At 37.6% G+C, this 72089-nt stretch overlaps 1 protein-coding gene across 1 annotated transcript; it reads left to right on the forward strand.

Annotated features, from left to right (window-relative positions):
- The first annotated feature begins 28449 nt into the window (after window positions 1–28449).
- On the forward strand, window positions 28450–56858 carry LOC136832387 (uncharacterized). The gene is made up of 5 exons (XM_067093295.1): window positions 28450–28588; window positions 50917–51143; window positions 52141–52264; window positions 52931–53053; window positions 55855–56858. The coding sequence occupies exons 1-5, from the start codon at window positions 28528–28530 to the stop codon at window positions 55971–55973; spliced, it is 654 nt and encodes a 217-aa protein (XP_066949396.1). The 5' UTR covers window positions 28450–28527; the 3' UTR covers window positions 55974–56858.
- The last annotated feature ends 15231 nt before the right edge of the window (window positions 56859–72089 follow it).

Here is a 72089-nt window from a genome sequence, read left to right on the forward strand (position 1 = left end):
GTCTTAACATCAAATTTTTGCAGTTTATAGTTGCTTTATAATTACAGGATTAAATAAAAGTAAGAACTAGACTAGCGAACGATGGAAGTCATAATTCATAACGGAATTGAGAAGCATAATGATATTACCAATGAAATTGGTAAAACATTATGCATTTATTCTTCATACTTTTGTATGTGCTTACCATTGGGGAGCATCATTCATCAGTGACTGTATGAAATTCTCAGCCACGGCCCATGAAACTCTTAGCCGCGGCCCATGAAACTTTCAGGTGGTGGCCTGTGTTGTTGGCATCTATAACGGTGCCAGACGCACGATCATGGCTAACTTTAACATAAAATAAAATAAAAACCACTGAGGCTAGAGGGCTACAATTTGGTGTTTGATGATTGGAGGCTGGATGATCGACAAACCAATGTGCAGCCCTCTAGCCTCAGTACTTTTTGAGATCTGAGGGCGGACAGAAAAAGTGCGGACGGACAGACAAATAGCCATTTCAACAGTTTTCTTTTACAGAAAACTAAAAGGAAATTATAAATATAAAATGAAGTAAAAAAAATTAATAACGATAAAATAATGAAGAGTAATTTCACCTTGTTTACTGCTGAATAAATAAATAAATAAAAATTTAAGTACAATCTTAAAATACAAGTTGAATTGTATTGAACTTCTGAAGTCCCAATTCATGACAAAATAAAGGGATGCATGACTCCATTCTATTCCCGCCGAACAATCCACAGGATTGAGGATAAATGTTCGGTTGGTTATTGTCGCGTTGCACCGAATGGAGGCGCCGGGAATCTGCAGAATAACTCGTGGGATCTGTCCTGTGAGTTACGAGTTAAAAAGACATTGTGTCAGCAAATTTGCACAGAGTGCGAGGTGGCTGTGGGCTAAAGATGCGACTCATTTTGTCGCAGCGGTTCTAGTTACGAAGATTAGTGACAGGATTTACCTTAAAATTTATGTGGAACTGCAAATATTTGCGCGGTTACATGACCCCATGGAGGTAAAATGTGGACTATAAAACGCCCAGTTGTTGAGAAAATGAACGTATTGACGTTGAGTGAAATCAAGCAAGAAATAATACTAAATGATAACAATAAAACTGGTTAATTAACAGAGACAACCAGTGATCAATGACTCATTGTTTTGAAAAAGAACTTACAGAAGTTGATTGGGATCCTTAAAGATAAAGAGATAAAGTTGATAAAGAAAAACAAATGTAAACAGACAGACTGATTAACAGACAAACTATCAGTGATTAATGGCCCTCTGTTTTGAAAAAAAAAAAAAAAACTTACAGGAGTTGATTGGGATCCTGAAAGATAGGAGATAATGGGAAATAAAAACATACCCACTGAATAACAGACTGACAGACTATCAGCGATCAAAGAATCTTTGTTGTGAAAAAGATTTACAAAAAATTGATTGAGATTAAGTAATATAGAAAAAGAAAAATAAATGAACACAATAGACTCATTAACAGAGAGTGATTAACGATCCTTTGTTATGAAAATAACTTATAGGAGTTGACTGGGATCCTTAAATATAAGAGATATAGATACATGAAAACAGACTGATCAATTAACAGACAAACAGATAATCAGTGACATATGAACCTCTGTTGTGAAAAAGAAATAGGAGCTGACTGGGTTCCTTAAAGATAAGAGATAAAGATAAGAAATTGTAAACAGACAGACTGATTAATTAACAGACACACAATCATTGATCAGAGATAAGAATAAAAGAAAACAGACTATTTAACAGACAATCACTAATAACAGACAAGACTATCAAGAGACTACAGCGCAGTTCAATCCAGCAGTTGCGTATCTGTCAATCAAACTTTCTCTAATTAATCTTCTGCCTTTCGCAATGCGGACGTGAGTTGCAAGTAGTAAGTTCGATTCTGGATGGGACCTTACATAATGGCATCTTACCTCCCCTGTCATCGGCAATTGGCTACGTTATTAGAACTATGGAGACTTCCAGTGTAATTGTTCTCCTTCAGCGTTTGCTGGAGGAAGTTTGCTGTGTAATTTGAATCCGTTATCGAATGCCAGGAAGCTCTGTTAAGGAGTGGAGTTAGCGTGAAATGCCAAATTGTTTTGGTCATGAGAATATCTCTGTTTTAAATTGAATATCTAATACATACTTTTTAAATCAAAGCCTAATATATTTGATAAAACGTCAGAAGTTCAAGCGAAGATGCAATGCATTACCACCCTAATACAATTCAACTTGTATGTGAATATTTTACTTACATTTTTATTCATTTATTTATTTGTTAATTTATCTTTTCTTCTGATAACTGATCTCCTCTTTCTGTATTCCCCATTGCATTACAACTTTCGAATGCACACCATATTCTTTAAAAGCTTGAATTTCAAGTCAATGGCCCCTGTGGGCTTGTTCCATATGAATAGGGTTCATCTTCATAATAATAATAATAATAATAATAATAATAATAATAATAATAATAATAATAATAATAATAATAATAATAATAATAATAATAATAATAATAGCTCATCTAAATATTGACAAATTTGCATCTCTCCTATCTCTGAAAGTCCCTATATCATTTTTCATAAATATATTAGCATTTTAGTATTTAAATTCTGCCAGTATCTTGACTCTTCAGGTTATTTCAAAATCGCTTTTGAGACATCACATATTCCAATTCCAAACAGTTAAATTATCTGTAAAATAGAATAAGTCAGTGCATTATTTAGGCGAAAAGGGTTCTTTTCTTCAGTCAGTTTCATTAACCAAAGTTTGACATCGCCTTCTTCCTTCTTGTTTGTTATATTTAAGAGGATTTACAATTTCAGAATTTTTCTCCTTCACCAACTGGCCAAGACTACGATCCTTTCTCTTCAACAAACGTGATCTCATAATCTTCCTTCATTGAAGATGGCTTCTCATGCTTTTCTTCATTAAAGATGGCCTCTCAGTTTTCCTCATTAAAGATGGCCTCTCTTTCTTTTTTCATTAAAGATGGCATCTCTGTCTTTCTACATTAAAGATGGCCTCTCTGTCTTTCTTCATTAAAGATGGCCTCTCAGTTCTCTTCATTAAAGACGGTCTCTCTGTCTTTCTTCATTAAAGATGGCCTCTCTGTCTTTCTTCATTAAAGATGGTCTATCTGTCTTTCTTCATTAAAGATGGCCTCTCAGTTGTTTTCTTCACTAAAGATAGCCTCTCTACTTCTCTTCACCAACTATTTCAGTCAATGCTCCGATGAACTGAAGGAAATATTTCTTAATCTTATCAGGCACATTCTCAACACCCACCAGGCAACCTGCTCACGTGCATTCTATGGAAAATAGTTATCCTCTTCCTGGAAGGATTATAGAGCTCTGCTTTTCCTCACCGGTCAGGCCATTGAATTCCATTTTTTCTTCTGTTTTCCAGGTTGTTATAACCTATCCAGTTTTACGAGGCATGTCTAAAGCTTCCTATGGCATTTCCTCTTTTTCTATCCTAATTTTCCCGTTTTTTATTTCCGGTTTTATGGAGGAAATGGTTATTCATGTAATTAACCTGTGGAATTCTCTTTCTGTCTTCCTGGCTCTTATAACCTTTCCACTTTTACGAGGCACGTCTACAGCTTCATCACCTAATTTTTCTGGTTTTGAACTAAATAGTCATTCATATAATCATTTCGTGCAGCTATCCACATCATGAATTTCCTACGAATGAAGTACAAATTTCTCTAAACAATATATGCATAGCAACATTGCAAGGAATTGTATTACACAGAAACCTGAAATATGGCAAAATTTCAAAATACTACACTGAATTCGAGAATTATGGTCATTCTAATAATAATTTCGTCCTGCTATCCACATCACGTGACGAATTTCCTAAGAATGAAGGACAAACTCCTCTATTATTATTATTATTATTATTATTATTATTATTATTATTATTATTATTATTATTATTATTATTATTATTATATTATTATTATTATTATTATTATTATTATTATTATTATTATTATTATTCAGATGATGAACCCTATTCATGTGGAACAAGCCCATCACAGGGGCCACTGACTTAAAATTCAAGCTTCCAAAGAATATGGTGCTCATTAGGGAGTAAGGGAAGATAAAGATATGTAGAGTAACACTGCAGAGACCTGCATTACACAGAGACCTGTAATACTGCAAAATCTCAAATATTACACTGAAGTCGAGGCTGTACACAATTCACACCGATAGATTCTGGGAAACCTCGTCACAAGGGAGAGGTTGAAAGGGCGGGCGCTGGAATGCTCTAGAAAAAATTCAGTTATAAAAACAATGCCGATTTAAAAGTCCCCGCTGATGAGTTAGGGGCAGTCGTCCGAGGATTGTTAGGACGGCACCAGATGAAACAAGAGAGAGAGAGAGAGAGAGAGAGAGAGAGAGAGAGAGAGAGAGAGAGAGAGAGAGAGAGAGAGAGAGAGAGAGAGAGAGAATTAAGTATCTGAATATTTTTCAGCACAGAGAGAGAGAGAGAGAGAGAGAGAGAGAGAGAGAGAGAGAGAGAGAGAGAGAGAGAGAGAGAGAGAGAGACCTTACCTTACCTTACAGACCTTACAGTTCGTTCGGGTTGCCCCAGGTCCCTCAGTGTGAGGCACCTCTGATGTCTACCAGAGAATTGCTGATGCATCATCCGGCATATTTTGCATCTTCCAATCTTGGATGGTCTGAGATGCAGCTTAGATATTTGTCGAGCTTATTCTTAAACACATCTACGCTCACTCCTGATATGTTCCTCAGATGAGCTGGTAAAGCACTGAATAAACGCTGCATTATCGATGCTGGTGCGTGGTGGATTAATGTCCTGTGTGCTTTCCTTAGTTTTCCTGGTAAAGTTTTGGGCACTATTAATCTACCTCTGCTTGCTCTTTCTGATATTTTTAGCTCCATGATGTTTTCGGTAATTCCTTCTATCTGTTTCCATGCCTGTATTATCATGTAGCGTTCTCTTCTTTCGAGACCATATAAATTTAAGAATTGTAGTCTTTCCCAGTAGTCAAGGTCCTTAACTTCTTCTATTCTAGCTGTAAAGGACCTTTATACACTCTGTATTTGTGCAATATCCTTTTGGTAGAGTGGGTACCATATTATATTGCAATATTCAAGTGGACTACACACATACGTTTTATAAAGCATAATCATGTGTTCGGCTTTTCTTGTTTTGAAGTGCCGGAACAACATTTGCATTTTGCCAGTAGTATTGCTATTTGATCATTGCTCATTGCATAACATACTCCTATTCAACATCACACCAAGGTCTTTAACTGCTTCCCTACTTGTGATTGTCTTGTTATTAGGTCCTCTATATGCATTTAGCATTCCTTCTTTATCACCATAATTTATTGATTCAAATTTATCAGAGTTAAATACCATCCTATTTACCTCTGCCCATTCATATATTTTGTTTAGGTCTCTTTGTAGCGAGTTCCTATTTTCATCACAAGTAATTTCTCTACTTATTCTTGTGTCATCGGCGAAACTTCTCACTACCGAGTCCTTAACATTACTGTCTATGTCTGCAATCATGATAACAAACAGCAATGCAGCTAACACCATATCTTGTGGCACACCAGATATTACCTCAGCTTCATCCGATTTCTCGTCGTATGCAATCACTATCTGTTTTCTGTTTTGCAAATATTCTTTTATCCATCTTCCTACTTTGTTCACTAATTTTTCAAATTCAAATTCTACAGCTATTAATTCACATTCTGTGTTACTATATTTCCTCACAGATTTTTCATTGATTTACGTCTCTCCCATATATCGCGGTTCCCCCTTGATTCCTATTTTTTCTATCTGATCTATAAGTTTGGAAACCCTTTATCTGATCATCATTACCAGTCTCTTGGGAGTACCACGTTTCACTTATATTCATTATATCTATTTTTTCAGTTTAGGTTAGTTCTTCTAAGAACTCTATTTTTCTTTTTGAGTTACTCGAAACTAAACCCTGCCCATTCATCACTATGATGGTTTACGTGTTATCTCCTTTATCTAATATGGGTAATAATAAGGGTTTTCCCATGTTTCTTTCCTGTTCTGATATGTTGTTCTTTCTTCATTTCCATAAATTCGGACATTAAAAAATCCAACTTTTCCAATATATTTGATCTTCCATCTTTATATTTATTCATTTTGTGTTTGTACCTGCACCTATCTCCATATCTGCACCATCCATTTGCATCATAGATACATTGCTTCCTTGCACTGTACCTGGGTGCTGATGCCTCATATCGTGATGCTGACATTTCATAACGTGGTGTTGGCTTGCTTTTTTCCTTCGTCTCATACTCTTTATTCCTTTCTTTATTTGCTTCATTTTTACTTTGATTTTTGATATGTATTTGATTTCGATTTTCGTTCTTTATGGCTACAGGATGCAAAGACCTACACTTTTTGTTGAATCTACACCATTTTCCTTCTCTCAAGTTTCTGCATATTTTTGGATGTAGATCGCTACATTCAACCTCACAGCCGTCTAGATATGCACATTTGCAATAAATATCACAGTTGTGCCATATCTTGGGATGTTTGTAGTGACATCTTTCACCGAATCTGCAATTTCCTTTTTTCAAAAGAGAGCAGACTATATCTTTCTTTTCTTGCTCTTTCCCGTCAGTATGTATATCCAGGTACAACCTCTTTGGGATTTTATTTTGAGTTGTCATGTCATAGTTTATTTCTTCGTATGTATGCTGTTATATTGCTTCATATGTAGAGTCTATGAGTTTCTCTGCATCCATACTTTTATCCTGTTCTTTGATTTCATTATTGTTTTCTATCTCTTCAATCTTATTTTCTTCTTCGATTTCGTTTTCCTCTTCTTCCTCTTCCTCATTTTCTTTATCCTTTACTATTTGTACATTAAGTCTTGACTTAATAACATTGTCTATCAATATTAGACATGTTGAGCAAAATACTTCTGTGTTCTTTTTTTTTATTTTGCTGTACTTCTGCTCATGTAGGGTGAGTTGGTACGTGGCATGCATAGCATTTCCTTATCAGGTTTTGTGGATTTACCATGCTATACCACACATTACATAGATTGCATGCTTTAGGCATTCGTTTTCCTATTGCATCAATCAGTATATTCACCATATTCACCTTGTTCATTTTCTTTGTTGGAATGTGCTGACTGATGTAAATTTTCTTTATAAGTCTCTTGATCACTTGGACTTTCTGTGGTATTCCTTCAATTATTTTCATTATGTTTTTTGCTGACTTGTTCCAGTTTGAAGGATCATATCCTTTCACTATGACTGTGTAAGTTTTTGCATCTTTTTGGTTGGAGTTGTTATTGGTCTCAACGATAAGAAACCCCAGCTCCCTGCTTGCCAAGTCATCATATTGGTAATCTGCAAGGCAAGCAAGATTTCTCCATCTTTTGCCGCTGTTGTTGTTAAATGCTTTCATGATGCTCAATTTTTAATATTTCACTCGAAAAAAAGAACCTTAGTTGACGCTTTATCGAGAGAGAGAGAATTAAGTATCTGAATATTTTTCAGCACTAAGAGAGAGAGAGAGAGAGAGAGAGAGAGAGAGAGAGAGAGAGAGAGAGAGAGAGAGAGAGATCTGAGGATTTTTCAGCACTGAGTATTTTTCAGCACTGAGAGAGAGAGAGAGAGAGAGAGAGAGAGAGAGAGAGAGAGAGAGAGAGAGAGAGAGAGACCTTACAGACCTTACAGTTCGTTCGGGTTGCCCCAGGTCCCTCAGTGTGAGGCACCTTTGATGTCTACCAGAGAATTGCTAACACATCTTCCGGTATATTTTGCATCTTCCAGTCTTGGATGGTCTGGGATGCATCTTAGATATTTGTCGAGCTTATTCTTAAACACATCTACGCTCACTCCTGTTATGTTCCTCAGATGAGCTGGTAGCGCATTGAATAGACGCTGCATTATCGATGCTGGTGCGTGGTGGATTAATGTCCTGTGTGCTTTCCTTAGTGTTCCTGGTATAGTTTTTGGCACTATTAATCTACCTCTGCTTGCTCTTTTTGATATTTTTAGCTCCATGATGTTTTCGGTAATTCCTTCTATCTGTTTCCATGCTTGAATTACCATGTAGCATTCTCTTCTCCTTTCAAGACTATATAAATTTAAGAATTGTAGTCTTTCCCAGTAGTCAAGGTCCTTAACTTCTTCTATTCTAGCTGTAAATGACCTTTGTACACTCTCTATTTGTGCAATATCCTTTTGGTAGTGTGGGTACCATATTATACTGCAGTATTCAAGTGGACTACGTACGTACGTTTTATAAAGCATAATCATGTGTTCAGCTTTTCTTGTTTTGAAGTGCCGGAACAACATTCCCATTTTTGCTTTGCATTTTGCCAATAGAATTGCTATTTGATCATTGCATAACATATTCCTATTCAACATCACACCAAGGACTTTAACTGCTTCCTTGTTTGTGATTGTTTCATTATTAGGTCCTTTATATGTATATAGCATTCCTACTTTATCACCATAGTTCATTGATTCAAATTTATCAGAGTTAAATACCATCCTATTTATCTCTGCCCATTTATTTATTTTGTTTAGGTCTCTTTGTAGCGAGTTCCTATCTTCATCACAAGCAATTTCTCTACTTATTCTTGTGTCATCTGCGAAACTTCTTACTACTGAGTCCTTAACATTACTGTCTATGTCTGCAATCAAAATCACAAACAGCAATGCAGCTAACACCGTACACTGTGGTACACCGGATATTACCGTAGCTTCATCCGATTTCTCATCGTTTGCAATCACTATCTGTTTTCTGTTTTGCAAAAATTCTTTTATCCATCTTCCTACTTTGTCAACAATGTTATGTTTTCTAATTTTTTCGCTAATATATTATGATCTACCTTGTCAAAAGCTTTTGCAAAGTCTAGGTAAACCACATCTGTATCTTTTTCATTTATCATATTTTTATATATGCTTTCATGATGGACTAACAGTTGGGTTTGTGTACTTTTTTCCAGGTACAAAACCATGTTGTCCTATATTGAACAATCTATTTTTCATTAAATGTTTCATTATATTTTTTTTCATTACCCTTTCATAAACTTTCATAATATGAGATGTCAGACTCACAGGCCTATAATTACTTGCCTCTAGTCTTGAACCACTTTTGAAAGTAGGAGTAATATATGCTAATTTATGCTCGTCATAAATCTTGCCTGTATCTATACTTTGTCTTAATAATATTGCTAGCGGTTTTGCGATTGAATGAGCCACTTTCTTTAACAATATGGCAGGTACGCCATCTGGTCCTGCTGCTGATCCATTTTTAATTTCATTAATAGCCTGCACAATATCGGCTTCTGTAATATCTATATCCGATAAGTATTCAATATTTTCATCTCTTATTTCTGTATCATTATCTTCATTGTCAATTCTAGGTGTAAATTCACTCTTATATCTTTCTGCTAATATGTTACATATTTCCTTTTTCATTCGTTAATCGCCCTTCAATTTTTAGAGGGCCTATTTCTACTCTTATTTTATTCATCTTTTTTGCATATGAATAAAAATTTTAGGTTTTGCTTGATATTTTGTGGGGTCTTTTCTTCTAGGTTCCATTTTTCATTTTCTTTTGATTGTATAATCTTCTGTTCTGCATTTTCTATCTTACTTTTTAGTTCCATCACTTTCCATGTATTCTTTTCTTTTGCAAGACCTTTTTTCCACTTTCTAATTTTTTGGAACAAGATCCTTCTGTCTCTTGGAATTCGTGACTGATGTTTACTTTTTTTCTTCGGTATATATTTTTCCACTATTTTCTCTAATATTTTATATAATATATTGGTATTTACCTGTATATTATCACTTACAAATATGTTTTCCCATTCTTTGTTTAATTCTTCATTTATTTTTGACCAATTTATATTCTTACTATAGAGAGAGAGAGAGAGAATTGAGTATCTGAGTATTTTTCAGCATTGAGAGAGAGAGAGAGAGAGAGAGAGAGAGAGAGAGAGAGAGAGAGAGAGAGAGAGAGAGAGAGAGAGAAGTATCTGACTATTTTTCAGCACTGAGAGAGAGAGAGAGAGAGAGAGAGAGAGAGAGAGAGAGAGAGAGAGAGAGAGAGAGAGAGAGAGAGAGAGAGAGAGAGAGAGAGAGAGAGAGAATATTTTTCAGAGAGAGAGAGAGAGAATTAGAGAGAGAGAGAGAGAGAGAGAGAGAGAGAGAGAGAGAGAGAGAGAGAGAGAGAGAGAGAGAGAAGAGAGAGAATTATCTGAATATTTTTCAGCACTGAGAGAGAGAGAGAGAGAGAGAGAGAGAGAGAGAGAGAGAGAGAGATTAGAGAGATCTCTGAATATTTTTCAGCACTGAGAGAGAGAGAGAGAGAGAGAGAGAGAGAGAGAGAGAGAGAGAGAATTAAGTATCTGAGATTTTTCAGCACTGAGAGAGAGAGAGAGAGAGAGAGAGAGAGAGAGAGAGAGAGAGAGAGAGAGAAAGAGAATTAAGTATCTGAATATTTTTCAGCACTGAGAGAGAGAGAGAGAGAGAGAGAGAGAGAGAGAGAGAGAGAGAGAGAGAGAGAGAATATTTGAATACTTTTTCACTGCAACAATTTTCATAATCATATTTACTGGTCAATTCCGTCGTTATAACTCTCAAGTGTGCAAAAAACATTCATTAAATCACTTCCCAATAAATAAAATTTAAACGCCATTTAGTTTCAGACGTGAAAATACGTGCAATAAAAAATGTATCATCAATTTGTTGCAAACAATGATAATAATAGCATTTACTGCACATTGGTCGATCCTTTTCTCCAGGGTAGAGGGTTAGTACACCTGGGATTGTCACTACCCCAAATGCTAATTGGCCATCATTTTAAATCATATATAATTATTTATTATTACACAGCATTCATCAAAATATTGGTACCTGGAACATACACCGATTTTACATAAACATTGTTATCTACTTATCTATTTATTTATTAATTTGTTAATTCATTTTTTCTTTACTAATATCTGATCTCTTCTTTCTGCTTTTCCTATTACCTTCTGTGACTCCTTTTCAATGAACGCTATATTCTTTGGAAGCTTGAATTTCATGTCAATAGCCCATGCGGGCTTGTTCCACATGAACAGGGTTCATCTTTTGAATAATAATAATAATAATAATAATAATAATAATAATAATAATAATAATAATAATAATAATAATAATTTTAACAGATTCTCGAAGGGAAAGAGGTAGAGGGGTGCTTAATTGAAATGAGGTATAGGTGAATATGAGGTAATAGGTAAATATAAGTTGAAATCCCATTATTATTATTATTATTATTATTATTATTATTATTATTATTATTATTATTATTATTATTATTATTATTATTATTTTGTTGAAAGAAATGGCAGTTTTCAACGAATTGATCTGCCATTACTTTCGACAAAACATGCATCAAAGAAGGTCTACTCCCTGCATATATTATTATTATTATTATTATTATTATTATTATTATTATTATTATTATTATTATTATTATTATTATTATTATTATTATTATTATTATTTATTCAGAAGACGAACCATAATCATATGGAACAAGCCCACCACAGGGGTAACTGACTTGAAATTCAGGATTCCAAACAATATGGCGTTCATTCGAAAGAAGTAACAGTGGGTAATGGGAAATACAGAAAGAAGAATCACGAAAAAAAGAGGAAAATAAATTAACAAATTAATAAAAATACAGATAAAAATGTAACTCGATTATTAAAATAAAAGGAGAATTGCATTAAGGCAGTATCAGTGACGTGATGCATCAGATCCGTTGAAGAATCCTATGTGATATACATACTGTATATACGGATTTAAAATATATGTGAAGAATAAAAAAAAAAAGCTTTCAGCCATTTTCTGCGGACGTGGTCACTAAAAACATATGTAAATATAAGTATGAAAGGGTGGGAGAGGAGTTTTAAGGGAAAAATAACAGACAGTTCACAAGAGTTTGTGAAAAGTTGAATCTACATAGTAATGGGATTAGAAAATTATACTCTTATTGACTTTGTTAACTGAAAATAATATCATGTATAACAGTAATATAATATAAATCACATATTTATTTTCAGCTTTAGTTAGGTGCCATCCAGTACCTGAAAATCTGAATTGTTAAATTAGCAAATCCACAAAAATATTATTTCAGGCTGTCAATAGTTTGGAGCACTATCTGGTTGAGAGAGAGAGAGAGAGAGAGAGAGAGAGAGAGAGAGAGAGAGAGAGAGAGAGGGGGGGATATTACCTAACTGAATAATTCACTGCTTTACATTAACCTGGTTTCACCTCAAACAGAGGTCTTTGACCCTGAAATTATTATCCGACCAACACCCCTTCCAACTCTCTCTCTCTCTCTCTCTCTCTCTCTCTCTCTCTCTCTCTCTCTCTCTCTCGTAAATATTTAAATGATTTCGAGTCTTCCAGTCTCTCACGAATTCCATTTTATCAATCCAGCACATCCGTCACACAGCCCTCTCTCTCTCTCTCTCTCTCTCTCAGTACTGAAAAATATTCAGATTTTAAATTCTCTCTCTCTCTCTCTCTCTCTCTCTCTCTCTCTCTCTCTCTCTCTCTCTCTCTCTCTCTCTCTCTCAGTACTAAAAGTATTCAGATATTCAATTTTTGTTTCTCTATCTCAGTACTGAAAAATATTCAGATATTCAATTCTCTCTCTCTCTCTCTCTCTCTCTCTCTCTCTCTCTCTCTCTCTCTCTCTCTCTCTCTCTCTCTCTCTCAGTGATTGATTTGGTTCGGTATGAACTATAACTTCCATATCTTTCTCCCTCGGGCTCATCAATCTCAAAAAAAATTTTGTTTTTTATTCTTTATCTTTATCTTTTTTCTTTTTACTTCCACCTCTAACCTTCAATCATCCATTATCTTTTTCTCTTGACCTTCCCCCTCCTGCATTCATTATTGCTCTACTTTTATTTTTTTCACTTTGTTTTATATTTGCTATCTTTATTTCTATTTTTCTATGTAACTACGGATGGTGCCAAACACATTAATGTTCATTATAACTTAATTATCTTTTATGCTGATTTTTAAATTATTCTTATCCATTACTGATCTCCCTTGCCGTCTATTACAACGCAAAAGATCTATTATTAATTTTTATTCCCCAAATTTTTATCTAAAGCATCTGTGCTGGAGCAACCATCCTTGCAAGGAAGAAAAAATAACTTACATCTAAGATGACTATATTATTCTATGAGATTAATATCATAAATCATCCAAAAATAATAATAATAATAATAACCATTTGTAAAGAACAGCTATTAATTATTTATTTCTTTGTTGTATGATTTCCTTGTCTATTACAATAACATTTTGGCAGAGGTATAGATATACGTATATAAAAAAATATAAATCGTAAGAGAAATTTAATTTAAAATAAACGAAAGCTGGTTCTTTTGTATAAATAAAATGATCCACAATGCGTATATACCTTCCATACCGAATCATTCACAATGCGTTCATACCTTACGTACCGAATTATCCGCGACGCATACATTCCTTGCGTAATGAATTATCCACGACGCGTACATACCTTGCGTACCGAATTATCCGCGACGCGTACATACCTTGGGTATCAAATTATCCGAGACGCGTACATACCTTGCGTTCCGAATTATTTGTGACGCGTACATATCTTGCGTACCAAATTATCCGCGACGTGTACATAACTTGTATACCGAATTATCCACGACACATACATACCTGGCATATTATCCATGACGCGTACATACCTTGCATAACAAATTATCCACAATGCGTATATACCTTGCATACTGAATTATCTTGCATACCGAATTATCCACGATGCGTACGTACCTTGCATGCCGAATTATCCATTTATCCACCATGCATACATACCTTGCATACAGAATTATGCGAGATGCGTAAATACCCTGCATACTGACTTAACCGTGATGCATACGTACCTTTCATACCGAATTATTCATGATGCGTACATACCTTGCGTACCGAATTATACGTAACACGTACATACCTTGCATACCGAATTATCCACTTATCTGCAATGTGTATATACCTTGCATACAGAATTATCCACGAAGCGTACACACCATGCGTACCGAATTATTCGTGATGCGTATATACACTGCATACCGAATTATCCGCGATGTGTACATACCTTGCATACTGAACTATCGACGACGCATACATACCTGGCATATTATCCACGACACATACATACCTTGCATACCAAAATATCCACGATGCGTACATATCTTGCCATACTAAATTATCCCCGATGCGTACATACCTTGCACACCGAATTATCCGCAATGCGTACATACCTTGCATACCGAATTATCCACAATGCGTACATACCTTGCATACCGAATTATCTTGCATGCTGAATTATCCACAATGCATACATACCTTGCATACCGAATTATCTTGCATGCTGAATTATCCACAATGCGTACATACCTTGCATACTGAATTATCTACTTATCCGCAATACGTACATACCTTGCATACCAAATGATCTGCTATGCGTACGTACCATGCGTACCGAATGATCCGCAGTGTGTACGGACCTTGCATACTGAATGGTCTGTGGTGTGTGTACCTTGCGTTCCAAATGATCTGCAATGCATACCGAATGATCAGCAGTGTATACGTACCCTGCGTACCGTATGATTAGCGATGTGTACCGAATGATCCGCAGTGCGTACGGACCTTCCGTACCGAATGATCTGCAATGCGTATGGACCTTGCATACCGAATGATCCGCAATGCATACTGAATGATCCGCGGTGCATATGGACCTTGCGTACCAAATGATCCACAATGCGTACTGAATGATCTGCGGTCAGTATGGACCTTGCGTACTGAATGATCCGCGATGTGTATCTAATGATCCGAGATGTGTATCGAATCATCCGCGATGTGTACCAACTGATCTGCAGTACGTACGTACCTTGTGTACTGAATGATCCGCGATGCGTACCGAATGATCTGCGATGCACACGTACCTTGCATACTGAATGACCTGCGATGTGCATGTACCCTGCGTACCAAATGATCCGCAATGCACACGTACCCTGCGTACCAAATGATCTGCAATGAGAATGTACCCTGCATACTGAATGATCCGTGATGCGCAAATACCCTGCGTACCAAATGATCCGCGATGTGCACATACCCTGCATACCGAATGATCCGTGATGAACATGTACCCTGAGTACCAAATGATCCACAATGTGCACATACCTTGCGTACCGAATGATCCGTGATGCGCACATACCCTGCGTACCGAATGATCTGCGATGCGCACATACCTTGCGTACAATGACTGGTGATGCTCACGTACCCTGCATACTGAATAAACCGTGATGCGCACGTACCTTGCATGCCGAAAGATCCGTGATGCGTATGGACCTTGCATAACGAATGATATGCGATGCGTACGGACCTTGCATGCCGAATGATCTACGATGCGTACACACCTTGCATGCCGAATGATCCTCGATGCGTACGCACCTTGCATGCTGAATGATCTGCGATGCGTACACACCTTGCACCTTGCATACCGAATGATCCGCAATGCGTACGCACCTTGCATGCTGAATGATCCGTGATGCGTACCCACCTTGCATGCCGAATGATCTTCGATGCGTACACACCTTGCACCTTGCATACCGAATGATCCGCGATGCACATGCACCTTGCATGCCGAATGACCCTTGATGCGTACGCACCTTGCACCTTGCATACCGAATGATCCACGATGCATATGCACCTTGCATGCCGAATGACCCTCGATGCATACGCACCTTGCATGCCGAATGATCCGCGATGCGTATGCACCTTGCATGCCGAATGATCCGCGATGCATATGCACATTGCATACTGAATGATCATACAGAATTATCCATGATGCGTACATATCTTGCATACCGAATTATCGACGATGCATACATACCTTGCAAACCGAATTATCCACAATGAGAACACACCTTGCATACCGAATTATCCACAGTGCTTACATGCCTTGCATACAGAATTATCCGTGTTGTGTGTGTACCCTGCACACCGAATTATCCACAATGGGTTCGTACCTTGCATACTGAATTATCCGTGATGCATACTTACCTTGCATACTGAATTATCTTGCATACCGAATTATCCATAATGTGTACATACCTTGCATACCAAATTATCCATGATGCACACATACCTTGCATACCCAATTATCCACGGTGCATACATACCTTGCATACTGAATTATCCACGATGCATACATACCTTTCATACCGAATTATCCACAATGCGTACATTCCTTGCATACTGAATTATCCACGATGCATACATTCCTTACATACCGAACTATCCACAATGAGTACATACCTTGCAAACAGAATTATCCACAGTGCATACATACCTTGCACATAGAATTATCCACAGTGCATACATACCTTGCACACAGGATTATCCATAGTGCATACATACCTTGCACACAGAATTATCCACAGTGCATACATACCTTGCACACAGAATTATCCACAGTGCATACATACCTTGCACACAGAATTATTCACAGTCCATACATACCTTGCATATATTACCATCGATTGTTATGGAACCAAACTTGCTTTTCGTTTCTTTCGTTATGAATACATTATAGGAATTCTTGTTTCATATTCCAATGTAATGGCAATTTCCCACATAATTCGTCAAGATAAGAACCTCATTCCATGAATAACGAGAAAACTAAACGCAAGTAAATAAATAAAAAATAAAACTAATAATTAAACAAATAATAGATAAATCAATACACAAATAATACGTAAAGATGGTGCAAAATAAAAGAGAAAATTACACAGCAATCTTTTAGTTATCAATATCGCCATTCTTTCTCATTCTCTCTATTTTTTATGTGAGCGCTGTTTTATTATGACTTCTACCAAATAATTTATGTTTTTGTTTCCTGTCTGTCTGTTAGCAAGATTCCACTAAAATTCGTCTGAGAATTTTTTTCCGAAAATTTGGTTTCCTGTCTGTTAGCAAGATTCCACCAATGTTCGTCTGTGGGTTTTTTTCTCAAAATTCTACCAAAGTCTTACGACGTCACTGGCGACAATTGATGAAATTGTGGGACACATAAAAATGTAACTTCTCATGGGCTGGTGACTTCTACTGACTCTTCCTCCTTGGCGGAGGTTTGCGGTCTTCTAACTATTCTTTCCTTATTCCATCTTGGTGCTTATCATGTTCATTGGTAACTCAAGAATCCTCGTGAAAAATAGAGAGAGAGAGAGAGAGAGAGAGAGAGAGAGAGAGAGAGAGAGAGAGAGAGAGAGAGAGAGAGAGAGAGAGAGACCTTACCTTACAGACCTTACAATTCGTTGGGGTTGCCTCAGGTCCCTCAGTGTGAGGCACCTCTGATGTCTACCAGAGAATTGCTAACGCATCTTCCGGTATATTTTGCATCTTCCAGTCTTGGATGGTCTGGGATGCAGCTCAGATACTTGTCGAGCTTATTCTTAAACACATCTGAGCTCACTCCTGATATGTTCCTCAGATGAGCTGGTAATGCATTGGACAATCGCTGCATTATTGATGCTGGTGCGTAGTGGATTAATGTCCTGTGTGCTTTCCTTAGTTTTCCTGGCATAGTTTTGGACACTATTAATCTACCTCTGCTTGCTCTTTCTGATATTTTTAGCTCCAAGATGTTTTCGGTGATTCCTTCTATCTGTTTCCATGCCTGTATTATCATGTAGCGTTCTCTTCTCCTTTCGAGACTATATTATTTAAAGAATTGTAGTCTTTCCCAGTAGTCAAGGTCCTTAACTTCTATTCTAGCTGTAAAGGACCTCTGTACACTCTCTATTTGTGCAATATCCTTTTGGTAGTGTGGGTACCATATTATATTGCAATATTCAAGTGGACTACTACATACGTTTTTATAAAGGATAATCATGTGTTCAACGTTTCTTGTTTGGAAGTGCCGAAACAACATTCCCATTTTTGCTTTGTATTTTGCCAATAGGATTGCTATTTGATCATTGCATAACATGCTCCTGTTCAAAATCACACCAAGATCTTTACCTGCTTCCTTATTCATGATTGTCTCGTTGTTAGGTCCCCTATATGCATATATTATTCGTTCTTTATCACCATAATTTATTGATTCAAATTTATCAGAGTTAAATACCATCCTGTTTACCTCTGCCCATTCATATATTTTGTTTAGGTCTCTTTGTAGCGAGTTCCTATCTTCATCACAAGTAATTTCTCTACTTATTCTTGTGTCATCGGCGAAACTTCTCACTACCGAGTCCTTAACATTACTGTCTATATCTGCAATCATAATAACAAACAGCAATGCAGCTAACACCGTACCTTGTGGCACACCGGATATTACCTTAGCTTCATCCGATTTCTCATCGTTTGCAATCACTATCTATTTTCTGTTTTGCAAAAATTCTTTTATCCATCTTCCTACTTTGTCCAAAGAGAGAGAGAGAGAGAGAGAGAGAGAGAGAGAGAGAGAGAGAGAGAGAGAGAGAGAGAGAGAGAGAGAGAGAGAGAGAGACGAAGGCTTTCCCTGACACGAAAACTAAACCCGAATATCGACTGAATTACGTCAGGTAAGTTATTTATGAAATCTTTCAAAGACAAGACCGTCTCTCACTTTCTTCTGTATTCGTGATACTTTTAAATTCTGATCTTCAACGCATGCAAAAAAAAAAATGGCCAATATACACGCAAAATTTTATTAGAGAGAGAGAGAGAGAGAGAGAGAGAGAGAGAGAGAGAGAGAGAGAGAGAGAGAGAGAGAGAGAGAGACCTTACAGTTCGTTCGGGTTGCCCCAGGTCCCTCGGTGTGAGGCACCTCTTGATATCTACCAAAGAATTGCTAACGCATCTTCCGGTATATTTTGCATCTTCCAGTCTTGGATGGTCTGGGATGCATCTTAGATATTTGTCGAGCTTATTCTTAAACACATCTACGCTCACTCCTGTTATGTTCCTCAGATGAGCCAGTAGCGCATTGAATAAACGCTGCATTATCGATGCTGGTGCGTGGTGGATTAATGTCCTGTGTGCTTTCCTTAGTTTTCCTGGTATAGTTTTGGGCACTATTAATCTACCTCTGCTTGCTCTTTCTGATATTTTTAACTCCATGATGTTTTCAGTAATTCCTTCTATCTGTTTCCATGCTTGGATTATCATGTAGCGTTCTCTTCTCCTTTCAAGACTAGATTTAAGAACTGTAGTCTTTCCCAGTAGTCAAGGTCCTTAACTTCTTCTATTCTAGCTGTAAATGACCTTTGTACACTCTCTATTTGTGCAATATCCTTTTGGTAGTGTGGGTACCATATTATATTGCAATATTCAAGAGAGAGAGAGAGAGAGAGAGAGAAATATGGCATCCTTAAAACAAATTTCATTCTCAGGTTTCATAAAAAAACTAATGGACACGTGAAGTTGATATAATAGAAGAGAAATAGTTTATAATCAGTTTATAAAACTTTTTCGTTTTTATTAATTTTCAAGCTGCAATGCTTGCAAAAAAGATCAATTTACCGCTTGCAAACATTTAAAGCCTTAATATATTCATGAATATTAATGTAATATAACACAATAATTTATTTTTTCCCATGTTTCAAATCAATTACAGCGCGATAATTATTTATAGATAAACTACTGATGATCTAGCAATTTATTCATGTTATTATAACTTAGCATTCACATTCTTATTAATCATATATAGCAGCAATTATTGCTTTTTTTTCTCTGAACTGAAGCGCAAGAGACTGGGTACAGGCAAATACCACCTTTTTATTTCTCTGTGTTAGCAGTAAATGAATATGCTGTCGATAAACAAACAAAACCGATTCTTAGGACTTATTTTTTCCCGTAATTCCACATTTTCTTCTAAGGCACGTATTAAATTATGTATGACTATCTCAGACCCCTTTATAGTTTTCTGTAAAAGAAAACTATTGTGCCGGCTTTATCTGTCCGTCCGCACTTTTTTTCTGTCCGCCCTCAGATCTTATAAACTACTGAGGCTAAAAGGCTGCAAATCGGTATGTTGATCAACCGATCTCCAATCATCAAACATACCAAAAATTGCAGCCCTCCAGCCTTAGTAGTTTTTATTTGATTTAAGGTTAAAGTTAGCCATAATCGTGCGTCTGGCAACGATACAGGAAGGCCACCACCAGGCTGTGTTTAAAGTTCCATGGGCCGCGGCTCATACGGCATTATACCGGGACCACCAAAAGATAGATAAGATAGATCTATTTTCGGTGGCCTTGATTATACGATGTACAAAAAACTCGACTGCGCCGAACAAACTTCGGCGCATCTTTTACTTGTTCTTTATAGTTCTTGCTTTTCAGGTCAAATGCCAATACGCATACTTTTCCTGGTTTGCTAAGAAAATTTTAACGTTGGCCGAATAACATTCATTATTCAGAACGTGGCCATAACTTTATTTTTCGATACGTATTCAATGCCCTCAATTGTTTTGTAATAAAGCTTTCATATTAACTAACACAGAACACGTTAGGACTTTCCTTCATTATGCCATGTCAGATACATTTGATACTTCCTGGATTTAGGCAGACAGATACAAAATCAGAAATTTTTTAATAATTTTACTTACCAATTTTCCACTTTCTTTGCTTGCCCACACCGCAGTCAAATGTCATACACACAGCTCGGAAATTTAGGACAAACACATCACAAACAGCTCAAAACAAGTCAATTACCACAGTCAAATATCATAAAACAAGTCAGAAACTTATGAAAAACATATCACAAACAGGTTGAAACAAGTTATGGTAAATATCATAAACATCACAAAAACATCACAAACAGCTTGAAAACAAGTCAATTATTATGGTCAAATATCATAACACAAGTCAGAAACTAATGGTAAGCATATCACAAACATGTTGAAGATAAGTCAATTACCACAGTCAAATATCATAAACAGAAGTCGACAAAGCAGATTGAAAACAAGTCAACAACCACAGTCAAATATCATAAACACAAGTCAGAAACTTATGGCAAACATATCACAAACAGGTTGAAAACAAGTCATCAATCATAGTCAAGTGTCATAAACACAAGACTGAAACTTATGGAACACTTGTCAAAAACAAGTCAACAACAACAATCAATTGTCATAAACACGTGAGAAACTTATTGCAAGCATATTACAAACAGGTTGAAAGTAAGTCACTGGCAATAAGAGGAGAATGAATCTTTAACGAATACTGGACAACCGTATGAAGTACTAATTAAACTAACAATTAGTCGTCAACTTGTAATCAACATGTGATGTGTGTGTGCGATAAGTTGCCAACGTATGTTTATGACATGACTTCCTAGAGTATGACTCTAGCATTAATATTTGGCGAAGGGCAACTTTATGTTACTAATAAGAGCATAAATACTCTCCTAGTACGTAAAGTAAAAATAACTTGTAGGAGGAAAATACTATGCTCATCCGCAGGAAATGGCTACTAACTAGAAGCTGTGCCAACTATCTAGAAACTGCGTATTTACCAACCTTTTATTTTATGAAATCCCCGGTTGTTTCATCTATCTATGCAGAAAAAAAACTGAAAAATTCTACTTAGTGAACATGCTTATGTCAGCTGGTTGGGGAGCAATGATTGTCATTTTGCTAGCACTTATTCGCGTTGCAGTTAGATGCTGCAATTATTTTATATTGTTAAATATTCCGCCTAAAAACATCATTCAATAATTACAGTCGTCATCAGAAATAATAATATGTTCCAGCTTCGACTTACAGTGGCAACTCATTGATGAACAAACTTAAAAGAAATGGACCCAGAAGAGAACCCAGGGGAACTCCGCAAGTAATGGGCATAAGGTAGATGAAAGGATTTCAGATATTCATGACACTGCCCTCTAAATGCACAGGATTTCGTTTTTTGCAGCAATACATTTTGCAAGACGGCATCAAAAGCTTTTCCTTAACCTAAGAAGAAAACGCTAAAAATGTCGTTCATGATAAGCCATAATTATAGAAAAAAAACAACTTTATTATAGACTGGGTCGAACCTTTCCTACGGCAGAAACCAAATCGAGTTGGGCTGAGCAGGGAATGTGTGGCAATGAAATTCTGTATTCTATTTAATGCAGGCTTTAGGAGTATTTCGGATGCTACTGGGAGGGCGGAAATGGGGTAGATAATTGTCCATAGTAGTGAGAAATCCTTTCTCGTAGCCTGGTGTAGCCTTTCTCGTAGACAACGTGTTTGGAAAATCTGGCTCATCTATTGAGAAGCTTTATAATTCATCAAGATGTTGAGAAAAGAATAGTGCTTTCTTCAAAATCAGAGAAGAAATGCCCATAATGCATGTCTCCAATAATAATAATAATAATAATAATAATAATAATAATAATAATAATATAATAATAATAATAATAATAATAATAATAATAATAATAATAATAATAATGCATGTCTCCAATAATAATAATAATAATAATAATAATAATAATAATAATAATAATAATAATAATAACAATAATAATGGGGGCGCGGTGGCAGAGTGGTTTAGCTCATCAATGGACTGGTTAAGCAACATTGGGGCTGGTCAGTCGTTGGATGTGTGACCACTCTCCTCGGCGTTGATTCCTTGGGAAAGGATCTTTACCATAATTTCCTCAGTCTACTCAGCTGTAAATGAGTACCTATTCTCGACGACGTAAATGGAACTTCTGGCAACAAGGAGCTTCGTCCGGCAGCCAGGTATACAACCCGATCAACGGGGAGGACGGTCAGGTACTTGGAGGTCGTCATCCAGCAACTGACCACCACAACGACAGTAACCAGCAACTAGAGACTGGAGCTACAGAGGCAAACCAGAAGAAGAGACGGGCAAGAGAAAAAAATAAGGAAATATGGAGATGCTACACCAGAAGCAACCCGACAGAAAGAGGATACAGAACAAGACTGGTCAACACCTAGAATGAGAGAAACAACACCCCTCAAACAACAGAGGCTGGTAGACCAAGTAAGGAACATAAAGAAAAAGAAAAAGAACTGGCTCCCTGCAACAGAAAGAGAGGAACTGGAAAGAGAAATAACACCCAGCAACGAAGGACAAGAAGACAAACTAAGAGACAATGACACAGAAAACAACAGGAATGATGATCTACCAAACAACGACACACGAGGAAACACCGAAGATGTAGCAGAGAGGTCAGAATGGGTGGAAAAGATCAGACAATGGATGAAGCCAGATACAGAAAGAACAAAGATGCCATCCATGAAAGAAACTAAGGGAAAAAACAAGTGAAGTTCATGAAATAATGAGACTAAACCACACCACCAGTATCACAGAAACAAATAACCTGGAATATGCAGGAGCAAGACTAGTAGAACTCATGGGGATACAAACACCAACACCACCATCACAACCAACCCAACATAAACCAAAACAGCAACTGCCTTGGAAAAGGTGCCTGGAAAAAGAAACCATGGTGATGAGATCTGACTTGAGTAAACTGAAAGAGATGGCAGAAAAGAGGCTAAGAAGCAAGAAAACAAGAGAGAAACTGAATGAGAAATACAGAGTAGAGGAGAAAGGACTAAACAACACGATAGAACATATAAAACAGTGGCTTAAAGCCAAAGCACATAAGATTCAACTAAGAGGGGAGGACAACCACCAGGAAATTCCTGAAGCCCAACCAGGTAAGAGACTCTGGGAAACATATGGTGCAATCCGATATTACACAACAAACATGCAACATGGCTCCAGAAAATCAAGGCAGAAGAAATGGGAAGATTCACCGAGATCACAACAGACACAGTCAGACAGAAACTAAAGAAAATGCCCAACTGGAAAGCCCAGGTCCTGATGAAGTCCATGGATACTGGCTCAAAATCTTCAAGGCCCTACACCCTCGAATAGCAAAACAACTCCAGCATTGTATCACAAACCACCTTGTGCTCAAATGGATGACCACAAGGAGAACATCCTAAGTACAGAAAGACAAGAACAAGGGAAATATAGCAAGGAACTACAGGCCTATCACCTACCTACCAATAATGTAGAAGTTTCTAAGAGGTATCATCAGTGAAAGGCTATACAACTACCTAGAGGGTACAAATACCATCCCCCACCGACAGAAAGGCTGCAGAACGAAGTGTAGGGGCACAAAAGACCAGCTCCTAATAGACAAAATGGTAAAGAAGAATAGTAAGAGAAGGAGAACTAACCTAAGCATGGCATGGATTGACATGATACCACACACGTGGCTAATAGAATACCTGAAAATATATGGGGCAGAGGAAAACACCACCAGCTTCCTTAAAAACACAATGCACAACTGGAATACAGTATTTACAAGCTCAAGGAAATAGATAACCTGATCCAGTCTGTAAGGATTGTATCTGGGGACATCAGGATGGGGTATGGACCAGAAAAATGCACCTTGGTCAACATAAAAAAGGCAAAGTAACAAGGACTGAAGGGATAAAGCTACCAGATGGGAATAGCATCAAACACATAGATGAGTCAGGATACAAATACCTCGGAATAATGGAAGAGGACATAAAACACCAAGTGATGAAGGACACGATCAGGAAAGAACATATGCAGAGACTTAAGGTGATACTCAAGTCAAAAGTTAATGCCGGAAACATGACAAAAGCCATAAACACATGGGCAGTACCAGTAATCAGATACAGTGCAGGAGTAGTGGAGGGGACGAAGGCTGAACTCTGCAGCACAGACCAGAAAACTAGGAAACACATGACAATACACAAAGCACTACACCCAGGAGAAAATACAGACAAACTATACATAATACAAAAGGAAGAGGGGAGAGGGCTACTAAGCACAGAGGACTGCGTCAACATCGAGAGCAGAGTACTGGGGCAATATCTGAAAACCAGTGAAGATGAGTGGCTAAGGAGTGCATGGGAAGAAGGACTGATAAAAGCAGACGAAAACCCAGAAATACTGTATACAGAGACAGGAGAATGAACAACAGAACAGAAGAATGGCACAACAAACCATGCACAGACAGTACATGAGACAGACAACAGAACTGGTCAGCGATGAAACATGGTAATGGCTACAGAGGGGAGAACTCAAGAAGGAAACAGAAGGAATGCTAACAGCGGCACATGATCAGGCCCTAAGAACCAGATATGTCCGAAGAACAATAGATGAAAATAACATCTCATCCATATGCAGGAAGTGCAATATGAAAGATGAGACCATAAACCACATAGCAAGTGAATGTCCGGCGCTTGCACAGAACCAGTACAAAAAGAGTCATGATTCAGTCGCAAAAGCCCTCCACTGGAGCCTGTGCAAGAACACCAACCTGAGGGAATGATAGAAAATGATCAGGCAAAGATCCTCTGGGACTATGGTATCAGAACAGATAGGGTGATAAGTGCCAACAGACCAGACGTGACATTGATTGGCAAAATCAAGGAAGAAAGTATCACTCACTGATGTCACAATACCATGGGACACCAGAGTAGATGAGAAAGAAAGAGAAAAAATTTATAAGTATCAAGACCTGAAAATCGAAATATGAGGGATATGGAGTATGCCAGTGGAAATTGTACCTGTAATCATAGGAACACTAGGCACGATCCCAAGATCACTGAAAAGGAATCTGGAAAAACTAGATGCCAAAGTAGCTCCAGGACTCATGCAGAAAAGTGTGCTATTAGAAACGGCGCTCAGAGTGAGAAAATTATGGACTTCTAAGGAGGCAGGGTGCAACCCGGAACGCCACACTATGAAAACCACCCAGTCGAATAGGATGACTGTGATAGACCCCAAAAAATATAATAATAATAATAATAATAATAATAATAATAATAATAATTGTTATATTATTTTTATTATTATTATTATTATTTCGGGAGAAAGCCCTCTTTTAAGCAAGTAATGTTGAATGAAATTACTGCGTCAGCTGCATTTAATTTGTATAGAGTCTTCTCTGTTTTTCTAATTATTGCTTTTTCTCTGCTACTGCATCGTGCGAGAAACATTCCGATGTTATTCATCATCAGGAGGGAAATAGTCGAAATTCAGGGTTTCAATATATCCGTGTATTTAAGTATGGAGGACATAATCTGTAGAGTTTTCTACAATGTATGTATTTGTCAATTAAAGTATACAATTATTTCGCCAATGTTTCTCCTAGTTCCAACTGGGTATGATCACGGCTTCGGGTAGGAATAGATTGATGTTGATGGACGTGTCTACTCAATATGTAGTCGGGGGTCAGCAGGGGGTTGGCCTCTTGTTGAACTTTGATTGGCTGGGATGGGGTGCTGGTCTCCTATTGGCTGGTGAGAGTTTCCTTCAAACCAACTAAACTTTTCAAGCATGAAGGTCACACTGCTGCTGCAGCCTTGCTGACCAGTGGGGTAGGGGAGTGACATCACTGGGCGGTGCGAGACGTCACAGCTTGGTGTTCTTGTACGTCTATTCCCTTTGGCGGCGGAATTGTTTGCCTGATCTTGTGTCTCTAGGCTGGGGGTGTCGCTCGTTCTGGGGTCGGTCGCAGGTCTTGGTATTATTGTCCTTCTTATATTTGTAGGAAAGCAGAGCACTTCCTGTGTCGTATTGAGAGAGGGTTTCTCTTGCTGGATGAGGAGCGCCTCTAGTAGTCGTAGACGTCGCAAGTCTGGGGCTCTCCCAATTATCATGGTGTTTTTGATAATTTTGTTACGGGAGATGACGTCCTGGTGTGTGTTTCTAGTATGGATTTTTATCGCTCCTTGTGCTTGACATGAAATCCTCTTCGACAGTTTCATGGTGGTCATACCGATGTATGTGCCGGGACATCCACGGACAGGGCATTTAAACTGGTAGGCCACTGACAAGAGATCCTCTGAAACAAACTAATGTGGTCCACCAGCTTAAATTTCCTGTCCGAGGAAATAATTGGGAGAGCCCCAGACTCGTGACGTCTACAACTACTAGAGGTGCTCCTCAGCCAGCAAGAGAAACCCTCTCTCAATAAGACACAGGAAGTGCTCTTCCTTAGTACAAATACAAGAAGGGCAATAATACCAAGAACTGCGATCGACCCCAGAATGATTGACACCCCCAGCGTAGAGACACCAGATCAGGCGAACAATCCCACCACCAATGGGAATAGACGTACGAGAACACCAGGCCATGACGTCATGCACCGCCGCCCAGTGATGCCATGCCCCTACCCCGCCGGTCAGCGAGACTGCAGCAGCAGCGTGACCTTCATGCCTGAAAAGTTGGCTTGAAGAAAACTCTCACCAGCCAATAGGAGACCAGCTCCCCACCCCGGCCAGTCAAAATTCAACAAGAGGCTAGCACGCAGTTGGCCCAGTGTTCGACTCTCCGACCGGCCAGTGAAGAATTAGAGGAGTTTATTTCTGGTAAAAGAAATGCATTTCTTGCCATAATGTGGTTCGGATTCCACAATAAGTTGTAGGTCCCGTTGCTAGGTAACCAGTTGGTTCTTAGCCACGTAAACTAAACCTAATCCTTCGGGCCAGCCCTAGGAGAGCTGTTAACCAACTCAGTGGTCTGGTTAAACTAAGATATACTTAACTTTTTTCAACAATAGGCCTACCCGCTGCTGACCCCCGACTACATATTGAGTAGACACGTCCATCAACATCAATCTACTCCTACCCGAAGCCGTGATCATACCCAGCTGGAACTGGGAGAAACGTTGGCGAAATAATTGTATACTTTAATTGACAAATATATACATAGAAGAAAACTCTATGGATTATGTCCTCCATATTTAAATAGACGGATATATGGAATCCCTGAATTTCGACTATTTCCCTCCTGAAGATGAATAACATCAGAGCGTTTCTCGCCCGATGCAGTAGCAGAGGAAAAGCAATAATTAGAAAAATTAGGAGACTCTATCAAAATTAAATGCAGCTGATGCAGCAATAATATTATTATTATTATTATTATTATTATTATTATTATTATTATTATTATTATTATTATTATTTACAAAAACCTCTTTATCAAATGATTCACTAAAATGGTGAAGAAATCCACAATAAGAAAAGTGGAAACACACACATACATACACACACACACACACACACACACACACACATATATATATATATATATACACATATACATATACAGTATATATTATGTATATATGTACATATATTTACAATTATATCATTGAGGATTTCTTCACCAATAATAATAATAATAATAATAATAATAATAATAATAATAATAATAATAATAATTTGTATGCTTGCACTTAATCTTACTGATAAGAAATTCCGCTCCCATGATATCGTATAAGTCAAGACAGGAAATCCGTCTAGATAGGTCAAAGTTCAATTTGGCAATTGTCAGTCACTTCGTGTTCAGGATGTGGTGATACTTTGTGTGTAGAGCCTTTAAAATTTCTACAGTCTCTTTTCTTAACGCAGCCCACTACTGTCTGGAACTATGGGGAAAACAGTGATGCTTCTCGTGGGATTCGCTGTGGCCTTGGCTTCTGCTGAATCAGGTATCTACTTAATCTACTTATAATAAGAATTAAATCTAGCAATCCTGAATTGGTCATCTTTAGATGTTTAGTATTTTTGAACCAGTGAATCAAAAGACACGGTCTTTATCATATTTCTGAATTAACATAAACATTAAATCTAATAATCGTCAGGTGGTCTTCTTTACACCTTTAGTGATTTTGAACCAGTGATTCAAAAGCCCCGGTTTTCACTGAAACTGAGGAAACTTCATTATTTATACCAGAGAGTACGTACTCCCAAAATACCTACTATTCATTTGGAGCAAATATATGAACGAATATAGTCTAAATAAAAATGGAATTAGCGTGCACCGCATGTGAAGATATTTAGGAGACTGTAATTTAGTTCATGATGATATAGATTTTTCCTCGCTGGTAAAAAACGGTGGTCGTTTATATATATATATATATATATATATATATATATATATATATATATATATATATATATATATATATATATATATATATAGTTATATGGGTCATTCGGCGGATGAGTTTAATATTTACTGTGATTTATACAGCCTTGCTTTACCTAAGACCCACGTAATCCCACCAATTAATGCTAAAAGTTATCCAAAAAGACAGATAATTAATCTAATGGTATGTCATATAATCGACTTCATAAAGGGGATATGGTTTCACTAGGATTCTTTAGTCAGTGACTGAGAAGAGAGAAACTTAAAACAGAAACAAAGGGAGATATAACAGAAGAACGGCAAGTAATTGTCATCTTCAGACTTACCTTCTCATAGAGCAATTGTGCGCACTTGCATCTGACACCCGGGGTCTGTTGAATTGATCCTCGTTGGTTCCACTAAATTATAAAGACAAATATAGAAGGGAGTGAGAGTTACACCACTTGTATGCTCACTGCTCGTGACCGCTCGACTGGCTGACCTGGGGTTGAAAGTGTGGGTCGTGGCTTGTAAACAACCTCCCCCGCTTTGTAGCGGGTGGGTAGCCTGAAAGATAACAACACACGCCAGTACGGAGTTTTGGGCAAAAGGGAGCTTAAGGGATACCCTAACTAAAGGTGGCCCTAGTGAAACCTTCTCTGTGGGATAGGTCCCTAAACTAAACTTATTATCCTTGGAAGACGGTTGGTTGGTTTGGACCACCACAACTATCTCTCGGATCCCCTACTGCCCTGTTGTACACAGAGAAAGCTTTTTGGTGATTCCCTTTCTTTGGTTTTTTCTCTTTTTTGGCTATACTTCTACTAAACCAAAGCAGAGAGGTCGAACAGCATATAATATTTGTAATAACTCCCCCTTTAAAAGGCCTTCACTCCCTTTCAGGCGTGAAGGTCTGTACTAAGCAAGCTGTTCGCCTTGATTACTTTACTCTTTTCCCCTGAACAGATTTGTCCCTTGCAACCCAACTAGCTAAAGATCTACCTGACTCTAGAAAGGGATATGAGCTTTTAATCATTTACTTCTACAGACTCCTAACACTACTTAAAGGTGCTTACTGTTATTTATGTGCTGCCTCTAATGATCGTGATATTCAGACCTAACCAAATGGTACATTCAATGATATCTCCTATGAAATAATGTATTAGAGCATGGCCGTAGCACCAACGTAAAGGAAAATGAACTAGCTAAGTTACAATCTTACTAGCTAAGTTAGTATCTTACAAGTATGCAATGTCTTACACTATAATTTGCAGTCACAGTAAAAAGAATATAACCTATGTTCTGTAAATGAGGTTTGCCTCATGTGATATATGCTTGCCTCCACTGAGGCATTATGCCATGCGTGTCATAAGCTCAGTGGCTCTATTCACAATAGTTAGGATGACTGGCTGCAATTACAATATACTTTACATGGTGACTGCTGCTTATTGTAAGGTGTAAGTGACAAGGTTACTGCTACTATGTACTCAATCTGATCTAGGCTGTTAGTATGATAGAGATCACGCTGGCTACCTCCTCTGGGCAGGAGCCAGGATCACTCTGAGATGGAAAGGCACTGTGCCAAGAGGGCATGAGTGCCAGGATGAGCTCATGGCTCTGGCAACTACTTGGCTCTCTTCTGCCCCTTCTTCTTCTTCAGGTTCCTGCAAGGCCTATCGATGGCAGTCCTAGGGGGTGATGATGGCACCGACTCTGGGGAAAGGCCAGAGGGGCTAGCGGGTGCAAAGTCAGGGGTAACCTCAGAAGCTACGGGAGGGCTCCCTACTCCGGCTGCTGCGACAACCGGAGCAAGAGCGGTTTCGACTTCTGCATCCGGGGAGGCCAGTTCCTGGTCTCCCAGAGAAGGTGTAGCAGGTTGATCCACCAGGGGTTCATCCTCTGGGGATGGATTTGGTGAGGAACAAGTGTCTGGTGCCGGAGGCTCACATGTTGCTAGGATTAGTGCCATGATGGATCCTGGATCTCCCAGAGGGGGATCTGCCTTATGATCTGGATCTGGCACAGGGTCCTCGTTGAGTGGTGTCTCAGACAGATGGAGCGTGGCACTGCTCATCACTCACAAGTGGCACTGGCAGCGACTGAGGGTCAGGCATGCCTGACGAGGGGTCCGGAAGTGCAATACCTCGCGGATGGCGTGAGTTGGGCTGAGACAGAAATTCCTGCCCCAGCTGGAGGTCCGAGCCTCTTGGAGAATGTTGATCGGGAGCGACTGTTGGGCGTTGCTTATTTGGGCAGCCCTCCCAGAGAGGACTAGGCCAAGGACTGTTGTGTGTGTGCCTCTTCCGCTGACAATTTCAGTGGATGGAAGGTGTTTCCTCTTCTTGGGGCGGTACGCCAGTCAAAGTGGCTGTGGCCCGAGATGGTGCTCCTACAGTCGGGGCCTCCGTGGAGGAAGTAGTGTGGCTGTGAAGTGGCGCTGGGGAAGGGCTTCCCCAGAGGAGGTCCTGACTAAACAGGAAATCCACTCTAGGCTGAATTCCACCCACCACGCCAAGGTTGTGGGGTAATGTGCCCCAAGGAGTCGTGATCTGGAGCCTGACTGAGGGAATGGTTGTGGTGTGGCCCTCTATCCATTTCATCTCCCATCGATTTTACCTGTCAACCGTGGTACTGGCTGGCACTTGGGCCCTGGAAATCAGGCTAACGTCTGCTGCAGTGTCTGCCATGACTGGAAGGGCCACGGGCAGGCAAGAACCATTAAGGGGTGCCACTGAGATGAACTGGGTGCCCAGCCTCTCGGGGTGAAGTATCTTCTGCGGCCTGGCCAGGGAGAATGAGGGGCTAATTAAGTTGGCGAACTTGGTGGCTGGGGCATGATTTGGACAGGCTGGATGTCCAGCACTATAGTGGCCGGCAGCACCACAGGAATGGCACAGGCCCTTTGTCGGGGCTCGGTGACCTGTGGTGACTGTTGGTGGAGAGGGATGAGTGGACGTGGAGGGAGAGGAGTTCTGGTTGTTGGTAGGGGGCTGCTTATTGTTGCCCAACTTGTAGTGGCACTCAGCTTCAGTGTGCCCCAACTTCTTACAGTGGATGCACGTAGGCTTGCTAGGCAGTCCGTTTTTCGGGTGAGTCGAGCCTGAGAGGTACCCAGGTGGCACTATGCGTCGTTGAGATGTGCTGTGGGACAGGTTGTAGGCTTCCCATGAATTGGCTATATGGCAGGCTTCCATAAGGGTGGTGGGCTGCTTATCACTGAGATACACAGCAAGGGGCCCAAGCACACATTGGAAAAGATCCTCCAGAATGGTCCGAGTGAACAGGTACTCGAATGTAGTGCACGACAAGGAGTCGAACCAGTGGGCACCAGACTGGGTCTTGTGACTTGGCAAGACCTCGGAACCACTGTTTCCATTTCTCCGGGGTTATTTCGTAGGCCTTCGTTATGACCCTAAGCACTTCGACTATGTCACCTCTCTGACTCTTCTCCAGTGAGCGACGGGCTGCCTTAGCTTTTACTTTCATGTGCTTGGCAAGTACTAAGGCCCTCTCTGTCTCGGTGGTGTTGTAGTTGTCAAAGAGCGCCTCTATTTCCTCCAACCATACTTCTGACTCTTCCTTAGTTCACTTGGAGACGAGGGAATTAATGCTCAAGATCGGAGCATTTGGTGCAGCAGGTGTGGGGTTGGAGGCTTGTTGGATAGCCATAGCTTCAGCATTTTCCTTTCGAGCCTTCTCCAACTAGAGCTTCTTTTCTTTGAGAGCTAGCCCACTCTCCTTGAGAGCTTACTTGCTTGCCTTGAGAGCTCGCTCACTTTCCTTGAGGGCTAATTCATGATGTCTTCTCCGTTCTTCTCTTGCATCTTCCAGCTGCCTCTGCTCTTCATACCTCCTCTGTTCGGCTTCATAATTCCGCCGTTCCAGTCTTCCTTCCTTCTCTTGCTTGGCCAAGTCATCCAGCTATTCCTTGACCCACTTGATGAGTTCTGATCCCATGAGACCTGCCTCCTTCTCCAAATCCATGAAGGTTCTGTAATTGTCTGTCGCCATGGCTCTGGTAGGTAAGGGCATCTGTTTGGGTTGACTGGAAATACTTGGGCGGTGAGGAAGTGTCCCTCAGATTTGGGTGACACTTCAGTGGTGTGGCACCTTTTCAATAAGGTGGCATTGTGGCTGAGTGTGCCGTGCAAATGTCACACTGATGGCACTCTGTGTCTCTATGTACAGGTGCAGGTTATGTGGTCACAAAAGGACTTTTCTTTTCCTTCGGTGTTTACTTTTTCTTTTTTTTTTTCTTTGGTGGCACTATGGTGCCAGTGCGTTCCTAGGAATCAACACTTGACCTGAGTCCAACTAATTGTGCTAAGAGGAAGATGCACTCTGCCCAAGCAGTGTAACTAATAAGTAGGAGAAAAAGGGAAAGTAAGTAGAAAGAGATAGGTAAGCTATTCAGTTTGTGACATTGCCATGCTTACTATGGGGCCGTTTGGGATACAAAGGAATGGACCCTTGGCATCCTCACTGGCCTGAATTACGTTAAAGTAAAAGGCAAATTATGAAATTAACACTGTTACCGTTGCTTTGCGATATTAATGGCAAGGAAATTTTATATGATTCCACACTAGGGAAAGTAATTTTCTTCATAACGCTCAGTCGTGGCCCTTCTCTGTAGAGCTGAACGGTTGCTGTTTTGCAAGAAATCCTATGGACTTGTGTAAATGTGTCCATCCTATCCTATGAGAGAAGTACTAGGCACATGTCCTCCCAGTACTGTCATGCAATAGCTAACTAGTTCAAAGATTAATATCATGAATTAATCATTGGCTGGTGACTAGCAAAATATTAATTCTCAACTTGGTAACTTACACGGCTAGCCTGGCTCCATCCAAGTGCAGTAGTGTTCCCTTAAATTTTGTAAATTATAACTACTCTCATTTAATGCACACTTTCCTAACTACACTAATTCTTATAACAATGGTATTCTTACTATTACTTACCTTGGCCTGTATCCTTGTTTGGGAGAATTTAGCATGAAATTAATATGATCTGACTTTTTATCTTTGAATTAATTTGTAGTTAATTTGATTCCAAGTTCTTAATCTCTGTGAATTAATTAGACATTGTGGCAAGATCGACCACTGTTACGTGGGTCATTTGGCGGATGAGTTTAATTGTTAATTACTGTGATTTATACAGCCTTGCTTTACCTAAGACCCATGTGATCCCATCAATTAAGGCTAAAAGTTACCCAAAAAGACAGATAATTAACGTAATTAGATTTGGTCGCCAGCTGGAACTAGGGTACTGAATATTTTGATTTACTCTGGAACAAATGAGTTACATAAACCCCATTGATCAACCACCTAGTCCAACAAAGAAAATTAATGAAAAGTAAGGAAAGCTATGTGAGCCAATAACAGCTTTCCATTCGTTCCCCTTCAAACACAGTAATATTTCCCCCACTTTGGAGTGTGATGCAACAGCTGAGTCGCTCTAGTTACACTCTTATAATCGGTTCTCTAGAATATTACAGCTATTCCTCCTCCAAACAAGGGTATGATCAGGTTCCAAGGCGTGCTGACTGTTACTTAACCGTGTCCTCTCACTAATCCTTAATTACTGCAAGGGGTGTATATTAAATCGAAAATATTATGTTAACACCATGGAGGATAATTTATGCAGTTTCACTAGGCAACACTAATGGTACTTCATGTAATCGACTTCATAAATGGATATGGTTTCACTAGGATTCTTTAGTCAATGACTGAGAAGAGAGAAACTTAAAACAGAAATACAGTGGGAGAGATAGAAGAACGGCGAGTAATTGTCATCTTCAGACTTACCTTATCATAGAGCAATTGTGCGCACTTGCATCTGACGCCTGGGGTCTGTTGAATCGATCCTCGTCGGTTCCACTAAGTTATAAAGACAAAGGTAGAAGGGAGCGAGAGCGACACCATTTGTACGCTCACTGCTTGTTACCAATGGACTGGCTGACCTAGGGTCGAAAACGTGGGTCGTGGCTTGTAAACAACCTCCCCCACCACGCCTTTGTAGCGGGTGGGTAGCCTGAAAGATAACAAAAACTTGCCAGGACAGAGTTTTTGGCAAAAGGGAGCTTAAGGGATACCCTAAATAGAAGTGGCCCTAGTGAAACCTTCTCAGTGGGGTAAGTCCCGGAAGACGGTTGGTGGGTCTGGATCACCACAACAATCTCTCGGCTCCCCTACCGCCCTGTTGTACACAGAGGAAGCTTTTAGGTGCTTCTCTTTCTTTGGTATTTTTCTCTGTCTTGGTTATACTTCTACTAAATCAAAGCAGAGAGGTCGAACAGCATATAATATTTGCAATATTATATATATTGTCAAGGATATACATCCCTCCCTCCTGTAGATTTCCGTGCATTATATAATTTTGAAAAAATCTGCTATTCATTTGACTGTCGGGCCAGGAAATTTGGCAGGCGACGGATGGAAACAAGCATAGTTTGAACTCGATCAGGGCTGTTAGTACCAGTGTGTAGCAGTGGGGGGGGGGAACACCACCCTTATCGCCTGACCCTGGGAGACAATAGGCACTCCCTTTTTCACCCCCATCACGCGATGGGGAAGCATTTAGGTATGGGGAAGGTCAAATAGGCCATTTAAAGCTAGGGACCAGGTAGGATTTTAATCTTAAAGCACCTAATTCTAAGTGTGCTTTTCCTATGCCCTCTTTGCTGGTTCTCTTGACATATTTGCAGGGATGTCGGACTAACGCTGAGGCCCCACAAGACACAGCTGGCTTTGGGAAATCAGAAGCTTTCTCATCGCGAAACCAGGCAGGTCTATCACCCTACTCTCCTCTGTTTACGCTGGTTGAACTACCATCGACGGACAGCCGAGATGACTGTTGGCGCCACAATTTTCAGACAAGGTTTGTCCATCGCAAATTGTCAGTAAACCAGCCCTTCCCCCTTTTACTGAAACTCCTTAAAATTCCATTTCTTTAAACTTTAACTCCTTCCTCCACAAAGCAATCCTCCTTTGTTCGAGTCTTGCCTGCCTCCCATATCTCGCCATTAATGTGCCTTGAATTTAAGTAAAGATCCCGTGATGATTATCAATTATCCCTCCCCCAGTGCAATTTAAGGGCAAATTTAGGCTAAGCAATACCAATGTTAAATTTACTCTTTGTGTGAGTGCGACCACATGTTCATTGTTAGAGCCCATGCAGCTACGATTCCCATATTTTGCCTACGTGATCTCCTTATAATTATCTGCTGGGCTTCGTAGTGGTTAATATTTAATTGTGTAAAGTATCCCCATTTATAAGGGGGATTCCATTTCCTTCTGTGTGTTTCCATGGTTAATCTGGGACCTCGAGACAAGCTGCCTGATCACACTCCTTGCTCCATTATTTAGTCTGCCACCCCAAAATCCTGAAAATTCCTGGTCGCAGTCGATATCAAGTCCATTGTGGCTCGAAAATGTTTATATGAATTATTTTCCCATCCTGGAGTTCAATCTGTTTGCATCATCTAACTGAGACTATTTTGTGTAATCAGGCAAGACTAACTATTATTATTATCACATTGGATTAATTGTATTGCACGTTGGCCCCCTTATTAATCAGCTTGCTTGTTGCCAATCACTGCATTATTGTTCCATGTGTCCTATTAGTGAGTCTGCCCATCAGTTATCATGTCGTATTGTTTGTCTCCTTGTTTCATTGCTAAAGTCTCTGTAAATAAACCCCTGTAAATTTGTAAAAGAATCCTGATTCCATGGCGACCTTTCTCATTCAATTGCAAATCCAGGAAAATCTAAGGTAAGTTTTCAAATAACTTTTCCTTTTGTTCATAAGCTGGGCTTTCTTCGTTCCGTGGCAGCATCAATATAAACCTTGTTTCAATTTCTCCCCAACCAAGACACTCCAGTTTTATGACAATATATATATATATATATATATATATATATATATATATATATATATATATATATATATATATATATATATGACTATGAAATATTTCTGTTAAAACGGAAATCCATCTAACAATGCGAGCCCATAAAAACGCAAAAAGAAAGTTATCGATATATTTCAGAGACAGTTTGGTTTCTGATATATAGCAATAACGTTCTACCTTTCGGCGTTTTCATGGGCCCCTATTATTATAATTATTATTATTATTATTATTATTATTATTATTTTTATTATATACATACACACACACACACACACACACATTATATATATATATATATATATATATATATATATATATATATATATATATATATATATATATATATATATATATAGTTTAGTTACATATAATTACTAATAGGACCTCACGGAAACTGGAAGGTATATACTGAGATATTTATTCAATAAAAGTTACAAGCTTTCCAGGACTGTTAGTCTTGGAAAGCTTAGATACCATCCAGTTTCCTTGAGGTCCTTAGTAAATAGTAATTGTATTAACGCACAGATAATTTTGTAAGTGATAAAGTTATTTATATATATATAAATATATATATATATATATATATATATATATATATATATATATATATAAATATAAATATATATATACATATATATATGTATATGTATGTATATATATGTATATATATATATATATACATAGATGTAAAACATTCAGGATTTTCAAGGATTCTCGTGGAAACCTGATCCATACCATTATTTGTAATTTTTGTATTAATAATAACACCAGTTATTCTTGCGCTTTCCTTTACAAGTCTCCAATTATCATTGTATGTGAGACACACACACACACACACACACACACACACACACACACATATATATATATATATATATATATATATATATATATATATATATATATATATATATATATATATATATATATATATATATATATATATATACAATCCAGACATCGGAGGGCACTATAGTAGGCAGGAGAAGGCCGCAGTAACACATACAGATCCAGTACATACTTTTATTGTCGACGCTTTTCTTGACCCGAGGTCACATCATCAGGACATCTACACTTATACGTAAAAAGGGGCACTCAACATACGTAATTAAAAGTAAACATACACAAAACATAAGAACCACTTAAACAATCACACTTAAATACATTTACACATTAAAATACCAATAAAAGAAAACTTAAAATGAATAAAAAAAACTGAACTTAATAAAAAGGAATTTAAAATAAACTTAAAAGGGAGAGCAGAAGGCACACCTCTCAATGTGACCGAGGAAAACACACTAAAAGAACACAGCCAAAAAGCAGAAGAAGGAGGTGGACAAATATAAACAAAGAATCAAGTCATGATACGAACAGGGGAACAGCCGATGATTGGCAATTTAACGTCGGTACAATTCTTTTGATATTCAGACTTTCCAAGAGAAGCAGCTCTCCAGCTTGGCTAATTATTTTGAAGTTGTCGTATTTTACTGATGTCTTGCAACCTCTAGCGTGGGATCTTATATCTGAAAGTTCGGGATTAGACAATCTGCAACCCGTACGATAACTCACGCCCATGTGAGAATCGGCCCTGACCTTGAGGAGACGCCGAGTCGAACCAACGTAATTCCCGGAACTACATCCGGGGCACTTGTACTCATATACGACGCCCGACGTCATCAAGGGACAGAGCCGATCCCTGAAGGGAAACAAAGAACTAATAGTTTTAGGATTTTTGGGTATTAATTTAATGTTAAGAGCACCAATATGTTTTTGAATAAATTTAGCAAACTGTTTGGCAAAATTTTGATTGTTAGGTAAAAAACGGAAGCTTGCATATACAGTATAGTAAGTTTGGGTACATTACATTTAGGCATTAAGGGTGCAAGTTTTTTTATCGTGAACTTTCTTAATAACCTTAAGTACTGGACGGGCAGGGAAACAGTTGTTATGAAAGTACTGCTTAAGAAAGAGGATTTCAGAATGAAAAGAAAGCCAATTAGATGTAAGAAATAGAGCCCGATGTACTAAGGTATGAACAGAGTTAATTTTAAAATTTATAAAGCAAAAACTATAGAAATTGGAGCCGAGCCCGGTGGATGTATTTTTCCTAAAAATAGTCGTATTAAAATTATCATTATCTTTAGTAACTAAAACATCAAGGAAAGCCAACTCACTGTCTTCTTTCCTTTCAATAGTAAAATTAATAATATTGTGAAAGTTTTTGGCTAGGTTTAAAAATCTATCAGCATCATACTCATTTTTCAGTAGAACGAATGTGTCATCTTTTTACCTGGCGTAAAATAAGGGACAGAAGGACAAGGGGCACTCCATCATGTGCTCCTCCAGGGAGCACACGAAAATATTGGCAAAGGTGGGGCCGAGACCCTATCGCCATCCCATCGATCTGTTTAAAAGTTGCTTATTGAAAACAAAGGCCGTGTCCATTACGGCCAATTCTAAGAGTGTTTTAAAAGATTCATAATTAAAATTATAATATATAAATTAGGAGTGGGGAACGATTTCGTTAAAATAAGAGCAATGGTCTCCCTCACAGGAACGTTAGTAAAGAGGGATTCAACATCTAAACTGACCATATACAAAATCTGAACCTTGTTTGAGGACTTTCGTTTTAAAATCTTCGAGTTTCTTAAGGTATATTCATTACGGGTCAACGGCTCCAATAAAGGTACGAGAAACTTAGCAAGCTTGTAGTTGGGAGTATTGTAGGAGGCTAGGATAGGGCGGAGGGGAACCCCTTGTTTGTGGATCTTAGGCAGGCCGTACAGGATACCAAATGAAGATCCGCTGGAAAAAAGATCATCATAAATTTTCTCATTGATTATACCTTGCGTTTTGAGAGACCGTAAAAACCTATTAAATCTATCTTCTATCCGGTAAATTTCTTGATAGTTGGGTTGTCCAATTTTAGTGAATTTGGTGGGATTATCGAGTATAGTGTTCATTTTATTTAAATCGTCAGTTTTACCTAAAATAAATAACCTTCTACCCTTATCCGTCGAAGTACTACAATATCTTCACGTTTTGACATATTCTTAAGTAGTTCATAATCCTGTTCGTAGTATGACTCGATTATTTGTTTATATCTGTCCGCCTCCTTCTTCTGCTTTTATGCTGTGTTCTCTTAGTGTGTTTTCCTCTTTCACCCTGAGAGGTGCGCCTTCTGCTCTCCCTTTTAAGTTTATTTTAAATTCCTTTTTATTACGTTCAGTTTTTTATTAAGTTCATTTTAAGTTTTCTTTTATTAGTTTTTTAATGTGTAAATGTATTTAAGTGTGACTGTTTAAGGTTAACGGATTTTCCATTTTAACTTTCTTATGTTTTGTGTATGTTTACTTTTAATTATGTATGCTGAATGCCCCTTTTACATTATAATTGTAGATGTCCTGATGATGTGACAACGGTCAAGAAAAGCGTCTACAATAAATGTAACTACTGGATCTGTATGTGTTCCTGGCAATGAACCTCTGTGCATACACACTCATTCTCTCTCTCTCTCTCTCTCTCTCTCTCTCTCTCTCTCTCTCTCTCTCTCTCTCTCTCTCTCTCTCTCTCTCTCTCAGGTCTACAGTGAAACAAGCATTACCAAAAATAACTTATTTGACAAAAATCTAACATAATTGGATTGCAAGAAAAAAAAAGTGAAATACTGGATTGCAAGAAAAAAAAGGTGAAATAAAATCGAATATTAATGTTCAAAAATTGATCACACATATTACAGTCCATCATATTCAACTAATTATTCTCCCTAAATACTTTTCCCACAATAGGTCAAAATAAGTCAAGTTCAGTATATTCCCAATGAGTACAATTTAACATCATCTTCAGCAAAACATCTGGAGAAGTCAAATAAAGCCCTTGTTAAACAAATGCATGAAAATAAAGGTATGGGAATTCCTCCCATGTTACTTACAAAGTACACACAATGTAATAAATGCCTGACATAAATGAGATATATGTTAAATGAAAAGAACAATGTACAATTCTGGAAATCTAAAATGTTTCCTACCTCCAAACAGCAATGTTCACGATTCTTAATTGACAGGTCTCAAACCACAAAGTCTTCACCGAAGACTTCTAACGATATTCGGAGTTGATCTTCAAATGACAGTTTGTTTGATAACTAATCCCTTAACACCCTGGGACTCCACCCAAAAGAAACGCTCGTAATAACGAATTCACCGGAACCTGGACATTTCCGGCGAATGAACTCACAAAGTCTTATTGCTAGGCAGGGATGTTCTCATGTCTCAAGAATATACGATGCATTTAACACGTATTCAATTTTCAAAATCAGGATGCGTGCCAGACGTCAGCTAAGCATTCATTCGAGGTTCTCCACAATGCCTTCAGCCACACTTATTAATCAAACATCTACTGCGTATTGTAATTCATAAAACACTTGTCACCTATGAGCTTTTCAGTCCACCCTCAAAGAAAACGGGCTCACAGAGGGAACAGGATAACAGCGTCAAGCATGCTCCATGACGTTACAAAATCATCACCATCCACTAATGAAAGCTTCTCCTGTCTTCTTGATGTAACGACAAAGCAACAGAACTCACCCTTAATTAGACCCCATTACAAGTAACTAATAAAAAAAACCAAAGTAACACTCACATAACCTTCTCACGACATGGGCAACACGGTATGTAGCTAACCTGAAAAGTAACACAATACACTTCTCGATCTTTCCAATGCACTCACTAACACTCGCCACTCAAGTTCCCAATGCCACTGACTTGATAAACAGTGCGTGCTCATCTCCCTGTAAAAATTCCCTGAGCCAGCAAAGAGGCATGTAAACCAACCCAAAAGGCACATCCTAATTCCTACAAATCCCAATTTCCACTAAGATAATTCTCTTCGAAGCATACCTAAACACTAAAATATACCAAAGTGTAGTTCCCGATGACCACCAAAAATCTGTTACACAGTCGAGAGTCAATCTCATTGCTTACCTTTTTCTAAAAAGTCTAGAAGTCCCATCTATGGGTAGCTTGATAGTGGCAGCATCAAAAAGGCTACTGGCAATGCACATCTGTACATACACACACTCATTCTCTCTCTCTCTCTCTCTCTCTCTCTCTCAGGTTTACAGTGAAACAAGCATTACCCAAGATAGTTTATTTAACAAAAATCTAACATAAGTGGATTGCAAGAAAGAACAACATGAAATAAAATGGAATACAAATGTTCACCAAATGATCAAACATATTACAGTCCATCATATTTAACTAATTAATCTTCCTAAGTAATTTCCCACAATAGGTCAAAATAAGTCAAAGTTCAGTGTATTCCCAATGAGTAAATTTTATCCTTTACTTCAGCGAAACATTCGAAGAAGTCCAATGAAACCCTTGTTAAACATATGCATAAAAATAAAGGTATGGGAATTCCTCCCATGGTACTTATAAAGTACACATAATATAATAAATGCCTGACGTAAATGAGATATATGTTAAATGAAAAGAACAATCTACAGTTTTGGAAATCTAAAACGTTTCCTACCTCCAAACAGCAATGTTAACAATTCTGAATCGATGGGTCTCGAACCACAGAGTCTTCACTGACGACTTCTAACGATATTTGGTGTTGATCTTCGAATGACAATTTGTTTGATAACTAATCCTTTCACACCCTGGGGCCCCACCCGAAAGAAATGCGCGTACTAAACAAATCCACCGGAACCTGGACATTTCCAGCGAACGAACTCACAAAGTCTTACCACTAAGCAGGGATGTTCTCACGTCTCACGAATATCTGACGTATTTAATACGTATACAATTTTCATAATCAGGATGCATGCCAGACATCAGCAAAGCATCCTCTCAAGGTTCTCCAAAGTGCCTTTAGCCACACTTATTAATCAAACATCTACTGTGTACTGTAATTCATAAAATACTTGTGACCTATGAGCTTTTCATATATATGTATATATACATACATACACATACACACACACACACATATATATTGTATATATATATATATATATATATATATATATATATATATATATATATATATATATATATATATATTATATATTTTTATATATTTTATGAACCACATCTTGGTTCATCAGGTTCTATCATCAATTACAGAGAAATGGACTGGAAAGACTGGCAGAAGCCGAGACAACCATGGGGAAAGGGGAACAACAAAACCAGCAAAATAACCTTAAAACTAGTTTATTAACATTAAGTAATATACATATTTACAATTGAGTCAAGTCTGGCGTAAATCAATAAATAAATACACAACACCAAACAACCAAAGAGTCAGTCAAATAACAAAAATGTAGCAAAATTAGTTACTTTAAAATAAAACATTACCATACAAGCAAAAAGTAACAAACACCACATAAAAGTGAACTACATTTCAGCTACATCAAACAATAATAAATACAGACAGCATAATGATAAGTGAAATCAATTAACATAGATAATGGTATAACCAAAAATACAAATAACAGAGATCAATAAAGCAGCACAAATAATGAAAATTATCATAAATACCAATTCACTCATAACAATGAATTCATAAATATCTGTAATAATTATTCATAATCCTCCTACAGTACAAAACTGAACATCTACCCAGAGATGTCAAGACCACTAACAAGGGTCACAGAGGATGACCATCAAAGGTCGTCAAGGATGACCATCAAACAACTGCCGTGAAGTCGTCAAAACCGCCCCATGATGGTAAACAGGAACATCTCCACGAAGCACAGACGTTCACAGCAGAGTCGATGCGACAGCCAAAATGCCGTCCCAGAGGAATGCCTCCTCTCCACTGATGACCTGGGTTAGTCATCAACTCATCCTCGAACTCGAACGAAGTTCACATCCTCGCATACTGTAGGGGCCAACAGGTTACAACTAACTGCTGTCCAACGAGTCCATGCTGCTAGGCTGTCTAGACCCTGACTCGATGATTACCCAAACTTGACTGTCGCTACCAGAGCGAAGACAATAGACGTAAACTCTATACTAAAAATAAGTACCACCGGGAAAAGGAGTGCACTTTCAACAAGGGAACAACCGTTCCATAGAAAACAGGCACTAGCCTCACAATATATATATATATATATATATATATATATATATATATATATATATTGTACAGTAGGATGACTAAACTTGATCAAGCTATTGTACAAATATTTATATCTATGTACATATATATATATATATATATATATATATATATATATATATATATATATATATATATATATATATATATATATATATATATATATATTATTATAAAATTTACAAGAAGTAACTGCACAGCACGCCTCCCCCTCCTAATCTGCCCTTTGTTTATTGAGAGTAGAGTCGTCGCCGCATGGCCAGTCGTAGTTGACCTAGATATCAGAGCAAAGTTATCAACATTTCGATCTGCCCTTCTTCTTACCTGGAACAGATATTGAGATAAAACAGGGTAAAAAGGCAAAGATACGAGACTGAATGCCGCTCCCTCAAGCAGCTTAGCCCAACTAAGCTGCTTAAAACAACCTTTCTAAAGGCAAATTAAGCCGCTGAATTGTCTGTCTGCAGGATACCTTGGAAGAGGCAACCGATCTTTGACCACCTTGCAAATGACACATCGTTTGCACACGGCCCCAGTTATCAGCAGAAGTTTGCACACATCCACGACACGGCCGCAGCCTTAAAAGGGAAAGGCAAGAGATCTGTTAGCAGTTAGTTGTGTGAGGAGCAGTAGACGTGCAGTGGTAGTAGAAGTACGGTAGCCATACACGTGGGCGAGTGATACATTTGCTGAGAGACTTCTTCCCCCCTGTCCAACTCCAGACGACAGTCATCCTCGAGGGACAGTGTGCATCGTCAGTGTGATCGTCCCTCGTCATCCTTCGCTAGAATCCCGCTTCCCCTAAGGTAAAGTGCGGGTAAAGACTTTTCAGTCACGACAGTTTGCCCTTTAGAAAGTTATTGGAGTGCCAGTATTTCACCTCTGTCCTTATGCCAGTTTATCCAGTGCAGTTTCCAGTGTCCTGTGTTCAAGTGTAAAGTGGTCATTCATTCCTCGAGCCCTTGGTACCCTCAATGCAGACTCGAGTCCTATTCTGTGTTATACTTTCCTTTACTGGCGTGTAATGTGTAAATCTCTCTTGCAGAGGGACCTATTCGCAGCGGACTCATCTTGGACTGTGCCTTGCCCTTAGTCAAGACTCCAGTAGAAGGATCTTCAGGCGTTGCAAGCCCTTTAACAATTTACTTACCCATTTTCCCTTCTAATGCTTTCTTTTGTAAATGTAATTCCTTAAGTTATCCCAACTGTTTGCATAACATTTCCTTATGAAGTAGAGCCTTCACCTCATAAAGTCATCCCCTGTTCTTTGCTTTTTATGATTTCCCTTTACGCAAGTCAGAACTCCAAGGCCAATTAAATAAAGTTTCTGTTGCTGGCCTGTAAAAATACCATAAGCCCAGGGAAATACGTAAAAATGGCGACCTTCCCATAGATCTCGTTTAGCAGTTGCAGTTTCCCTCTATCGTTGCTTTGTTGCATTTGCAACTCGCCAGATCAGCTATTAGCAAAGCTAAGTTGGGTGTGAGACAAATTCCGAACCTGTTACCACGAGCACAGACCAAGAGAGTTCCACGTAAGTAATGTGTTTATTTTAGCAAAATTTTTTTTACAATCGTGACTGTTCCTAGGAATTAGGAATAGGGACACATGTATTCACTGAGAGAAGAGACCCGCCATATTAGATTCGTTAATGCATGCCTTTCAGGATAGGTAGTTAGGAAATAACCAGTGCTAACCATTCTTTACTTTGAGGAATAGTGCGAAATTCCTCTGTGTTAAAATCTTTGCCATTCCTCTCTTAAAATCTTTGCCATATTTTTTGCTTCGAGGAATAGCGCAAAATTCCTCCGTGTTAAATTTTACTTTGCATTTCGGATTAGCGAATTATTTAGGCGTGAATAAATTCCCACATGGGACAAGACGAAATCAGCTCGCACTGCTCTCTCTCAGAATAGCTAGAATTTAAACTAGGTGTTAGGAAAGTGAAATCTGAACTCCGCTTCTAGGGAAATTACGAGGTAATTTTTACTGTTATCCTCTCATCCCGGGAAATTCCCCGGAGTCCCAGACGATCTATAAATAGACGGGTTCATTCACACAGAATCTAAAAATAACTCCGGTGCGTGTCAGCCGACCTTCACCGCCCCCTGCCCGCGTGTGTACCCTCCCGAGTAGTTTGTTATTTTAGAACTGTCCCTACTTGAGCCACTCTCAGCAAAATTTTTTTGGGGGGGGTTTTATCCCGTTAGTAATTTCTAAGTCCAAAGGGACAAATCGTATTTTCAAGTCTTACGAGACCAACCCAATTTCTCAGTCGTAAGGGACGGATCACAATTCAAGTCTTAAGAGACTCCACTAAAAATTCAACATCGCACGAGGCGAGAATTTCTAATTCCTATGGGAAACCCAAATTCCAAGCCTTAAGAGACTCCACTAAAAATTTTACGTCGCACGAGGCGAGAATTTCTAATTCCTATGGGAAAACCAAATTCCTAGTCTTAAGGGACTCCACTAATAATTCTACGTCGCACGAGGCGAGAATTTCTGATTTCTGGGGGAAAACCAAAATCAAGTCCTTTTGAGACCTTATATTAGTGTATTTCACACACATCTAAGCCCTTACGGAACTGATCACTCCAGTTCGTTAGAACATGCCTTGATTTCACGCTACAGCCGGCCAAGTCCGAGCGTGACATAAAATCCAGTTACATCTTCCGAGATGCATATTAAAATTCGTTCGCCACGAACAACCACGTCTTACTTAGACATATTAAATCTTAACAAAGTCTCCTCAGACTTACTGATCAATTGTGTTATTCAGACAGATCCGTTCCCCTTCAGTCTGAACAATTGAGTGTTTCAGATTCCTGCAATTGAGTCTTTTCAGACAACCTGAGTCTCCTCAGACATATTTGATTTGCTAGAGGGTCCAGTCCATATAACCATTATTTCAAGATGGCTACTGCCAGAGCCCAACAAAATGAGGACTTCAAATTCTACATGTCCGCTGGAAAGGACATGGGACTATCGGGGCAAGCTCTGAGAGACTGGGTTCAAGAGAGAGTGGACGATGCCAAGGTGGAGAGGGAGCTAGAAAGGCACGAGTGAGAGAAAGAAAGAATCGCCCAAGAGAAAAGAGAGGAGCTAGAACGGCAGGAGCGAGAGAGAGAACAGGAGGAGAGGGAGAAAGAACGGCAGGAGCGAGAGCGGCAGCGCACCCATGACCTCCAGATGTTAGAACGACAGAACACCACCCTCCACCTCTTGCAGCGGGAATGAGTGCCCTCAGCCAAGCTCACTTGTTCATGCCAAAACGGACAGAGGCTGAACTGAAGTATGGCTTGAGAGGGCCGAACGAGTCCTGGAGTGCTGCAACCTCTCCCCCAAGGAACTCAACCTTGTTCTCACTAAATTCCTGGGAGGGAAAGCACTTGTTGCCTACCACACCCTTTCAGCAGAGGATAGGGGAAACTGGGAAGCCTTACGCCAAGCGGTACGAAGGCGTACGAGATTACCAACAAGCGGTGGAGGAGACGTTGGAGAGAGCAGCCACGAGAAGCGGGCCAGACTTGGTCCAATTGGGCGTACCATTCTAAGCAGGCATTACCAAAATGGCTCGTGTCCGAAGGAGCCACTAGTGCTGCCAAGGTACTCGAGAAATTTAAATTTGAGCATTTCCTGCGCTACACCCCTCCTGCCACTCATGTAGCAGAAAAAGCCCCAGCAACACTCACCGAGTGTTGCCGGATAGCAGACATGTGGGAGACTCACCACCCTCAGGAAGGATCCATGGGGTGGAAGATAAATCCCCCGCCCCTCCTCGGAGGATCAAATTCCCATAAGAATGGGAACTAAGGCAAGCCCCTGACTTGTCATCATTGCAAAAAGACGGGGCACTCAACTGATCAGTGCTGGACCAAGCAAACAGTGCCTCTTTCTCCCAGAAAACCACCTAAGACCTCGCCTGCGCCCTCCACAGGGGCAGCACGGAAGGACTTTAGCCAAACCTTTTGCACAGCGTGCAAGGTTTATGGCCATTCTCCCTCATGGGCGAAATTCCCTAACAATAATAAATCAAATGCTCCTGCCGTCACCTTGGCCGTCACGATTTCCAAGTCCTTGGGCCCTCCCGCCAAAGGTCCCATATATGTGGCCCCTCCCTGAGGCAGCTACCCCGCGTGCCGAGTCAAGGCATTCAATGACTCTGGTGCACAAATCTCCCTCATATGAAGGGACAGAGTTCCCTATGGAGCTATCATCAATAGACGAAAACTCGTCACGATCGAGGGAGCAAATCAATTTAAAATGATACTCCCCAGAGTCCAATTGGGAGTCACGAGACCTCATCACTCAAAAATTTACAATCTTGCAGTAGCAAGCCATCTTCCCGGAGGCCATGACGTCATCCTGGGACAGGACTTTCAGTCCCCACAGAAATCACGACAATGGAAGGGTACACATTCCCCAACTCATTCCTGAGGCACGAGAAATCCTCCACTGCCTGTTCCCCAGTCAAGACTGGAGCCCCCTGGGTACCATAAGGACGTGAAGTTCCTACCAGTGCCACCTGAGTATGATGTACAGTGGCCCCCTTGATCGATTCCCGATCCAATTCCAGTGCCAGGGCCCCAATCAGATCTCCCTCCCGGAGATGTCAAATCCCTGCCAGTGCCACTTGCATGCACCGAGCAGTGCCAAGCTCCATCCGTCCTGACCAACAAGCACAAGAAACCTATGATAGTGCCTGACCCTGCCTTAGTGCCAGCGCCAGAGCACAACCCCAATCTCCATTCAAGGGATCCAACTCAGGACCCCCTCTCTTCTCCCGGCCTGGCACCGCTACCAGCGCCGGTAAGAGAGACAGTTCCTCTGGACCACAGCGGAAGCTCACCTAAAGGTGCAGCCTCGCAACCCGTGCCTGAGCTGGTCATTGATACCTGCAAGTCATCCACGCCCCCGCCGACCATTACCACTCTCTTGTTGCCCACCTCAGATACTCGCTAATACTCTCGCTCGCCCACAACTGTCAAAATCCCTAGTGTAAGTTGTCAGCCGTCAACTGTCGAGTTGGCGATGCATTGAACTAATAATATTAGCTATGCAATCACCAATGCAAATTATGTATTGTCATTGCAATATCACATAAAGGGGATGTCATTTACAAAAATAACGCTGCGTTATCATTTACACCGCCTCTTCAAGGCATACTAACCCCATGCCTTGTTTATTTAGAATTAAAGAACTTATGTAAATTAATTCTTAAATTTTGTTACCTGCCTCAAAATTTTGTCCTCGTAACCTTAAAGTAATGTACACCGTAAATTTGAAGAAATTAATGTGCCATGTTAAAGTAGTTTAATATTAATGTGTTAGAAGTATATAAAGTAAAGCTTCTTTCCATTTTTGTGTGGAGACAAAGTACAGTAAAAGCTTTTCCATTTCTTGTTGGGAGAAGAGTAAAGCAGCTGTGCCGACTTCTTGAGTATCAACATACAAGCCCGAATGAAGGCTCATATGTTATCTTCCATGGGGAGCTATTATAATTTACAATAAGTAGCTGCACAGCGCACCTCCCCCCCCAACTTAATTTGCCCTTTGTTTATTGAGAGTAGAGTCATCGCTGCATGGCTGGTCATAGTTGACCTAGATATCAGAGCAAAGTTATCAACATTTCGCTCTGCCCTTCTTTTTACCTGGAACAGGTATTGAGATGACACGGGGTAAAAAGGCAAAGCCCAAGGCTTAGCCCAACTAAGCTGCTTAAAACAACCTTTCTATAGGCAAATTAAGCCGCTGAATTGTCTGTCCGCAGGATACCGCAGGATACCTGGGAAGAGGCAACTGATCGCTGACCACCTGGCAAATGACACATCGTTTGCACACGACCCCAGTTATCGGCAGAAGTTTGCACATGGACATGACACGGCCACAGCCTTAAAAGAGAAAGACAAGAGATCTGTTAGCAGTTAGTCGTGTGAGGAGCAGTAGACGTGCAGTGGCAGTAGAAGTAAGGTAGCCAAACACGCTGGCGAGTGATACATTTGCTGAAAGACCTTCTTCCCCCCTGTCCGACTCCAGACGACAGTCATCCTCAAGGGACAGTGTGCATCGTCAGTATGATCGTCCCTCGTCATCCTTCGCTAGAGATCCGCTTCCCCTAAGGTAAAGTGCGAGTAAATACTTTTCAGTCACGACAGTTTGCCCTTTAGAAAGTTATTGGAGTGCCAGTATTTCACCTCTGTCCTTGTGCCAGTTTATCCAGTGCGATTTCCAGTGTCCTGTGTTCAAGTGTAAATTGGTCATTCATTCCTCGAGCCCTTGGCACCCTCAGTGCAGACTTGAGTCCTATTCTGTGTTATACTTTCCTTTACTGGCGTGTAATGTGTAAATCTCTCTTGCAGAGGGACCTATTCGCAGCGGACTCATATCGGACTGTGCCTTGCCCTTAGTCAAGACTCCAGTAGAAGGATCTTCAGGCGTTGCAAGCCCTTTAACAATTTACTTACCCATTTTCCCTTCTAATGCTTTCTTTTGTAAATATAATTCCTTAAGTTTTCCCAAGTGTTTACGTAATATTTCCTTATGAAGTACAGCCTTCACCTCCTAAAATCATCCTCTGTTCTTTGTTTTTTATGATTTCCCTTTACGCAAGTCAGAACTCCAAGGCCAATTAAAGTTTCCGTTGCTGGCCTGTAAAAATACCATAAACCCAGGGAAATACATAAATATATAATATATATATATATATATATATATATATATATATATATATATATATATATATATATATATATATATATATATATATATATATATATATATACATACACACACATATATAAACATTTGTACAATAGCATGACAAAACTAATTTTATGCAATCTACCACAAGTCTCCAACATTTTTGTGCCCTCCAGATTACAATTTCTTGATCTCTGAAGACAAAGAAGTCCTGAACTTCACTCTGAGCGACAACAGGGTAACTTTCCTAGCATTTTGGACCAGTTACAGAAATGCCAAAATCATCATTGAATTGAGGTGGAACTTAGTACCAGGCAGCGAAGAACAAGCTTTCTTTAGCAGACCTTATCAACCGTTCCCTGAAGAAATGTGGCATTTCACTGAGATCTGGATGAAAAATTCGGTGAGTGACTAAATTCTACGGCCTCGAAAGTTTTACGAAATCTTTTCTGCCGAACACAAAATCTTCATTTTCTCTTCCTCATAATTCACAAATGGAATTCAGTACATTTCTAGGCACCACCTACACAATCACATCTTTCCTTCGTGTATTCACACATTACAAAGAAATCAAGATTTCTTTAGTTGCATACATATCAAAGGTGATAAAAGGCACATCTTAACTTGGTGAACAGAGCATGTGGTCATTAATACACATTTAAAACAGACATGTAAATAGCTATGGTTAGTTTTAAATGTGATTTAATGACCACATGTTCTTTCATCAAGTAAAATAAAGTGATCATGGCTATTTGCATGTCTGTTTTAAAGATGATTTAATGATCACATGTTCTATTCATTAAGTAAAATGAAGTGATCATGGCTATTTGCATGTCTTTTAAAGGTGATTTAATGACCACATGTTCTATTCATCAAGTAAAATGAAGTGATCATGGCTATTTGCATATCTGTTTTAAAGGTGATTTAATGACCACATGGTCTATTCATCAAGTAAAATGGAAATGATCATGGCTATTTGCATGTCTGTTTTAAAGGTGATTTAATGACCACATGTTCTATTCATCAAGTAAAATGAAGTGACCATTGCTATTTGCATATCTGTTTTAAAGGTGATTTAATGACCACATGTTCTATTCACCAAGTAAAATGAAGTGATCGTGGCTATTTGAATGTCTGTTTTAAAGGTGATTTAAAGACCGCATGATCTAATCACCAAGTAAAATGAAATTCTCACAGCTGTTTGTATGTATATTCTGAAGGTGACTTAATGACCACATGTTTTATTCTCCAACTACAATGAAATTCCCACTGCTATTTGTGTGTTTATGCTGCTGGTGAAGTAATGATCTCATGTTCTATTTACCAAGAGAAATAACGTTCACAAGTGAGTCTATTTCGAAAATGTCGCTTTAACAGTTTTTTTTTTTAATTTATTCAAGACAGTGGAAATTTACACAACCAGACTACCGGTGGAGGTGAAAACTAGCGGAGTAAAAGTGTCCATGAACATTTTCAGCAGCCGAAAGATCTACTGGAAAAAGTGCACAAACTATTACAGCTGTAGTAAGTTTGTATTCTTTTATGTTCTCATCCATGAATAACTGGACTGATTACATTTAATGCTGGACCTGCATACTTAAAATTTTTTCATCAAAGCTGGCAATACAAGACAGTAAAAAGACGAACATGAAAACATAAATGAGCTTATGTTTTTTATTCTAGTGATAACCAGCGTTACTGCAAACATCTGTAGGTCTCTAGTATCAACCAGTATTACTATGACCATTTTATGAGTATAATTTTGGTCTGAAGCTCGGAACTAAGTGATACCTTTAAGGAGAACGGATGGAGCCAATAGGTGCCCAGTTCTGTCAACTGCACAACACATCTCAGAATCCACTTTTCGGCTTACTTATTGGATAATATGCTCTGGCCCATTCTAATGAGGCTAATCTATAATATGCTCTGACCCATTCTACTGAAGCTAATTTATAATATGTTCTGACCCATTCTAATGAGGTTAATGTATAATATGCTCTGACCGATTCTTATGAGGCTACTCTATAATATGCTCTGACCCATTCTAATGGGACCAATCTATACTACGCTCTGACCCATTCTAATGAGGCTAATCTATAATATACTCTGATCCATTCTAGTGAGCCTAATCTACAATATGCTCTGCCCATTCAAATGAGGCTAATCTAATCTAGCGCTACTGTATTGCAGATCTTCCAGGGCCAGAAAGCATTAGGGAGTCAACAACAGTAGCTTTACTCATCACCTGTTGTCTGTTGGTCGTCACAGTCGCAGTGTTGGTTGGTTACATCATTCGACGGAAAACAGTTGACAGTAAGTGATGTTTATGTAGAGAATTATTTTCATTAACATTATTATTATTCAGAAGATGAACCCTATTCAGATGGAACAAGCTTCCAGAGCATATGGTGTTCAATCGAAAGAAGTAACAGAAGGCAATGGGAAACAGAAAGATATCAGTTATTAGAAACACAAATAAATTAACAAATAAATAAACAAATAAAAATGTAAGTAAAATATCAAAATACAAGTTGAATTATATTAGGGTAGTAATGCACTAACATCTTCGCTTGAACTTCTGAAGTTCCAATTGCACGACATCCTCAGGGAGGCTCTTCCACAGTCCAACAGCGTGAGGAATGAAGGACCTCTGGAAATGAGAAGTTCGACAGCGAGGCGCATTTACTGCATATTGGCGCTGCTGTTTGGCGAATCCGGTTGCTCTCGGCAGGAAAAGGGGATGAGGGATCAATTGTAAATGTGAAAGATCTTTGTTAAAATACAGCTTATGAAATCGTTCAGTAATTCATAGAGCTTCAGGTTAAGATGATGTTTGGGGAGATGATGCACTGGCTTTGTTCCTTAACAAAAAGATGAAACATATTACCCGACATATTGCAGCTATTTCCTGATTGTCAGGGTCATACATCAAACACCGTTGTTCCTTCCTAAACTCTATTCCTTTCAATTAGTCAAGGATGGATGTTCCCACTTGGATATAAGTCACAGCCTCATTTCTGTTACTTCTAGCAACAGACTTACTCTACACAAAGCCAATCTGTATTTTGGGAGTTCTTGGTGAGGTAACAAACAAGGTTTATCCTTGATCATCCTTGGCGGATTATTTTCCATGTGGAGCACTCTTCAGTAAGTTATTGTTGCCTGTGTACACTGTTCTACTATGGTTTTCTTTCCTGCTAACATTTGATTTTACTGCGGAGTAGGTACATGAGCTTTCTTCCTAGTCTCACCTTCTGCTGGTGCAACTTTTGATTTGTTATGCCATCTATAAATTGCTGTACCACTACTGTACTTGGAAGGAATAACACCTCTCGTCCCTATGAAAAAATTGGATATCCAGATGTCCTTGACTGCGGAAGAAAAATCCTGTTACTGTGAATACATCATTCTCCACAACGACTTCGTGTCTGACTTTCCTTCTGTCCTCGATCTTGATGGATCTATCACTTCTGCAAAAAAAAGTTATGTTCTATGGATCTAATTTTCCTGATAACGCCCCTTTCTGCAATTCCAGTGCATCAGATCAACTTACTCTGACTATCGCTTATCCTATACATTCCCTAATGTCCTGTAATCCTAAAAACTGTAGGTTCCCTACATACTTTGCCCTCATTTTATATAAACCTATTGCCAGAAAGAAAAAGGCATTTCATAAATAGATTGTCGAGCAGTTGCATTGTAATATGACATATCTCCAACACTTGGTATCTGAATAACCGGTAACTCAAATATATTGTTCATAGTCAGAAATCAGCGGTATTATCAATGAGAAATTGTTCTTTATTCACTAGACGACTGCAAGGTAAATAATGCTTCTCATATATCCTTAAACATATGAGGTTCTTCTGATGTTGTTCAGCTTCTCCATTCTCGCCATCATCTGTTTTAAATGCATAGTTATCCCTCTGTCCCAACTAGAAATTGATAATCATCTAGCACTTGGAATGAGTGATAGTTGTTTAGTAAACTACTATACTGGTCTGCTGGTATGGTGGCGAATTCGCGCCTCCCCCAGGGCGATGAAAAAGATCACTGGCTCTGTATCATAATCAGTTACTGCTGCAGTGTGAGGTTGAAGCCAATATTCTTTGGAAGCTTGAATTTCAAGTCAGTGGCCCCGTGGGCTTGTTCCACGTGAATAGTTTCATCTAATAATAATAATAATAATAATAATAATAATAATAATAATAATAATAATAATAATAATAATAATCTACAGATCCTGCTCTAAATGTAAAGCTAAGCAACAGCCAAACCTTGAGATGAAACCAACATAAGACAGAAGGGCAAGTTAACAGCTATGACAGCTATGGTAAAATTAGTAACTATAACAGCAGCTATAGCATTTCTTCTAACCAAGCCCTTCGTTGGCTGAGTCGGTTGAGCTTCAGACCGTCACTCGATGGGCCGGAGTTCAATTCCCCCGGCCGGCTGATGAAGAGTTAGAGGAATTTATTTCTGGTGATAGAAATTAATTTCTCGCTATAATGCGGTTCGGATTCCACAATATGCTGTAGGTCCCGTTGCTAAGTAACCAATTGGTTCTTAGCCACGTAAAATAAGTCTAATCCTTCGGGCCAGCCCTAGGAGAGCTGTTAATCAGCTCAGTGGTCTGGTAAAACTAAGGTATACTTAACTTTTTTCTTCTAACCAATAACCACGACCAAGAAAACGTGCCAGTCGAACGTTTCCCTTGAAAATAAAAGCAGAATAACTTCAACGTTAGCAAGTGTCAGTATTAACGCATGCCCAGAAGGTCAGCAGATATGTAAAAAAACAACATTGCTGTATTTGACGTTGTCTACATGTTGGATATATATCGACATCAATGTTTGGAATGCTGTTAGTGCTGAGAAGTAAGCAGATACATTGAAAAAATGGTCCTACTCATAGTTGTTGATAAGTTAAAAATATATCGACAACAAAGCATGCGATGTGCATCATAAACATTATCGTCAACATCCTTCCAACATGTCGACGACACTAAATACACAATAATTTCAAAAATAATTTTCAGATAACCTGCTGACCATCTGGATGAGATGAGTACTGTAAAAGGTGGCTGTGGAATCTAATACTGTCTTCCATTTCAGATCGTGCTCAAACTAACGAACAAGATGAAAACATCTATGAGGAAGTCGATCTGTATTCCATACAAGGGCACAAGGAGACCATCAACCCCATCTATGACTCTGTGAGTCACAAACAATGATGAGGGAATATGGGGGTGAATGATGAGGCAATGTGGGGGTAACGTTTTTTTGATGGAGATAACATTTCAATAACTCTCCAAGACAAGAACTGTCTGCCTTTTGTAGTTCAGACATTATTATTCATACTGTGTAAGAACTCAGGAATATAGACCATATTGCTAATGAATTTATAATCCATTATAATCATCAAAGTAATGAACGCTAATATGAACTTATCATAGCAAAAAAACGCTGAATATTCGACCAATAATAACAAAAACTTACAAATATAGAATTTTAGGCCAGAAGCAAATTTTCACAAACTTATGGGTTTGTGGACAATTGCATCAACTGTTTCTAGTATCTGAAAGCGTCTAAGAAACAAACACTAGGGTTACAGAGAATGAAACAGGAAAACCAAAGGATTTAACGAAAGAAGGTTTACTGTAATAAGGGCTAATGGAGGTAAAGTTGTTATACAACCAAAGACCAAGATATCAACATAAGATTTTCTAATTCTATTGCCCCTGATTTGTGTTTACGTAGACAATCTAGCCTCACTTTTCAATTATTGGGCTTATTTTAAGGTAAAAACCTAATGTTATAGTTACTTTCTATCCTTTTTATAGTTGAAAGCGTAACATTTTTAATTACTTTGTAAGGGATGAAGCTGCCTTTTCCATCCTATTATAATCTTATTTCAATATTTTGACTTATTTTGTAATTTCGGGCTTTAATTTTTAGCTCAAGTTGATATTTGTTGTTATCCCTATTTTATATTTTAACTGATTCTCTGTCGCTGGATTAAGCCGTCCTTGGCCAGCACGGGCTCTTGTTTAGACGAATAGCCCATAATTTAGTCTCTGTGTTTTAATTTTACCATTTTGTATCCAAAGAAAGCTTGGAATAAATGATGATCTCATCACTTGTTTTACTTATTATTATTTATTGCACGAGAAAGGTTTCTATCTTTACTGCTTATCTTCATTTACTTATTTGCATCATGAAGCTCATTACTTTGAAGCTACTATGATGACAAATTGACTTTTAATACGCATTTATATACTTTCACAATCCTAAATTTCTTCAAAAAAAAGATGACAAATTGACAAGTAGGGAACGCTTAGCATAATACGCATTTATATACATATTCATTCACATTTAGCCTTGATGATGTAACTATATATAAATGTATCACAAATTTTGATGACCGTATATATATATATATATATATATATATATATATATATATATATATATATGTATGTGTGTGTGTGTGTGTGTGTGTGTGTGTGTGTGTGTGTGTGTGTGTGTGTGTGTGTGTGTGTGTGTGTCAGGCAAACTAGTCATTTTGATTTGGCGAGAGCACAATGTTTAATTCCACTTGAGCCATACGAAATTCAGCATTATGATTAAGCAAGTGCAATGTACAAAACCTGAATAATTAACAAGAAATTCTCTTTTTCTTTTTGACTGAGTTATGAGGGACACAGCACGAGTAAGTATTACCTTATATCGGATTTCTTTGAGTAAATAGTACTCTGATATTCTGTAGCTGAGCAAACTCAACGTCATTATAGTAATTCCCGTGTCTTCGTGTTTTCTCCTTCATATATTAAATTATGTATATATTTTAAGCCAGAACTGCCATCTTTACAATGTTTACCTTTGGGCCGGCTGCCAATAATATAGAAGCGTTGTGTTTATCAACTCAATATTGACGAAGACTGCAACTTGTTCAGTTGACAGAAATCTGGGATGACACCCTTTTTCTTTGATATCTTCCCCTGTCAACTTGCGAAGGAATGTAATTGGCATTTTAAGCTAAGTATATCTTTTTTTACCTATTCCATCTTACGTTAACTTTGAGCGTACGGAAACTTAGGATACATTATTTTTTCATTAATCATATTTTTCTCAGCTCTGTTTCTCTTTCAATATTTTGTGTATACAGCTTTGGTGACCATACTTGTTGTGACGCCAGTCTACATATTGCTGCCGTCTTGTGTGTATTTGATCTAGTAAAAAGAAATCCATTTCTGAGTGTTGTTTTATGTTTCTAAAATCAACTTTATATTTGTCCACAGAATCATGTTGGGTATAACATAACTTCATCTCTCTCTCTCTCTCTCTCTCTCTCTCTCTCTCTCTCTCTCTCTCTCTCTCTCTCTCTCTCTCTCTCTCTCTCTACTTTTACCAAGGAACGTTGTACGAAAGCTCAGCCCCCAAGCACTATCCAGTAATCACTTCGCTTACAAAAATACTCATTATCACTAACACCGAATGGTCATGACGAAAAGAGAATCACAACACTGCTGGTTTTGAGTATAATTGTCGAAAACCCGTGTTTTTAATCTATTTACAATGACTAAGTCACTTGAAACTTTTTGCTGCAGTTTAAATACCCGAATTTCCCTGGAACTGTGAGTTAGATGACATTTCAGTTAACCTATTTACCTGAAATGTTCAACAATAACGGCTTTTCCATTCAGTCATCAATTCCTTTTGCAACTGAGGTCATCCAGAACTTCTGACGGAATTCGAATCTGGCCATGAAAACAGGAAAACGCTTTTTCCATTTGAAAGATTAGGATTGACCTCACCACCACACACATTAAAAATGACAATGAATACCTGGAATTATCACAGTGCTATATGGGCATACAGAAGAATACATGTCATTCGTATCATTTCAAAGAGAATAAAAATCTGATATCATAATCAGTTATGCCCCAAGTCTTCCACAGAAAGGACATTGCGTCATGATCATTCTTTGCCTGTCCTGTGACAATTTAGTTGTGTTGTCGTTTTTCGTCTTCTGATAGGACTGCAGAAAAGTGTTGATAAGCCACCTCGTACTGCTCACGGGCAAGATATGAGCTCTCCCATGAGGGATGCATGTCAATACAATCCCGTAGTTTTTGAAATGCTCCTCTTGTAAATCTTCCTTTTAAATGATTTTCTGTATCAGTCAATGATGGATGAAGAGGACTTGGCTAGCGCAAATAAAAAAAAATAACATTAGAAAGGAAATATTAGATACGTCCTCTTGACGACTAAAGCATTTCTTATCAAAAGGATCACTGCTTACGAATTTGTTATAACGCTAGAGTAGTATAAATAATAACAACAAAAATGAAATAATAAGATTAATGGGTATTTGTACTTATCCAGTGCTGATCACAACAGCTAAATACATATCTGAGTATTCAATGTGACAGGCAAAAAGCAGGAAGAAAGGAAATGATTATTATTCACGAATGCCATACAAAGAATAACAGCAAAATCAAAGTCATGAAAAAACGGGTGAAATGAAAGAAATACTTGGCTATTAAGATTTAGTGAGGAAAAAAAAAATAGGCGTTAGTTAGTGGAGATGATGAAAAAGAATCTGAAAATAAATTTCGTGACAACCTCAACCGCGAGAACGGAAATCCTTAATTGTTCACAGTTAGTCTGCAGATTGACGTGAAACAGCAACCATAACAGCATTCCGAAAGTGGCTACGACAAGAACACCAGTTATTCCCTCCAGTAAATTGTTCGAGCCCTCGCCTACCAGATTCCAGCTGAACGCACCCCATCAGTTAGCTAAGCTTCAACAGGACAGATTCAGTGAATTAGTGAACGAATCATTGGCGCTCCCGACTTCACCTTCAGCAGCATTTCCAAGAAAAAAAGGACCTCTCATTAGGAGCAGGTCTTTACAGGTGTGAAGGACGAACAGGTAAACAATAAACTAGTCTCTGAAACGAACTAAGAGGCAAGTCCTCCCCAGATTTTCAAGACCTTGTCTCGAGGAAATTCGACACTCCACTATGGCGAAGACATTGGTGTTTCTTGTGGGATGCATTGCTGTCTGTTCATCTGCTCAAGCAGGTAAGTGTCACACTGGATATGTACCATTAAATATATATAGCGGAAACTGCCTCTTGTTAAGATACCACTGGACTTGGTAAAGGAATATTGAGTTCTTAAGAAAGTGACATCCACAGTTATAGATGAAACTCGAAATTTAATTCTGAGTTGTCAAAATTAAAGAGAGAGTTTTTGTGGGTGTATTCCCTTTTAGTTTGTTTACATTTTCTGCGTGTAAGGTGAATCATTTTTATTTTCGATGTTGGTGTTAAGGCTTGGAATGTCCAGTTGATAATATAGTTCCTGATTAATTGTTTTTCCATGAAGTAGAGCTGTTGTCCCTTGCGAAATTGTTATAATAAAAGGAACAATATTGATGTAATACAAAAATGTATAAGTTCCTGCAACAAACAATTAGTTTGTCAACGGTGCGTCCGATTTCTATACGGTTGATAGGTCATGACTATGAAATCTCCAGACTTTTAAGCCGCATCTGTACTTTTATATTCGATTTCCATTAAAATCCTTGAAAATCTGAGTAGGAAAGAAAAGGAATAATTATTTTCCATGACGAAACCCAAACGAAAGGATTAGTGCAATGAATTTAGCTATTTGACCTACGTAGGAATGGAGAAATTCTTTATTTCACTTCCCATTTAGAGTTTCAAGGTTTTTAGTTCGATTAAATCCAAAATAAATGTCAGGAAGTAGGGAATCTAAGTTATTATCGCCTAGCTGTTAATATGAACAGTAAATTTCAATTTTATAAGCATTACAGCATCAAACTTCTTTTACGTATTCCAAGTCTTCCTTACTGTTGGGTTTTCTAGAATACGATTTCCGGATTTCTGAAGATAATGAAGCGGTTACCTTCACTCTGCAAAATGGAAGTTCTATTACACTAGCATTCTGGACTAGTGACACAAATGCCTCATTCAACTTTGAAGTAGGAAATGTCTCATTATGGAAAGATGACTGGTATTACCTAAGCATGAACTCTCCAATCAAACCTAAAATGTGGCATTTTCTGGAGGTTTTGTTTAGGAATTCGGTAAGTGTCAAGATCTTTGTTCCCATTACGAGTTTTTTCTCCTTAAAATGTCCTCATTAGTTACTAGTGCTTATGCATATACGAAATTCTAAGGAAATTAACAAAGTGGAAAAAATATACTATATTTTTTTTTTAACTATTGCCAGTAGAGGAAAGAGTCACTCTTTTATTTCAGTAACTTATTCTTTCGTACCAAAGCCTGAAATGACACATGTTATTTTCCTTTTATCGTATAATGATCCAAAAGGATATTGATGTTCTTATGCCTAGTTCTATTTGAAGGCCGAATTTTTAGAGCTGCTGTTTTATTATTTCTTAAGACAGCGTGCACCATTCCTTATGGGGCATTGACACTGACTAACATAAACTCGGAAGAAGAAAACCTGACCCTCCACATTAAGAGCGCAAAAAAGATCTACTGGCACCAGTGCCTCGACTATTTTACATGCTGTAAGTTTATATGCTCACACGCTCTCTTTCATCAATTGCTGAACTTCTATATCACATAAAAATGAATGTATATTATCGTCAAAATGCCTTATAAAATAACGAAATAAACCATATTACAGTGCTACTATAAATATTCTGAGCAATCTCTTTTTGTTCAATGATAATTCAGCAACATTCTATTGCAGATCTTCCCGGGCCAGTAGGATACACAGAGCCAGAATGAGTGATCTCAGCACCCACCAGCTGTGTCCTTATTACGCTAATTATAGCGTTGGCTGTTTACTTCACCCGAGGCAAAAAGTCAGCTATTGAAGGTAAGTAAACTTCTGTAAGGGCAAGCTGGAGGGAGCATAAGTTACTTAGTTAATCGATATTATTTACTGGTTACTTCTAGATTATGCACGTGGCCATAATACTATTTCAGTACTCTGGCTCTAAGTTTTTTGGATACTGATTTTATAGAGACCTAAGGCTGGGTAAGAAATACTTTCAATAGTTATTGGGTGGATTTGTATGGTGAAAATGACATCCTAACCCACAAAATGTATCATATGGTCCTGTCATCAGTTTCAGGGCATAGTAGTGCTTGTACTTTGAAACATACAGCTGATCTAACTCTAAAACTTGATATCAGAAAGCATCAAAACCATGTGAATGTCGACTCAGCACAGTACAAAATAAAAATGATTGTAGCAGAATCAACACTGGTGACTGATAGAAACTTATTTTTTGTCATCAATAACTGTGATCAAGGAACCATGCCAGTCCAACAATTCACTTGATACCTTTATGCAATTGTTTAGGTGTTCCACAGACTCAGAATAATTACTAGATAAAGCAGTATGAGGTTATTTAAAACTGGAACTATTTCCATCTCTAAAGTTGTGTCCACACTACAGTAAAACATGTCACAAACACATGTCAGTAACTCATTGCATACATATCACAAACATGTTGAAAACAAGTGGACGACAGTAAGTGAAGAATGAATTAATCTTTGGCAAATGCTGGATAAGTTTATGATGCCTTGTTTAGGACTAGCAAGAAGGCGTTGACTTGAATCAACCTGTTTGTGATGTGTGTGATATGTTGCCAGTGAGTTTATGACATGTTTACTGTAGTATGGATGCATCTTAGGCAAACGCTCGCTACGCTTATGAAGCCTGGTTTAGGACTACCAATAAGGCATTGACTAGTATCCAACCTGTTTGTGATGTGTGTGTGATATGTTGCCAACGTGTTTATGACATGTTCACGACAGTATAGATCATCTTTGGCAAACGCTGGATAAGCTTAAGAAACCTGGATTAGGACTACGGATAAGACGTTGCCTTGAATCTAACCTGTTTGTGATGTGTGTGATACGTTGCCAAAATGTTTATGACATGTTTATGTAAGTGTGGATGCACCCTCGGTTACTGAAATTGGTGACTCATTTCAGAACCGGAGGCTAAAGAAGGAAAGGAGCCCGCCATCAAGTACGAAGTGGTCCCGGAGGCATCGGTGAGCCACGAGAACATCAACTGGACTCGAAGCGATGAGTGAGACAGTCTGCTGTGCTATGTGGGCAATATTATGCTATATGTCTATGTATCTCAACTGCCCATCTTGGGCACCAGCCGCAGCCAACTTTGCTATGCTTATTCCTGCAGACTAAACATTACTGATGGACTTGGTTGGACTATGAAAGTATTGTAAATCATTGTTAAGACGAGCCCATCAGGTGATGAAAGTATTGTAAATCATTGTTGAGACGAGCCCATCAGTTGATGAAAAATAATCTTATCTCGTTTAGTATTACACAGTTAGATGGAGATATTGTTCTAAAGACAAAGTCCATTTCTTATTAATTTTTTTATTCTTTAAGTAATCTTCTGGTTATTTAGCCTCTCCTTAAATCTTTGCAGTAGAATAGCAGACAGGATGAAGGGTGATAGTGATATTTCTGGAGTATAAAAATAGTCAAAATATAATCAAAGAATGAAAAATAATGTATTATACTGAGTATTTCTGATCAGAGCAACAAACCTACAAAGAAAGAATTTTAACTAAAAACTTAGTCTTCAGTGATAAAACTATTTAGGAATTATGCAAATGTTAACTTATCATGTGTTGGAGGGAACATGAATCATTATCTGGGAACAACGGTTATAATAACCATTTTTTCAATGATCATAAAGTAACATAAAACGTTTTTTTTTTATATAAGTGCGCTATACCTGTTAGTCTCCTATTCTATGGTTATCTAGGAACTTAAGTCCTGATCTTTGTAATCAGTTCATATTTTCAGTTACATAAACAAGATGGTGTATCGATTTCCCAACTTTTTTTAATGCTTTAAAATCTGGATTATTTTATTTTATAAGTGATGATGTAACATTCAATGTTTATATAATCTGCCTGTTCTTTTTGATGCATGAGTCGTTATAATCTTCATACATTTTGCTTTTAAAGTGATTTATAATTTGAATTTTTAATGAAATGTTAACATTTTTCATATCTACCTATTTTATATCATGACTGGTTTTTTATGATTTTAGAATAAGGTGGACTTTTGCCAGCACGGACTCTTGCTCAGACGAGCAGCCCGTAATTGAATCACTGGATCTTAATTTTTTATACTTTTACATTAAGCTGGCTTTTTGCCAGCACGGGCTCTTACTCAGACGAGCAGCCGGCAATTGAACCACTTGATCTTAGTTGTTTCCTTGTGTGTAGAAAGAAGACTCATTTTACTCTATTTTGAAAGATACCTATAGTTTTTAGTCACGATCAGATTGCTACCCTCGATGGCTTGAATAACTGATGTTTTCATCATCTGTAGACTTAATTTCTTCAAATAAATGATATTCTCATCATCTGTAGGTTTAATTTCTTGGAATAATTGATGTTCTCATCATCTATAGATTTAATTTCTTGAAATGAATGATGTTCTCATCACCTGTAGATTTAATTTCTTGTAACGAATGATGTTCTCATCATCTGTAGATTTAATTTCTTGTAATGAACGACGTTCTCATCATTTGTGGATTTAATTTCTTGAAATGAATGATGTTCTCATCATTTGTGGATTTAATTTCTTGCAATGAATGACGTTCTCATCATCTGTAGATTTAATTTCTTGTAATGAATGATGTTCTCATCATTTGTTGATTTTATTTCTTGTGATGAATGATGTTCTCATCATTTGTGGATTTAATTTCTTGTAATGAATGATGTTCTCATCATTTGTGGATTTAATTTCTTGTAATGAATGAAGTTCTCATCATTTGTGGATTTAATTTCTTGTAATTAATGATGTTCTCATCATCTGTAGATTTAATTTCTTGTAATGAATGATGTTCTCATCATTTGTGGATTTAATTCCTTGTAATGAATGGTGTTCTCATCATTTGTGGATTTAATTTCTTGAAATGAATAATGTTCTCATCATCTGTAGATTTAATTTCTTGTAATGAATGATGTTCTCATCATCTGTAGATTTAATTTCTTGTAATGAATGATGTTCTCATCATTTGTGGATTTAATTTCTTGTAATGAATGATGTTCTCATCATCTGTAGATTTAATTCCTTAAAATAAATGATGTTCTCATTATCTGTAGACTTAATTTCTTGTAATGAATGATGTTCTCATCATCTGTAGATTTAATTTCTTGTAATGAATGATGTTCTCATCATCTGTAGATTTAATTTCTTGTAATGAATGATGCTCTCATCATCTGTAGATTTAATTCCTTAAAATAAATGATGTTCTCATTATCTGTAGACTTAATTTCATGAAATGAATGATGTTCTCATCATCTGTAGATTTAATTTCTTGTAATGAATGATGTTCTCATCATCTGTTGATTTAATTTCTTGTAATGAATGCTGTTCTCATCATCTGTAGACTTAATTTCTTGTAATGAATGATGTTCTCATCATCTGTAGATTTAATTTCTTGTAATGAATGATATTCTCATCATTTGTGGATTTAATTTCTCGCAATGAATGATGTTCTCATCATTTGTGGATTTAATTTCTTGTAATGAATGATGTTCTCATCATCTGTAGATTTAATTTCTTGTAATGAATGATGTTCCCATCATCTATATATTTAATTAGTTAAATAAATGATGTTCTCATCATCTGTAGATTTAATTTCTTGAAATGAATGATGTTCTCATCACGTGTAGATTTAATTTCTTGTAATGAATGATGTTCTCTTCATCTGTAGATTTAATTTCTTGTAATGAATGATGTTCTCATCATTTGTGTATTTAATTTCTTGTAATGAATGATGTTCTCATCATTTGTGGATTTAATTTCTAGTAATGAATGATGTTCTCATCATCTGTAGATTTAATTTCTTGTAATGAATGATGTTCTCATCATCTGTAGACTTAATTTCTTGTAATGAATGATGTTCTCATCATCTGTAGATTTAATTTCTTGTAATGAATGATGTTCTCATCATTAGTGGATTTAATTTCTTGTAATGAATGATGTTCTCATCATTTGTGAATTTAATTTCTTGTAATGAATGATGTTCTCATCATCTGTAGATTTAATTTCTTGTAATGAATGATGTTCTCATCATCTGTAGATTTAATTTCTTGTAATGAATGATGTTCTCATCATCTGTATATTTAATTCCTTAAATAAATTATGTTCTCATCATCTGTAGATTTAATTTCTTGAAATGAATGATGTTCTCATCATATGTAGATTTAATTCCTTGTAATGAATGATGTTCTCTTCATCTGTAGATTTAATTTCTTGTAATGAATGATGTTCCCATCATCTGTACATTTAATTCCTCAAAATAAATGATGTTCTCATCATCTGTACATTTAATTTCTTGAAATAAATGATATTCTCATCATCTGTAGATTTAATTTCTTCAAATAAATGATGTTTTCATTACCTGTGGACTTAATTTCTTGACATAAATGATGTTCTTATCATATAAATCATGTTCTCATCATCTGTAGACTTAATTTCTTGAAATAAATGATGTTCTCATCATCTGTAGATTTAATTTCTTGAAATAAATGATGTTCTCATAATATAAATGATGTTCTCATCATCTGTAGATTTAATTGTTTCAAATAAATGATGTTCTCATCATCTGCAGATTTAATTTCTTTAAATAATTGATGTTCTCATCACCTGTAGATTTAATGTCTTGAAATAAATTATATTCTCATCATCTAAATGATGTTCTTGTCATCTGCAGATTTAATTTCTTCAAATAATTGATGTTCTCATCACCTGTAGATTTAATTTCTTGAAATACATGTTCTCATCATCTAAATGATGTTCTCATCATCTGCAGATTTAATTTCTTGAAATAAGTGTTCTCATCATCTAAATGATGTTCTCATCACCTGTAGATTTAATTGCTACAAATAAATGATGCTCTCTTCATCTGTAATTTAATTTCTTGAAATAAATGATGTTCTCATTATCTGTAGATTTAATTTCCTGAAATGAGTGATGTTCTCATCATCTGTAGATTTAATTTTTTGAAAAAAATGGTGTTCTCATCACCTGCAGAATTTATTGGTTTCCCTCTCTGTTACTCATTCCAAGCACCAAAAATAAACCAACAAAAAATATAAGTAGAGAATTCCAGTTATCGAACGACTGCCATTCTGAAACATTATTTACGAGAACCTTCAACCCGTGGTTCTAATTTTTATAGTGAAAGTAATAAGCTTTTAAAGAAAATAATCTACGCGCAAAGGATTTTAAGAATTAAATGATATACGGCAGGTATAAGAAAAGCAGTTGCTTCTTTGTGATACTGCAAAGTTTGGCAGGATAACACACACACACAAGTGCGCAGACATAATCTCAGTGAATATTTATATATGACAGACAGTTGTAAACCCACCTATTTCGAGTTGGAAAAGGATGACACATGCCTAATTCAAGCATCAGTCCTTGTTCTGTATTGCACCACCAATAATCATAATCAAATTTTCTTTTATCTATCACTGCACGATAATGTAATTTCGTTGCGTCAACGTGAACTGGATATTCAATTATCATAAAACATCTCAATTCTTCGTATCTTCAAAAATTTTTTTCCTCCTAAGCAAATCTAATCATGTAAATTTGTCTTCGTTAACATGTTTAATTATAAACCCAACTGTCAGCTAAATGTACGTTTCCGTTTTGCTTAAATAACACATAAAAATGATTAACCCATCTTTCAGTTATATATAAGCTTGAGATTTGGTTAGCTAAAGCCTTTAAAAGAATATTAGAAGTTAGATAGCAGGGTATCGTGCAATTGGAACCCCGGAAGTTCATGCGAAGATGCAATGCATTACTGCTCTAACACAAACCTTCTTGTGTTTTAATAATTCACATACATTCTTATCTATTTATTCATTTATTTGTTAATCCATCTGTTTTTCAAATAATTGATCTCCTCTTTCTGTATTCCCCATTACCTTCCGAATGAACACCTTAATATTCTTTGGAAGCTTGAATTTCAAGTCAGTAGCCCATGTGGTGGGATTTTTCCATATGAATAGGGTTCATCTTCTAAATAATAATAATAATAATAATAATAATAATAATAATAATAATAATAATAATAATAATAGAATTACAAATTATACCATATGAGGTAATAATGAAAAGGAGATGGAGATGCAATGGAATGTCTTTCGAACAAACCCAGGGGGAAGAAATACGTGATGGCGTCATCAGCTGGGCTCCTGTTGCCACTAAGGAGAGTTGGGAAACCCAGACCTACTTGCACAAGAAGCACGAGGCGGGTGGCTGGATGTGGACGGAGATTAGTGAACGATAAAGCACAGGAAAGCCTGGAGAGCCGTGAATATCAGAATTCCCCAGAAAAGCTTTTGCGTCACGCTGCGTTGGAGACGATATTGAATACCTAATATGAACAACGACACAATAATATCTTAGATGCCATTATCTGTTTTTTTTCCGCTTAGTATCTCATCCTGTAAAATGTTATGACGAGTGTTGTTTTAGTGGAAATATATATCTTTTTACTATTTCTTCTCAGATGTATTTATATATTATTAATACCATCATTCAGAAAATAAACCCCAATTCATATGGAACAAGCCTACACAGGCCATTGCCATTAAATTCAAGCTTTAAAAAAATATGGTGTTCATTTGGAAGACATTACAAAAGTTAATATGCAATACAGACCGATGAGATTAGCTGTCAGAAAAAAGATAAATTAGTATATTAATGGATTAATAGATAATAATATAAAATATAGTCGTAAAATACAAGGCGAATAGAACCTGTAAGAAGTGAGGACAGATTCTTTCATTTTATCTCCAGCCTCAAGTGGTTACGGGTAACTAGGTTCTCTAAAAGGCATTCCACGTTTACCTATTGCTTTATAGGAACCAGAATGAACATCATCACCCTTCAGAATGACTGATATCAGGACTATCTAGTAAGCGTCTAAGCCTGTGAATAAACTTCTAGGGTTTGGTCAATTTTCTGTCCATTTTTAAACACAGGACGTTATACAACAACTCTGCTCGTAGTCAAATAACCAGTATCCACTCTGCTTAGAGACATGAATTCATAATTCCTTCCCCACACGCGCACTGCCCAACCGTAATGAATAAGACAAAATCACAATTCCGATGATTTGAGTATAATTGACGAAATTGGCCTCAAAATCCAGAGCAGGCGATTTTGTTGTGTTCGTAATGACCAAATTACCTCAAACTTTTCGGCGCAGTTTAAGTATCGAATTTGGGTGCAACTGGAAGTTAGACGGATGGCATTTTTAGTTGATCTGCTCAGCTGGACTGTTCGACAATACTGGCCTTTCTATGTAGACAATCACTGTTCGACAATACTGGCCTTTCTATTTAGACAATTCACTGTTCAACAATACTAGCCTTTCTATTTAGACAATCACTGTTCGACAATACTGGCCTTTCTATTCAGACAATTCAATGTTCAACAATACTGGCCTTTCTAGCCTTTCTATTTAGACAATCACTGTTCGACAATACTGGCCTTTCTATTTAGACAATCACTGTTCGACAATACTGGCCTTTCTATTTAGACAATCACTGTTCGACGATACTGGCCTTTCTATTTAGACAATCACTGTTCGACAATACTAGCCTTTCTATTCACACAATTCACTGTTCAACAATACTAGCCTTTCTATTTAGACAATCACTGTTCGACGATACTGGCCTTTCTATTTAGACAATCACTGTTCGACAATACTGGCCTTCTATTCACACAATTCACTGTTCAACAATACTAGCCTTTCTATTCACACAATTCACTGTTCAACAATACTAGCCTTTCTATTTAGACAATCACTGTTCGACGATACTGGCCTTTCTATTTAGACAATCACTGTTCGACAATCTTGGCCTTCTATTCAGACAATTCACTGTTCAACAATACTAGCCTTTCTATTTAGACAATCACTGTTCGACAGTACTGGCCCTTCTATTTTAACAATCACTTTTAGACAATACTGGCCTTCTATTCAGACAATTCACCGTTCAACAATACTAGCCCTTCTATTCAGACAATTCACTGTTCAACAGTACTAGGCTTTCTACTCAGACAATTCACTGTTCAACAATACTAGCCTTTCTATTCAAACAATACTGTTCAACAATACTAGTCCTTCTATTCAGACGAATCACTGTTTAACAATACTGGCCTTTCTATCCAGCCATAATTCAGAACTTCAGGCGGAATCCGAACGTGAGTGCAACAATAGAAGAGCACTTTTCCTATGGTCTTATATTAGAATAGACCTCACCATTACAAAGATTAGGCAAAATTACACCTTACGAAAACCCCTGGATAAAGAAACAGGCTTGTAACTATGTAATAGGTGTGGCTAATCCTTATCATGTCAAAGAGAAGAAATACGTAAAACCATAGCTTTAAGTCCGGAGCTGACAATGCAATCGTTCTTTGCAGAACGTTCGTTTGTTTCAAGTCTGATAGCCTTTGATGTCGCTGGGTTAGAATGTTGATAAAAATTGTCTCCACTGGAGCATGCACTAAGTAAAGATTTAAGTAAAGATTTAGTCAAAATATAAAAGAGTATGTGTAAAAGCATGGAGACATCAAAACGATTTTTGAAATTCATGCCTTTTCTATTCAAGGAATTGTCTTGTGCATTTGCATATATTGTCAAGTTTGGAAATATAATATATATATATTATTATATAAATATATATATATATATATATATATATATATATATATATATATATATATATATATATATATATATATATATATATATATACATATATATATATATATATATATATATATATATATATATATATATATATATATATATATATATATATATATATATATATATATTTATATATATATATATATATATATATATATATATATATATATATATATATATATATATATATATATATATATATATATATATATATATATATATATATATATATATATATATATATATATTTATATATTTTATATATATATATATATATATATATATATATATATATATATATATATATATATATATATATATATATATATATATATATATATATAATTCACATACATAAATATATATATAATATATATACAGTATGTATATGTATTTTATAAATATATATACAGTATATATATATATATATATATATATATATATATATATATATATATATATATATATATATATATATATATATATAATATATATATATATATAATTATATACATGAATATATATATATATATATATATATATATATATATATATATATATATATATATATATATATATATATATATATATATATATATATATATATATATATATATATATATTGTTACGTGTGAGGGTCTTGCTGATCATGTATTATTCAATTTTACGTAATTTTACGGCCCTGCAAACCAAGATTACACGTAACTGCCACTTGAAGCCAAAAAAAGTTAACCTCAAAGACAGTCGTTAAAAGGTCCTTAAGGTAATTAACCTTAACAAAATATTTGAGATGAATTTGATTTAAAACTTGTACGGTTCTCCCAAACATTCGACGCGAGGCATACAAAGCATCGAACTTAACCTGATTATGCTTACCCACAAATTACTGGACTAACGGGTTGACTCACAATATAATAATTAGGCTTAATCGACTTCAAAACACATATACAGTAAGTGGGGGATGAAGGAGGAAACAAAGAAATGCGAAATACAGAAAAAAAGATAAAAGAATGGGCGAAGTTTTGAACAAAAAGCGACTTTACCTTAGGGACGAAACGTTGTGCGCACAACACCGCCCGGGGAGTCTTCAATAATGCTTCTTCACTTCACTAATAGATAATAGACAAAAGAAAGGGAGAGGCCCCTGTCGGACATGTGGTCTCTCCGAATGCTCCAGTCTCTCTGCCGTTCCCTGACCGGCCTGGGTCAAAAACAGGCCTCCAGTCATGCCTTGCGTCTACGCTCTGTTAAAAACATTCGCCACGAGAGACAGGAAAAAAGGAAAAAGGACCTTAGGACCACCTATTTTTAAGGCTGATATGGGGAAATTTTTCCTATAGGGTGGAAGGCCTAACTTACCTATCCTGCTTCTCAACGGACGTTAAGGTTTGAACTGAAGACGCTTCTAGCGTGGGACAAAGCAATTTCCCTGTCTTGATCAGGCTGATACTACTATCCCCTAAATGTTCGAGGGCTAACAGCATAAATATTTATAAAAAGCTCCCCCTTTAAGAGGGCCTTCACTCCCTTTTCAGG

This window comes from Macrobrachium rosenbergii, chromosome 49, assembly GCF_040412425.1.
Source record: "Macrobrachium rosenbergii isolate ZJJX-2024 chromosome 49, ASM4041242v1, whole genome shotgun sequence".
NCBI classification, from domain to species: domain Eukaryota; kingdom Metazoa; phylum Arthropoda; class Malacostraca; order Decapoda; family Palaemonidae; genus Macrobrachium; species Macrobrachium rosenbergii.

Bases quoted from the DNA above. Each gene is read 5' to 3' on its own strand.
- LOC136832387 (XM_067093295.1), top strand. From the start codon at position 28,528: ATGGGGAAAACAGTGATGCTTCTCGTGGGATTCGCTGTGGCCTTGGCT. The intron at 52,265-52,930 runs GTAAGTTTGTAT...ACTGTATTGCAG, and splicing joins CACAAACTATTACAGCTGTA to ATCTTCCAGGGCCAGAAAGC. The intron at 53,054-55,854 runs GTAAGTGATGTT...CTTCCATTTCAG, and splicing joins TCGACGGAAAACAGTTGACA to ATCGTGCTCAAACTAACGAA.